Source organism: Oncorhynchus nerka, unplaced genomic scaffold, assembly GCF_034236695.1.
Source record: "Oncorhynchus nerka isolate Pitt River unplaced genomic scaffold, Oner_Uvic_2.0 unplaced_scaffold_1003, whole genome shotgun sequence".
Lineage (NCBI taxonomy): Eukaryota > Metazoa > Chordata > Actinopteri > Salmoniformes > Salmonidae > Oncorhynchus > Oncorhynchus nerka.
In genome coordinates this window covers 6508-77881 of record NW_027040291.1, presented here as the reverse complement: position 1 = coordinate 77881, position 71374 = coordinate 6508, and the positions used below count along the sequence as shown (strand labels likewise).

General features: G+C 41.2%; 2 protein-coding genes across 6 annotated transcripts; both read right to left on the bottom strand.

Annotated features, from left to right (window-relative positions):
* Positions 1 to 14877: 14877 nt before the first annotated feature.
* LOC135570256 (NLR family CARD domain-containing protein 3-like) lies at positions 14878 to 26897 on the bottom strand. 2 transcript variants are annotated; one of them, XM_065016369.1, is made up of 6 exons: positions 25936 to 26897; positions 25189 to 25362; positions 18696 to 18869; positions 17465 to 17638; positions 16357 to 16403; positions 14878 to 15803 (listed from the first exon to the last, which is right to left on the bottom strand). In XM_065016369.1, exons 1-6 carry the CDS (start codon positions 26892 to 26894, stop codon positions 15274 to 15276), a joined length of 2058 nt encoding a protein of 685 aa, XP_064872441.1. In that variant the 5' UTR covers positions 26895 to 26897; the 3' UTR covers positions 14878 to 15273. The 2 variants fall into 2 exon arrangements, with proteins under 2 accessions (XP_064872441.1, XP_064872442.1); XM_065016370.1 differs by lacking the exon at positions 17465 to 17638.
* A 278-nt stretch (positions 26898 to 27175) lies between these two features.
* On the bottom strand, positions 27176 to 69041 carry LOC135570257 (NACHT, LRR and PYD domains-containing protein 3-like). Of its 4 annotated transcripts, none has more exons than XM_065016371.1 (7): positions 68714 to 69040; positions 62538 to 62636; positions 58369 to 58485; positions 51168 to 51284; positions 28459 to 28543; positions 28101 to 28329; positions 27176 to 27730 (listed from the first exon to the last, which is right to left on the bottom strand). In XM_065016371.1, the coding sequence occupies exons 2-7, from the start codon at positions 62618 to 62620 to the stop codon at positions 27177 to 27179; spliced, it is 1185 nt and encodes a 394-aa protein (XP_064872443.1). In that variant the 5' UTR covers positions 62621 to 62636; positions 68714 to 69040; the 3' UTR covers position 27176. The 4 variants fall into 4 exon arrangements, with proteins under 4 accessions (XP_064872443.1, XP_064872445.1, XP_064872447.1 ...); XM_065016373.1 differs by lacking the exon at positions 51168 to 51284 and adding an exon at positions 47180 to 47296; XM_065016375.1 differs by lacking the exon at positions 62538 to 62636 and having other exon boundaries at positions 68714 to 69041.
* Between the last annotated feature and the right edge of the window lie 2333 nt (positions 69042 to 71374).

Here is a 71374-nt window from a genome sequence, read left to right as displayed (position 1 = left end):
ACCACAGCAGAGTATTTCAGACTCCTCTCTGGTGTATAACGGCACAGAAGACCACAGCAGAGTATTTCAGACTCCTCTCTGGTGTATAACGGCACAGAAGACCACAGCAGAGTATTTCAGACTCCTCTCTGGTGTATAACGGCACAGAAGACCACAGCAGAGTATTTCAGACTCCTCTCTGGTGTATAACGGCACAGAAGACCACAGCAGAGTATTTCAGACTCCTCTGGTGTATAACGGCACAGAAGACCACAGCAGAGTATTTCAGACTCCTCTCTGGTGTATAACGGCACAGAAGACCACAGCAGAGTATTTCAGACTCCTCTCTGGTGTATAACGGCACAGAAGACCACAGCAGAGTATTTCAGACTCCTCTCTGGTGTATAACGGCACAGAAGACCACAGCAGAGTATTTCAGACTCCTCTCTGGTGTATAACGGCACAGAAGACCACACACAGAGAGCAGAGTATTTCAGACTCCTCTCTGGTGTATAACGGCACAGAAGACCACACACAGAGAGCAGAGTATTTCAGACTCCTCTCTGGTGTATAACGGCACAGAAGACCACAGCAGAGTATTTCAGACTCCTCTCTGGTGTATAACGGCACAGAAGACCACAGCAGAGTATTTCAGACTCCTCTCTGGTGTATAACGGCACAGAAGACCACAGCAGAGTATTTCAGACTCCTCTCTGGTGTATAACGGCACAGAAGACCACAGCAGAGTATTTCAGACTCCTCTCTGGTGTATAACGGCACAGAAGACCACAGCAGAGTATTTCAGACTCCTCTCTGGTGTATAACGGCACAGAAGACCACAGCAGAGTATTTCAGACTCCTCTCTGGTGTATAACGGCACAGAAGACCACAGCAGAGTATTTCAGACTCCTCTCTGGTGTATAACGGCACAGAAGACCACAGCAGAGTATTTCAGACTCTCTCTGGTGTATAACGGCACAGAAGACCACAGCAGAGTATTTCAGACTCCTCTCTGGTGTATAACGGCACAGAAGACCACAGCAGAGTATTTCAGACTCCTCTCTGGTGTATAACGGCACAGAAGACCACAGCAGAGTATTTCAGACTCCTCTGGTGTATAACGGCACAGAAGACCACAGCAGAGTATTTCAGACTCCTCTCTGGTGTATAACGGCACAGAAGACCACAGCAGAGTATTTCAGACTCTCTCTGGTGTATAACGGCACAGAAGACCACAGCAGAGTATTTCAGACTCCTCTCTGGTGTATAACGGCACAGAAGACCACAGCAGAGTATTTCAGACTCCTCTCTGGTGTATAACGGCACAGAAGACCACAGCAGAGTATTTCAGACTCCTCTCTGGTGTATAACGGCACAGAAGACCACAGCAGAGTATTTCAGACTCCTCTCTGGTGTATAACGGCACAGAAGACCACAGCAGAGTATTTCAGACTCCTCTCTGGTGTATAACGGCACAGAAGACCACAGCAGAGTATTTCAGACTCTCTCTGGTGTATAACGGCACAGAAGACCACAGCAGAGTATTTCAGACTCCTCTCTGGTGTATAACGGCACAGAAGACCACAGCAGAGTATTTCAGACTCCTCTGGTGTATAACGGCACAGAAGACCACAGCAGAGTATTTCAGACTCCTCTCTGGTGTATAACGGCACAGAAGACCACAGCAGAGTATTTCAGACTCCTCTCTGGTGTATAACGGCACAGAAGACCACAGCAGAGTATTTCAGACTCCTCTCTGGTGTATAACGGCACAGAAGACCACAGCAGAGTATTTCAGACTCCTCTCTGGTGTATAACGGCACAGAAGACCACAGCAGAGTATTTCAGACTCCTCTCTGGTGTATAACGGCACAGAAGACCACAGCAGAGTATTTCAGACTCCTCTCTGGTGTATAACGGCACAGAAGACCACACACAGAGAGCAGAGTATTTCAGACTCCTCTCTGGTGTATAACGGCACAGAAGACCACACACAGAGAGCAGAGTATTTCAGACTCCTCTCTGGTGTATAACGGCACAGAAGACCACAGCAGAGTATTTCAGACTCCTCTCTGGTGTATAACGGCACAGAAGACCACAGCAGAGTATTTCAGACTCCTCTCTGGTGTATAACGGCACAGAAGACCACAACAGAGTATTTCAGACTCCTCTCTGGTGTATAACGGCACAGAAGACCACAGCAGAGTATTTCAGACTCCTCTCTGGTGTATAACGGCACAGAAGACCACACACAGAGAGCAGAGTATTTTCAGACTCCCTCTCTGGTGTATAACGGCACAGAAGACCACACACAGAGAGCAGAGTATTTCAGACTCCTCTCTGGTGTATAACGGCACAGAAGACCACACACAGAGAGCAGAGTATTTCAGACTCCTCTCTGGTGTATAACGGCACAGAAGACCACACACAGAGAGCAGAGTATTTCAGACTCCTCTCTGGTGTATAACGGCACAGAAGACCACAGCAGAGTATTTCAGACTCCTCTCTGGTGTATAACGGCACAGAAGACCACACACAGAGAGCAGAGTATTTCAGACTCCTCTCTGGTGTATAACGGCACAGAAGACCACACACAGAGAGCAGAGTATTTCAGACTCCTCTCTTGTGTATAACGGCACAGAAGACCACAGCAGAGTATTTCAGACTCCTCTCTGGTGTATAACGGCACAGAAGACCACAGCAGAGTATTTCAGCGCCCAGGACATCACCAATAAAACAACGAAGCCGGATGATTTCAAAGTTTTAAATGACATTTCCGAGGTAGACGATTTGATGTTATGTGAAGCGGCCAACCTTCTTGATTCTGCCAATTCTGTGGAGGCAACAGACGGTTCTGAAATAGAACAAGCCTTTTCAAAGGGTTTAAAATCCCGAAGTGTTTTGCTCCACAGACGGGTGTTTTTACTGGAGCGTCAAAACCGTCAGGATATATCATTCTGTCGTAGAGCGATTCCACGTAGGTTAAACAACAATCAGATTAAACAGCGCAAATACAGGCGTTAAAAGCATCTATGTAACACGGATCCTTCCAGAATAACACAACACATCCTTAATAATCCAAATGGCGGATCCAATAGACCTAGGAGACAGTTGAAGACCTCTTATCCCAGATACCGCCAGAACTCCAAGACCTAGGAGACAGTTGAAGACCTCTTATCCCAGATACCGCCAGAACTCCAAGACCTAGGAGACAGTTGAAGACCTCTTATCCCAGATACCGCCAGAACTCCAAGACCTAGGAGACAGTTGAAGACCTCTTATCCCAGATACCGCCAGAACTCCAAGACCTAGGAGACAGTTGAAAACCTCTTATCCCAGATACCGCCAGAACTCCAAGACCTAGGAGACAGTTGAAGACCTCTTATCCCAGATACCGCCAGAACTCCAAGACCATATGATGAACAGACATAATGCCGATAGATGAAAACATATTATCACAGATTCCCCGAACTCTTAGAAATGATTCATCGTATGAATGAGTCAGGGCCGTCCGATGAAAACCTGTTATCACAGATTCCAGAAGGCCTCTGTTTTTTTTTTTTTTTTTTACCTTTATTTAACCAGGCAAGTCAGTTAAGAACAAATTCTTATTTTCAATGACGGCCTAGGAACAGTGGGTTAACTGCCTGTTCAGGGGCAGAACGACAGATTTGTACCTTGTCAGCTCGGGGGTTTGAACTCGCAACCTTCCGGTTACTAGTCCAACGCTCTAACCACTAGGCTACCCTGCCGCCCCTGTCACGCCCTGGTCTTAGTATTTTGTGTTTTCTTTATTTATTTGGTCAGGCCAGGGTGTGACATGGGTTTATTTTGTGGTGTGTTTATGTATTGGGGTTTTTCGTAGGTTTTGGGATTGTGGCTTAGTGGGGTTGTCTAGCAAAGTCTATGGTTGCCTGAGGCGGTTCTCAATCAGAGGCAGGTGATTCTCGTTGTCTCTGATTGGGAACCATATTTCGGCAGCCATATTCTTTGAGTGTTTCGTGGGTGATTGTTCCTGTCTTTGTGTTAGTTGTCACCAGATAGGCTGCATAGGTTTTCACGCTCCGTTTGTTGTTTTTGTATTGTCGTCTTTATTCGCCATTAAACATGTATCGTATTAACCACGCTGCATTTTGGTCCGACTCTCTTTCGACGGAAGAAAACCGTAACACCCTCATATTACCCAGATGAACGAGAGCCAAAGGTCTAATGCTGCAACACCTCTAAGCCATGTCTGAAGAGTCTGAAATGCAATACGATGTTTTTGAGCAGTTGGAAAATTGTCTAACCAATCAGGAGGGGTACAGTCTTGATAGAAGTGTACGTGTTGTGTACCGAAATCAATTCAATAATACAGAGATTCAACAGTTTTTCAATTTCGCATGGGTGAATCAGAATCTTGACTCTGCTGTGTTTTACGTAATGATTTTGGACACTTTGAACGAACTGTTAGACAGGGCTAGAGATTATGGCGAACCACATGATGTCTTACAGTTGGAAATTTGTGGAGACATGCATAGCACGGTATCTCTTATTTTACCCAACGATGAAGCAGATCTGGAACAATTTATAGCCCTGCTAGAACGACTTGTTCAGTCAAATGTTTCCGTCAGAGCCGATAGGAACCTCGAGCTTGTAGTGCAAATAATATGTGGTGGTGGTCAGAGAAGGAAACTCCATAGCACTCACTCTAAGGCGTGAGAACAGGAAGAGGATGCCCATATAAGGGCATAACGCTAACATAGCACTCACTCTAAGGCGTGAGAACAGGAAGAGGATGCCCATATAAGGGCATAACGCTAACATAGCACTCACTCTAAGGCGTGAGAACAGGAAAAGGATGCCCATATAAGGGCATAACCACGTGATCCCTTCCCGCCAGGAAAGGGATGTTAGTTATTACTGCATAGTCGGAACTAGAACCACAAGCATTTCGCTACACTCGCATTAACATCTGCTAACCATGTGTATGTGACCAATAACATTTGATTTGTCCTGACCGTATGCCCAAATATGGGCACGCACACGTCATCATGACATAGGGCCATAAATCAAACGTTTGACGTGCCTCGTCTACTTTATTCTCTCTCACATAAAATAAACAGTTTTTGCTTTGTAATTATGGGGTATTGTGTGTAGATTGATGAGGGGGAAAAAAACAATTTAATCCATTTTAGAATAAGGCTGTAGCGTGACATGACAAAATGTGGAAAAAGTCAAGGGGTCTGAATACTTTCTGAATGCCCTGTATATCAGTATATTAGACTCTCTCTCTCTCTGTCTCGATCCAGTGATGTTGTTTTCATCACTTCTGGTTTAACACTGCCATCAAGTGGAGATTGTCCAAAATGCACCCTTGTTCAGATATAAAAAGAGAGAGAGATTGGGGGGAGAGAGATGGAAACAGCAGAGAGAGCAGGGAAAGCAGAGAGACCAGAGAGAGCAGATCAGAGAGACTAGAGCAGAGAAAGACAGCAGAGAGCAGGGAAAGTAGAGAGCAGAGTGAGCAGGGAAAGCAGAGAGACCAGAGAGAGACTAGAGCAGAGAAAGACAGCAGAGAGCAGAGAGAGTGAGCAGAGAGAGCAGAGAGAAGAGAGGGAGCAAGATAGCAGAGAAAGAGCAGAGCAAGAGCAGAGAGCAGAAAGAGAGAGAGAGCAGAGAGAGGGCAGAGAGAGAACAGAGAGCAGATAGATCAGAGAGAGCGAGCAGAGAGAGAGAGCAGAGCGAGAGACAGCAGAGAACAGAGACAGCAGAGAGAGAGCAGAGAGAGAAGAGAGAGAGCAGAGAGTGAGACAGCAGAGAGAACAGAGAGAGCAGAGAGAGCAAGCAGAGAGAGCAGAGAGAGAGACCAGAGCGAACAGAGAGAGCAGAGAGTGAACAGAGAGAGCAGAGAGAACAGAGAGAGCAGAGAGTGAACCGAGAGAACAGAGAGAGCAGAGAGACAGCAGAGAGACAGCAGAGAGAACAGAGAGCAGAGAGAAAACAGAGAGAACAGAGAGAGCAGAGAGAGAAGAAAGAGAGCAGAGAGTGAGACAGCAGAGAGAACAGAGAGCAGAAAGAGCAGAGGGCGCAAGCAGAGAGAGCAGAGAGAGAGACCAGAGCGAAGAGACAGCAGAGAGAGAGAGCAGAGAGTGAACAGAGAGAGAGCAGAGAGAACAGAGAGAGCAGAGAGACAGCAGACAGCAGAGACAGCAGAGAGCCAGCAGAGAGAGAGCAGAGAGAACATAGAGAGCAGAGAGAGAACAGAGAGTGCAGAGAGAGCAGAGAGAGCGAGCAGAGCGAGAGAGTGAGCAGAGAGAGAGAGTGAGCAGAGAGAAAACAGAGATCAGAGAGAGCGAGCAGAGAGAGTAGAGAGAGAGCAGAGAGAGAGCAGAGAGAGAGAGCAGAGAGAGAGAGCAGAGAGAGAGTAGAGAGAGAGTAGAGAGACAGATACCAGAGAGAGCAGAGAGAGTTACCAGAGAGAGCAGGGAAAGCAGAGAGAGAGCAGAGAGAGCAGAGATAGAGATGCCAGAGAGAGAGCAGAGAGCAGGGAAAGCAGATAGAGCGAGAAGAGCAGAGCAGAGAGAGCAGAGCGAGAGAGCAGAGGACAGAGAGAGAGCAAGGACAGCAGAGAGAGAGAGAGCAGAGGCAGAGAGCTGAGTGCAGAGAGAGTTAGAGATCAGAGAGAGTGAGCAGAAAGAGCAGAGAGAGAGTAGAGAGAGCAGAGAAAGAGCAGAGAGAGCAGAGAATGAGCAGAGAGAGAGCAGAGAGAGCTGAGAGTGCAGAGAGAGAGCAGAGACAGCAGAGATCAGAGAGAGAACAGAGAGAGAGCGGAGAGAGTCGAGAGAGAGAACAGAGAGAGAGCGGAGAGAGTCGAGAGAGAGAGCAGAGAGCGAGATACCAGAGAGAGCAGAGAGAACAGGGAAAGCAGAGAGTAAAGAGAGAGATACCAGATTGAGCAGGGAAAGCAGAGAGAGAGCAGAGAGAGCGGTACCAGAGAGACCAGATTGAGCACGGAAAGCAGAGAGCAGAGAGAGAAGAGCAGAGAGCAGAGAGATACCAGAGAGAGCAGAGAGAGCAGGGAAATCAGAAAGAGAGCAGAGAGAGAGAAGAGAGAGCAGAGAGAGAGCAGAGAGAGCAGATAGACAGATACCAGAGAGAGCAGAGAGCAGGGAAAGCAGAGAGAGCAGAGATAGAGTTGCCAGAGAGAGCAGGGAAAGCAGAGAGAGCGAGAAAAGCAGAGAGAGCAGAAAGATACCAGAGAGAGCAGAGAGCTGGCAAAGCAGAGAGAGTAGAGAGATGGAGCAGAGAGAGCTGAGAGATCAGAGAGCAGAGACAGCAGAGAGAGAATGCAGAGAGAGAGAGAGCAGAGACATCAGAGAGAGAGAGAGCAGAGAGATAGTAGAGCGAGATAGCAGAGAGAGCTGAGAGAGAGCAGAGACAGTAGAGAGCAGAGAGAGAACAGAGAGCAGGCAGAGATAGTAGAGAGAGAGAGCAGAAATCAGAGAGAGGGAGCAGAGAGAGAGAGCAGCGAGAAGAGAGATCAGAGTGAGAGTAGAGAGAGAGCAGAGAGAGAGCAGAGAGAGAGTAGAGAGAGAGAGCAGAGAGACAGATACCAGAGAGACCAGATAACAGAGAGAGCAGGGATAGCAGAGAGAGCGAGAAGAGCAGAGAGAGCAGAGAAAGCAGAGAGAGAGAAACCAGAGAGAGCAGAGAGAGCAGAGCAGAGAGAGAGAGCAGAGCAGAGAGATACCAGAGAGAGCAGAGAGAGGGCGCAGAGGGCAGAGAGAGAGAGCCGAGACAGCAGAGAGAGAAAGAGAGAGAGAGCAGATTCAGCAGAGTGAGAAGAAAGCAGATAGAATAGAGAGAGAGCAGAGAGAGGGAGCAGAGAGCAGAGAGAGAGATCAGAGAAAGAGAGCACCGAATAATGCATGCAGAGCAGAATTAGGCCGATACCCACTAATTATCAAAATCGAGAAAAGAGCCGTTAAATTCTATAACCAACTAAAAGGAAACGATTCCCAAACCTTCCATAACAAAGCCATCACCTACAGAGAGGTGAACCTGGAGAAGAGTCCCCTAAGCAAGCTGGTCCTGGGGCTCTGTTCACAAACACAAACACACCCTACAGAGCCCCAGGACAGCAGCACACTTAGACCCAACCAAATCATGAGAAAACAAAAGATAAATACTTGACACGTTGGAAAGAATTTACAAAAAAACAGAGCAAACTGGAATGCTATTTGGCCCTAAACAGAGAGTACACAGCGGCAGAATACCTGACCACTGTGACTGACCCAACATTAAGAAAGCTTTGACTATGTACAGACTCAGTGAGCATAGCCTTGCTATTGAGAAAGGCCGCCGTAGGCAGACATGGCTCTCAAGAGATGACAGGCTATGTGCTCACTGCCCACAAAATGAGGTGGAAACTGAGCTGCACTTCCTAACCTCCTGCCCAATGTATGACCATATTAGAGAGACATATTTCTCTCAGGTGACACAGATCCACAAAGAATTTTAAAACAAATCCAATTTTGATCAACTCCCATATCTACTGGGTGAAATTCCACAGTGTGACATCACAGCAGCAACATTTGTGACCTGTTGCCACGAGAAAAGGGCAACCAGTGAAGAACAAACACCATTGTAAATACAACCCATATTTATGCTTATTTTTTTTATCTTGTGTCCTTTAACCATCGGTACATTGTTAATACACTGTATATATATAATATGACATTTGTCTTTATTGTTTTGAAACTTCTGTATGTGTAATGTTTACTGTTAATTTTGATTGTTTATTTCACTTTATATATTCACTTTATATATTATCTACCTCACTTGCTTTGGCCATGTTAACACATGTTTCCCATGGCAATAAAGCCCTTGAATTGAATTGAGCCGAGAGAGCAGATTCAGCAGTGAGCAGAGAGCAGAGAGAGATCTGTGTGTCTAGAATCTCCCTCTCTGTTGATGACGTCACAGGGTTCCTCTGGTCTGGAGAGATTCCACTGTCTCTGCATTACACCACTCTGTTGCTATAGTGACTTGCATCACAACACTCTGTTGCTACAGTGACCCTGCATCACAACACTCTGTTGCTATAGTGACCCTGCATCACAACACTCTGTTGCTATAGTGACCCTTCATCTGTAACGATCTTCTTTGGGAGAAAGAGAGGAGGACCAAAGCGCAGCGTGGTAAGTGTTCATGATGAAACTTTAATAGAACAAACTGAACACTGAACACAGAACAATAAACTGAACACTGAAATACAGAACAATAAACTGAACACTGAACACAGAACAATAAACTGAACACTGAAATACAGAACAATAAACTGAACGAACGAAAACTGAAACAGTTCCATGTGGAACACACAGACACCTCCTCCTCCAACCACCCACAAAACCCAACAGAAAACAGGCTACCTAAATATGGTTCCAAATCAGAGACAATGACTAACACTGCCTCTGATTGACAACCATATCAGGCCAAATGAAAACCCAACATAGAAACACAAAACATAGATAACCCACCCAACTACCTGACCATACTTAAACAAAACATAGATAACCCACCCAACTCACGCCCTGACCATACTTAAACAAAACATAGATAACCCAGCCAACTCACGCCCTGACCATACTTAAACAAAACATAGATAACCCAGCCAACTCCCTGACCATACTTAAACAAAACATAGATAACCCAGCCAACTCCCTGACCATACTTAAACAAAACATAGATAACCCAGCCAACTCCCTGACCATACTTAAACAAAACATAGATAACCCAGCCAACTCACGCCCTGACCATACTTAAACAAAGAAAAATACAAAATAACTAAGGTCAGAACGTGACATCATCACAATGTCGCTATAGTGATCCTGCATTACAACACTCTGTTGCTATAGTGATCCTGCATCACAACACTCTGTTGCTATAGTAACCCTGCATCACAACACTCTGTTGTACTAATTGTACAATTTGTTTAATTCTATTCCACATATTTAATTGTTTTGTATTTCATCTCATATTTGTTTCATGTTTCAACCAGTCGCAGGTTAACATCAACCTGACAGAGGAAACGTAAAATCAATAAACAAACTGTTTTCACAATTAACAAGCTTTATCTTGTTTCAAGTATGTTTTATTATGAAAAGTACAATATATCCTTGTATACTTGTACAACTATGGAGCGTATGTCCAGATATAATTATATAATTTGTTATTCAACATAAAAGACAACACATGATTACATGGTATTTTAACAGTGTTGTTGTAAGAGGTCCTCACAACTATGTGTGTGTGTGTCCAGAATATGTGTGTGTGTGTGTGTGTGTCCAGAGTGTGAGTGTGTGTGTCTAGAGTGTGTGTGTGTGTGTGTGTGTCCAGTGTGTGTGTCCAGTGTGTGTGTGTGTCCAGAGTGTGTGTGTGTCCAGTGTGTGTGTGTGTCCAGTGTGTGTGTGTGTGTCCAGTGTGTGTGTGTGTGTCCAGAGTGTGTGTGTCCAGTGTGTGTGTGTGTCCAGTGTGTGTGTGTGTCCAGTGTGTGTGTGTGTCCAGTGTGTGTGTGTGTCCAGTGTGTCCAGTGTGTGTGTGTGTCCAGTGTGTGTCCAGAGTGTGTGTGTGTCCAGAGTGTGTGTGTCCAGTGTGCGTGTGTGTCCTGTGTGTGTCCAGTGTGCGTGTGTGTCCTGTGTGTGTGTTTGTGTGTGTGTGTGTATTTGTCCAGTGTGTGTTTGTGTGTGTGTGTCCAGAGTGTGTGTGTGTCCAGAGTGTGTGTGTGTCCAGAGTGTGTGTGTGTCCAGTGTGTGTGTGTGTGTGTCCAGAGTGTGTGTGTGTCCAGAGTGTGTGTGTCCAGTGTGCGTGTGTGTGTTTGTGTGTGTGTGTGTATTTGTCCAGTGTGTGTTTGTCCAGAGTGTGTGTGTGTCCAGAGTGTGTGTGTGTCCAGAATGTGTGTGTGTGTCCAGTGTGTGTGTGTGTCCAGAGTGTGTGTGTGTCCAGAATGTGTGTGTGTGTGTCCAGAGTGTGTGTCCAGAGTGTGTGTGTGTGTCCAGAGTGTGTGTGTGTCCAGAGTGTGTGTGTGTGTCCAGAGTGTGTGTGTGTCCAGAGTGTGTGTGTGTCCAGAGTGTGTGTGTCCTGAGTGTGTGTGTCCAGTGTGTCCAGTGTGTGTGTGTGTGTGTCCAGTGTGTGTGTGTGTGTGTGTGTCCAGTGTGTGTGTGTGTCCAGAGTGTGTGTGTGCCCAGAGTGTGTGTGTGTCCAGAGTGTGTGTGTGTGTGTGTGTGTGTATTTGTCCAGTGTGTGTATTTGTCCAGTGTGTGTTTGTCCAGTGTGTGTGTGTGTGTGTGTGTGTGTGTCCAGAGTGTGTGTGTGTGTCCAGATTGTGTGTGTGTGTCCAGTGTGTATGTCCAGAGTGTGTGTGTGTCCAGAATGTGTGTGTGTGTCCAGAGTGTGTGTGTGTCCAGAATGTGTGTGTGTCCAGAGTGTGTGTGTGTGTGTGTCCAGAGTGTGTGTGTCCAGAGTGTGTGTGTGTCCAGAGTGTGTGTGTGTCCAGAGTGTGTGTGTGTCCAGAATGTGTGTGTGTGTCCAGAGTGTGTGTGTGTCCAGAATGTGTGTGTGTCCAGTGTGTGTGTGTGTGTCCAGAGTGTGTGTGTGTGTGTCCAGAGTGTGTGTGTGTCCAGAGTGTGTGTGTGTGTCCAGTGTGTGTGTCCAGTGTGTGTGTGTGTCCAGAGTGTGTGTGTGTCCAGAATGTGTGTGTGTGTGTCCAGAGTGTGTGTGTGTCCAGAGTGTGTGTGTGTGTAGAATGTGTGTGTCCTGAGTGTGTGTGTCCAGTGTGTGTGTGTGTCCAGTGTGTGTGTGTGCCCAGAGTGTGTGTGTGCCCAGAGTGTGCGTATTTGTCCAGTGTGTGTTTGTCCAGTGTGTGTGTGTCCAGAGTGTGTGTGTCCAGTGTGTGTGTGTGTGTCCTGTGTGTGTGTGTGTGTGTGTGTGTATTTGTCCAGTGTGTGTTTGTCCAGTGTGTGTGTGTGTGTCCAGTGTGTGTGTGTGTGTGTCCAGTGTGTGTGTGTCCAGTGTGTGTGTGTGTGTCCAGTGTGTGTCCAGAGTGTTTGTGTGTCCAGAGTGTGTGTGTGTCCAGAGTGTGTGTGTGTGTAGAATGTGTGTGTCCTGAGTGTGTGTGTCCAGTGTGTGTGTGTGTCCAGTGTGTGTGTGTGTCCAGAGTGTGTGTGTCCAGTGTGCGTGTGTGTCCTGTGTGTGTGTTTGTGTGTGTGTATTTGTCCAGTGTGTGTTTGTCCAGTGTGTGTGTGTGTGTGTGTGTGTGTCCAGAGTGTGTGTGTGTCCAGAGTGTGTGTGTGTGTCCAGATTGTGTGTGTGTGTCCAGTGTGTGTGTGTGTGTGTGTGTGTCCAGAGTGTGTGTGTGTCCAGAGTGTGTGTGTGTCCAGAATGTGTGTGTGTGTCCAGTGTGTGTGTGTGTCCAGTGTGTGTGTGTGTCCAGTGTGTGTGTGTGTGTGTGTCCAGAGTGTGTGTGTGTCCAGAGTGTGTGTGTGTAGAATGTGTGTCCTGAGTGTGTGTGTCCAGTGTGTGTGTGTGTCCAGTGTGTGTGTGTGCCCAGAGTGTGTGTGTGCCCAGAGTGTGCGTGTTTGTCCTGTGTGTGTGTTTGTGTGTGTGTGTGTATTTGTCCAGTGTGTGTTTGTCCAGTGTGTGTGTGTCCAGAGTGTGTGTGTCCGTGTGTGTATTTGTCCAGTGTGTGTTTGTCCAGTGTGTGTGTGTGTGTCCAGTGTGTGTGTGTGTGTGTGTGTGTCCAGTGTGTGTGTGTGTCCAGAGTGTGTGTGTGTCCAGAGTGCGTGTGTGTGTATTTGTCCAGTGTGTGTGTGTCCAGTGTGTGTGTGTGTGTCCAGTGTGTGTGTGTGTGTGTGTCCAGAGTGTGTGTGTGTCCAGAGTGTGTGTGTGTGTGTAGAATGTGTGTGTCCTGAGTGTGTGTGTGTCCAGAGTGTGTGTGTATCCAGAGTGTGTGTGTCCAGTGTGCGTGTGTGTCCTGTGTGTGTGTTTGTGTCCAGTGTGTGTGTGTCCAGTGTGTGTGTGTCCAGAGTGTGTGTGTCCAGAGTGTGTGTGTGTCCAGAGTGTGTGTTTGTATTTGTCCAGTGTGCGTTTGTCCAGTGTGTGTGTGTGTGTATTTGTCCAGTGTGTGTGTGTCCAGTGTGTGTTTGTGTCCAGAGTGTGTGTGTGTCCAGAGTGTGTGTGTGTCCAGAGTATGTGTGTGTGTGTGTCCAGAGTATGTGTGTGTGTGTGTCCAGTGTGTGTGTCCAGAGTGTGTGTGTGTCCAGAGTGTGTGTGTGTGTCCAGTGTGTGTGTGTGTCCAGAGTGTGTGTGTGTGTATTTGTCCAGTGTGTGTTTGTCCAGTGTGTGTGTGTGTGTCCAGAGTGAGTGTGTGTGTATTTGTCCAGTGTGTGTTTGTCCAGTGTGTGTGTGTGTGTCCAGTGTGTGTGTGTGTGTGTATTTGTCCAGTGTGTGTGTGTGTCCAGTGTGTGTGTGTGTGTGTCCAGAGTATGTGTGTGTGTGTCCAGAGTGTGTGTGTGTGTGTGTGTGTCCAGTGTGTGTGTGTGTCCAGTGTGTGTGTGTGTCCAGAGTGTGTGTGTGCGTGTCCACTGTGTGTGTGTGCGTGTATTTGTCCAGTGTGTGTGTGTCCAGTGTGTGGGTGTGTGTGTGTGTCCACTGTGTGTGTGTGTCCAGTGTGTGTGTGTGTCCAGTGTGTGTGTGTGTCCAGAGTGTGTGTGTCCTGTGGTGTGTGTGTGTCCTGTGTGTGTGTGTGTGTGTGTCCTGTGTGTGTGTGTGTCCTGTGTGTGTGTGCGTGTGACCACTGTGTGTATGTGTGTGTGTGTGTGTATTTGTCCAGTGTGTGTTTGTCCAGTGTGTGTGTGTTCAGAGTGTGTGTGTGTCCAGAGTGTGTGTGTGTCCAGAGTGTGTGTGTGTGTCCAGAGTGTGTTTGTGTCCAGAGTGTGTGTGTGTCCAGAGTGTGTGTGTGTCCAGAGTGTGTGTGTGTCCAGAATGTGTGTGTGTGTCCAGTGTGTGTGTGTGTCCAGAATGTGTGTGTGTGTCCAGTGGGTGTGTGTGTGTCCAGAGGGTGTGTGTGTGTCCAGAGTGTGTGTGTGTCCAGTGTGTGTGTGTGTCCAGAGGGTGTGTGTGTGTCCAGAGTGTGTGTGTGTCCAGTGTGTGTGTGTGTCCAGAGTGTGTGTGTGTCTAGAGTGTGTGTGTGTCCAGAGTGTGTGTGTGTGTCCAGAGTGTGTTTGTGTCCAGAGTGTGTGTGTGTGTCCTGAGTGTGTGTGTCCAGTGTGTGTGTGTGTCCTGTGTGTGTGTGTCCTGTGTGTGTGTGTCCAGAGTGTGTGTGTGCCCAGAGTGTGTGTGTGCCCAGAGTGTGTGTGTGTCCAGTGTGTGTGTGTGTGTCCTGTGTGTGTGTTTGTGTGTGTGTGTGTGTGTGTGTGTGTCCAGAGTGTGTGTGTGTCCAGAGTGTGTGTGTCCAGAGTGTGTGTGTGTGTGTCCAGATTGTGTGTGTGTGTGTGTCCAGAATGTGTGTGTGTGTGTCCAGAGTGTGTGTGTGTGTGTCCAGAGTGTGTGTGTGTGTGTCCAGAATGTGTGTTTGTGTCCAGTGTGTGTGTGTGTGTCAAGAGTGTGTTTGTGTCCAGAGTGTGTTTGTGTCCAGAGTGTGTGTGTGTAGAATGTGTGTGTCCTGAGTGTGTGTATCCAGTGTGTGTGTGTGTCCAGTTTGTGTGTGTGTCCAGAGTGTGTGTGTGTCCAGAGTGTGTGTGTCCAGTGTGCGTGTGTGTCCTGTGTGTGTGTTTGTGTGTGTGTGTGTGTATTTGTCCAGTGTGTGTGTGTGTGTGTGTGTATTTGTCCAGTGTGTGTTTGTCCAGTGTGTGTGTGTGCGTGTCCAGAGTGTGTGTGTGTCCAGAGTGCGTGTGTGTTTGTCCAGTGTGTGTGTATGTGTGTGTGTGTGTATTTGTCCATTGTGTGTGTGTCTAGTGTATGTCCAGTGTGTGTGTGTCTAGTGTATGTCCAGTGTGTGTGTGTCTAGTGTGTGTCCAGTGTGTGTGTGTCTAGTGTGTGTCCAGTGTGTGTGTGTCTAGTGTGTGTCCATTGTGTGTGTGTCTAGTGTGTGTCCATTGTGTGTGTGTCCAGTGTGTGTGTGTCTAGTGTGTGTCCAGTGTGTGTGTGTCCAGTGTGTGTGTGTGTCCAGTGTGTGTGTGTGTCCTGTGTGTGTGTGTGTCCTGTGTGTGTGTGTGTGTGTGTCAGGTTATTATTGACACTGAGTCACCATCACCATTATTTCAGGGACACTGAGTCGCCTTCATCCCAAACCCAAATCCCTGGATAGAGGGGCTCAGTGAATGTGGAGGTGAATGTGTACAGGTGGGTCAGTGTGTCAGAGGAGGCTCTATAGAAGGACAGAGTGCCGGCTGGCCAGTCCAGATACACTCCTACTCTGTGGGAGCTGGAGGAGGGGACGACTATGATAGTCTGATTATTATTGTGCCTGGCAATGTAACGGTTGTCACAGCAGTCCAGACTCCAGGACTTGTCATTGTATCCAAGACAACAGTCCTCAACCTCTCCTCTCCTGTTGATTCCTTTATATGTCACTCCTATATCAGCCCCTCTCCCACTCCTCTCAACCTCCCAGTAACAGCGCCCAGTCAGACCCTCTCTACACAGCACCTGTCCCCAGTCCTCAAATCTCTCTGGGTGATCAGGATACGGCTGCTCCTCTCTCCTCCATGTCACCTTTCTGTTCTCCTCAGACAGAGAGAGGAGTCTGTTTACTGTGTTTGGGTTCAGTGTGAGATCACAGACATCTGATGGATGAAACCAGACACAATATTAGAAATCATCATCATTCACATTAGAATGTTAACTCACTTTTCACTAATTCATTTAATGTAGATGTTTCTAGGTATCAAAAGGAGAAGTTAAGGTAACTTGAGACTTGTTGAATGATCATATGTTATACTGTATGGTAATATAAAACACACTTGTTCCCATTAATTACACACACACACACACACACACATTTCTAATGTAACACTAAGATACCACACACACACACACTCACCTGTATGCATCATGAACACACACACACACTTCTAACGTAACACACACACACATCCACACACACACCTGTATACATGAACATAAACACACATTTAGTAATACGAACGCAAACACACACACACACACACACTGTCATATCAACTCTTTGTAAACGTTGGTGTCCCTGATTTTTTCTTCTGTAGAACTACAGCTGATATTTAATATGACCAAGTCAGTAATGATGGTGGTCTTTGACTTTGACTTAACTTGAATTAAGACTTATTCTTAGTCATATTCTTCACATCAGTCAACACTCACATTTTCTAAGTCCAGGTTTCATTCTGTTCTCTCCACCATGTTCCACACTGTAGTGGTAAGCAGAAGAACAGACAGTCATTGAGGGATACACCTGAACTCACACACACACAGGACACACACACAGTACACACGCACACACACACACTGTACACACACACACACACTGTACACACACACAGTACACACACACACACACACACACACACGTATATAGCATATATCAAGCGAATGTTTGTCTGTGTGTGTGTGTTTGTGACCAGTGTGTTTGTGTCCAGTGTGTGTCTGTGTGTCCAGTGTGTGTCCAGTGTGTGTGTGTGTCCAGTGCTTGTTTGTGTGTTTGTTTTTTTGTGTGTGTACTGTGTGTGTGTGTGTGTAAGTCCTGTGTGTGTGTCCAGTTTTTCTGTGTGTGTCCAGTGTGTGTGTGTGTGTGTCCAGTGTGTGTGTGTCCAGTCCTTGTTTGTGTGTGTGTGTGTGTGTGTGTGTACTGTGTGTGTGTACAGTGTGTGTGTGTGTACAGTGTGTGTGTGTGTACAGTGTGTGTGTGTGTGTGTTTGTGCGTGTGTACTGTGTGTGTGTCCTGTGTGTGTGTGTGTCCAGTGCTTGTTTGTGTGTGTGTACTGTGTGTGTGTGTGAGTCCAGTGTGTGTGTGTCCATTTTCTCTGTGTGTGTTCTGTGTGTGTCCAGTGCTTGTTTGTGTGTGTGTGTGTACGTGTCCAGTTTGTCAGTGTCCAGTATGTGTGTGTGTGTGTGTGTGTGTGTGTACTGTGTGTGTGTACACTGTGTGTGTGTGTGTGTACTGTGTGTGTGTGTGTGTGTGTCCAGTGCTTGTTTGTGTGTGTTTACTGTGTGTGTGTACTGTGTGTGTCCAGTATGTGTGTGAGTGTTTGTGTGTGTGTGTGTCCAGTGTGTGAGAGAACACTGAACACACACAACTTTGTCCACATACAGACAGGACACTCACCCCCCCCCACACACACACACACACACACACACACACACTCACACACAGCATATAACTTTGTCCAAGTGGTGGTCAGAATGTTTGTCTTAACTAGCCTGATAAGTCCAACATGTCTGATATGAACATTGACATAAACCCTCTACATACTTGAGTTTCTCCAGTCTGCAGTGTGGATCCTCCAGTCCAGCAGAGAGCAGTCTGACTCCTGAGTCTCCTGGGTGATTGTAGCTCAGGTCCAGCTCTCTCAGGTGTGAGGGGTTTGACCTCAGAGCTGAGACCAGAGAAGCACAGCCTTCCTCTGTGACTAGACAGCCTGACAGCCTGCAAAGAGTCAAATCATATTAAAATCACACTGATATTCTTTGGTGGTGAAAATAGTGGCAGTATATTTTTAAACTAGCTAAATAATCAAAGTATTGTTTCAGTATATATAACATGCTAACCCCTCACCATTACCAATAACAGAGGCTACAACAAAACATACTAACCTCTCACCATTACCAATAACAGAGGCTACAACAAAACATACTAACCTCTCACCATTACCAATAACAGAGGCTACAACAAAACATGCTAACCTCTCACCATTACCAATAACAGAGGCTACAACAAAACATACTAACCTCTCACCATTACCAATAACAGAGACTACAACAAAACATGCTAACCTCTCACCATTACCAATAACAGAGACTACAACAAAACATGCTAACCTCTCACCATTACCAATAACAGAGACTACAATAAAACATGCTAACCTCTCACCATTACCAATAACAGAGCCTACAACAAAACATGCTAACCTCTCACCATTACCAATAACAGAGACTACAACAAAACATACTAACCTCTCACCATTACCAATAACAGAGACTACAACAAAACATACTAACCTCTCACCATTACCAATAACAGAGACAACAACAAAACATACTAACCTCTCACCATTACCAATAACAGAGGCTACAACAAAATATACTAACCTCTCACCATTACCAATAACAGAGGCTACAACAAAATATACTAACCTCTCACCATTACCAATAACAGAGGCTACAACAAAACATACTAACCTCTCACCATTACCAATAACAGAGGCTACAACAAAATATACTAACCTCTCACCATTACCAATAACAGAGGCTACAACAAAATATACTAACCTCTCACCATTAACCCCAAATTAAAGGTGACATTCTGTACTGTCACCTAATATGAAACATTATATCTCAAATCCAAAATGCTGGAGAATAGCACCAAATTTAAAACTGTAAGCTTCACTGTCCAAACACATATGGTGTGGACTATGTGTGTCTGGTAAACACATGTGGATCTGGTGAACAGTTATCACTTGTTGACCAACTACAGGAATACTGACCTCAGAGTCTCCAGTTTACAGTGGGGATTCCCCAGTCCAGCAGAGAGCAGCTTCACTCCTGAATCCTTCAGGTCATTGTAGCTCAGGTCCAGCTCTCTCAGGTGTGAGGGGTTTGACCTCAGAGCTGAGACCAGAGAAGCACAGCCTTCCTCTGTGACTAGACAGCCTGACAGCCTGCAAAGAGTCAAATCATATTAAAACCACACTGATATTCTTTGGTGGTGAAGATAGCTGCAGTATATTTTTTTCAACATTTTCAGATATATCTGTGTCCTGAAACCTGCCATATCTATTCATAAATCAATGAATGTATCATTATTAGAAATGACAAATTATGAAATTATTGCTTGTAGATAGAAACATGTATTGAATAAATATTTGAGTAGACTGACCAGACCAGTTTAAAAAGCAGTATCAGTCAAAAGACAGTGAGGAATCAGATTTAGATTGTATTGAGTATACAGTCCACACCATATCTATTTAGACAGTGAGGTATCAGATTTAGATTGTATTGAGTATACAGTCCACACCATATCTATTTAGACAGTGAGGTATCAGATGTAGATTGTATTGAGTATACAGTCCACACCATATCTATTTAGACAGTGAGGTATCAGATTTAGATTGCATTGAGTAAACAGTCCACACCATATCTATTTAGACAGTGAGGTATCAGATGTAGATTGTATTGAGTATACAGTCCACACCATATCTATTTAGACAGTGAGGAATCAGATGTAGATTGTATTGAGTATACAGTGTTCACTCAAAATGACACAACGACTATGTTCCAGTAGAACAACGTTTACTAAACCGTATTTACCCAATACATGGTTACCATGGTTACCATGGCACTCAGCCCAGGTCCATCAACACTGAGACTCCCAGGCGCACTAATAACAGAGTGATATCACCGTAGTAACAGAAATATAGGGATACTTAAAACATGAACTTAACAATCTCCCACTTTTCTTTAAAGACAAATAAAACAACATAATGAAATGTCCCAAGTATTAGTTAAGTTCCTCATTACAAATGGGTTGTTTGACTTATATTTGTGTTTGTCAAGCTGCCACTTTCCATTACTGAGAGTCTTTAGGAGCACAATACCTGATGCTCCCTTTGTAGTCAGACAGTCAGCAAGCTGCCACTTTCCATTACTGAGAGTCTTTAGGAGCACAATACCTGATGCTCCCTTTGTAGTCAGACAGTCAAGCTGCTCCTTTGTGGTGGACCAGGAAAACAGCTGTGAGGTGTGGAATCACAGTTGAAGCGAATATCTGTGAGCCACCCCAGATGAAGTCATCAACATGACAGGCAAGTACTCCAGACAAGCCAATAGAAAACTGCAGCATCCACTTGTGACGTTTCTCCACCTGTACTCAGCACTGTTGCCTTGACTTTGCTGTACCAGTAGAGTAATGCACCTGCCAGGCGGAGCTTAGCTTCAGGCGGAGGTCAGATGTGAATGTCCCTGACGCTCTGTTCCCTGCAAAAATGCAGATTTGATGTCTATGGAAATAAGTTTCCATTATTTCTGCCTCAATCTCACTAAAATCATCAAGGAACCCACCAGGTACAACCCTAACTCTGTAAACAAGGGCACCCTCATAGACGTCATCCTGACCAACTGGCCCTCCAAATACACCTCCGCTGTCTTCAACCAGGATCTCAGCGATCACTGCCTCATTGCCTGTATCCGCCACGGAGCCGCAGTCAAACGACCACCCCTCATCACTGTCAAACGCTCCCTAAAACACTTCTGTGAGCAGGCCTTTCTAATCGACCTGGCCCGGGTATCCTGGAAGGACATTGACCTCATCCCGTCAGTTGAGGATGCCTGGTCATTCTTTAAAAGTAACTTCCTCACCATTTTAGATAAGCATGCTCCGTTCAAAAAATGCAGAACCAAGAACAGATACAGCCCTTGGTTCACTCCAGACCTGACTGCCCTCGACCAGCACAAAAACATCCTGTGGCGGACTGCAATAGCATCGAATAGCCCCCGTGATATGCAACTGTTCAGGGAAGTCAGGAACCAATACACGCAGTCAGTCAGGAAAGCTAAGGCCAGCTTCTTCAGGCAGAAGTTTGCATCCTGTAGCTCCAACTCCAAAAAGTTCTGAGACACTGTGAAGTCCATGGAGAACAAGAGCACCTCCTCCCAGCTGCCCACTGCACTGAGGCTAGGTAACACGGTCTCCACCGATAAATCCACGATTATCGAAAGCTTCAATAAGCACTTCTCAACGGCTGGCCATGCCTTCCGCCTGGCTACTCCAACCTCGGCCAACAGCTCCGCCCCCAGCTCCTCGCCCAAGCCTCTCCAGGTTCTCCTTTACCCAAATACAGATAGCAGATGTTCTGAAAGAGCTGCAAAACCTAGACCCGTACAAATCAGCTGGGCTTGACAATCTGGACCCTCTATTTCTGAAACTATCTGCCGTCATTGTCGCAACCCTATTACCAGCCTGTTCAACCTCTCTTTCATATCGTCTGAGATCCCCAAGGATTGGAAAGCTGCCGCAGTCATCCCCCTCTTCAAAGGGGGAGACACCCTGGACCCAAACTGCTATAGACCTATATCCATCCTGCCCTGCCTATCTAAGGTCTTCGAAAGCCAAGTCAACAAACAGGTCACTGACCATCTCGAATCCCACCGTACCTTCTCCGCTGTGCAATCTGGTTTCCGAGCCGGTCACGGGTGCACCTCAGCCACGCTCAAGGTACTAAACGATATCATAACCGCCATCGATAAAAGACAGTACTGTGCAGCCGTCTTCATCGACCTCGCCAAGGCTTTCGACTCTGTCAATCACCATATTCTTATCGGCAGACTCAATAGCCTCGGTTTTTCGGATGACTGCCTTGCCTGGTTCACCAATTACTTTGCAGACAGAGTTCAGTGTGTCAAATCGGAGGGCATGCTGTCCGGTCCTCTGGCAGTCTCTATGGGGTGCCACAGGGTTCAATTCTCGGGCCGACTCTTTTCTCTGTATATATCAATGATGTTGCTCTTGCAGCGGGCGATTCCCTGATCCACCTCTACGCAGACGACACCATTCTATATACTTTCGGCCCGTCATTGGACACTGTGCTATCTAACCTCCAAACGAGCTTCAATGCCATACAGCACTCCTTCCGTGGCCTCCAACTGCTCTTAAACGCGAGTAAAACCAAATGCATGCTTTTCAACCGATCGCTGCCTGCACCCGCATGCCCGACTAGCATCACCACCCTGGATGGTTCCGACCTTGAATATGTGGACATCTATAAGTACCTAGGTGTCTGGCTAGACTGCAAACTCTCCTTCCAGACTCACATCAAACATCTCCAATCGAAAATCAAATCAAGAGTCGGCTTTCTATTCCGCAACAAAGCCTCCTTCACTCACGCCGCCAAGCTTACCCTAGTAAAACTGACTATCCTACCGATCCTCGACTTCGGCGATGTCATCTACAAAATGGCTTCCAACACTCTACTCAGCAAACTGGATGCAGTCTATCACAGTGCCATCCGTTTTGTCACCAAAGCACCTTATCCCACCCACCACTGCGACTTGTATGCTCTAGTCGGCTGGCCCTCGCTACATATTCGTCGCCAGACCCACTGGCTCCAGGTCATCTACAAGTCCATGCTAGGTAAAGCTCCGCCTTATCTCAGTTCACTGGTCACGATGGCAACACCCATCCGTAGCACGCGCTCCAGCAGGTGTATCTCACTGATCATCCCTAAAGCCAACACCTCATTTGGCCGCCTTTCGTTCCAGTACTCTGCTGCCTGTGACTGGAACGAACTGCAAAAATCGCTGAAGTTTGAGACTTTTATCTCCCTCACCAACTTCAAACATCAGCTATCCGAGCAGCTAACCGATCGCTGCAGCTGTACATAGTCTATTGGTAAATAGCCCACCCATTTTCACCTACCTCATTCCCATACTGTTTTTATGCTGTTTTTTTTTTTTTTTAATATTTACTTTTCTGCTCTTTTGCACACCAATATCTCTACCTGTACATGACCATCTGATCATTTATCACTCCAGTGTTAATCTGCAAAATTGTATTATTCGCCTACCTCGTCATGCCTTTTGCACACATTGTATATAGACTGCCCATTTTTTTCCTACTGTGTTATTGACTTGTTAATTGTTTACTCCATGTGTAACTCTGCGTTGTCTGTTCACACTGCTATGCTTTATCTTGGCCAGGTCGCAGTTGTAAATGAGAACTTGTTCTCAACTAGCCTACCTGGTTAAATAAAGGTGAAATAAAAAATAAAATGTTTAAAAAAAAATCACTGTCAGCAGCAATCTGAGTAACTCTGAGGTGCATGTCGGTGAGTCGTTTAGCAGCCAGCTCCTCAAAACCTCTAGCCACTAGATGAGTTGTTTGGGAGTTGTTTAGCAGCCAGCTCCTCTAAACTTCGAACCACTAGATGAGTCGTTTGGGAGTTGTTTAGCAGCCAGTTCCCCTAAACCTCTAGCCACTAGATGAGTCGTTTGGGAGTTGTTTAGCAGCCAGCTCCTCTAAACCTCTAGCCACTAGATGAGTCGTTTGGGAGTTGTTTAGCAGCCAGCTCCTCTAAACCTCGAACCACTAGACGTGCTTTTGGCACCATTCCAGTTCTTTAAGGGACACACCCACCTTGTTGAGACACATTTTTGGCCAATGTCTTTGACTTCCTCAAACACTCAATTTTTCCTAAAATTACTGAGCTCATCTAGTTTAGAGTCAAATGACACTTCCTTTGTTTCAAGTACATCATCATTTTGAATGTCATTCTGTGTTCTGTGATTTTTCATTGGTTGAAATCTGGTCAGCTGACCCTGTTGTATCAGAAAGTGTAGCTGGTTCAGAGTACTGCAAGTTGGACCAGTTCTGGTGTTTTCCTTTAGCTTTTCCTGCTCGTCCAATGACGGTTGCTGTGTGTGGAATACCACTTTCTCTGTCCATGTATTTATCAGTTTGTCCAGTTTTCAGACTGGAACAACCATGTTGTCTTGACACATGTGTCTGTTGTTGAACATTTTCCTCATTTGAACCCTCAACAGTATTACCAGTGGCATGGCTGAAGGTCTCTGCTCCATTTCCTGTGTCCGTTTCAGTGTCCATATCATTGAATTAGACATCTGGTAGGTTTGTGTCTGTTAATGTGTCCTTTTTGGTCATTTTCAGTAGGAGGCTGATTCTCAGCAACAGCCCCTCCATCTTGTTGATCATTTACTTTCCACAATCTTGAGTGATGCACCTTAAAATGGTGCCTTCGTGCCTCACAAATATCACCACACCATCTTGGCCAATGATTACTGCCGGTCCTTTCCACTCTTGACAGTCAACTCGTTTGTAGTACACTTTGTTTCCAGTCATCGGTGGGTCGAAGCTGTTTCCGCAGAGCCCTGAGAATTATTTTCTCGCTGCATGTAGTGCTGAAGGGTGCTGTCCCACCCCCATGCCCTCACACTGGTCCCTTCTACTGCTGCTGGCTTGTCAACCAGTACAGAGGGAAGATTAGGGTTCTGCCCAACACTAGTTGCTATATCTGTAACTATGAACATTGTGCATTGAGTTTTTTGCCATCAAAACCCAATCTAGGGCTGTCATTGTTTATGTCTAGTTCCAGTCACATCCATTGTCTTGCTTCCCTTTAAGCATAATCTCTGAGTGTCTGATTATGTCTCTCCACAAGTCCATTGCGCCATGGACTGGATGCAGCAGTTGTCTTGCTTCCCTTTCAGCATAATCTCTGAGTGTCTGATTGTGTCTCTCCACAAGTCCATTGCTCATGGACTGGATGCAGCAGTTGTCTTTACTTCCATGTTGAATTTCTCTGCCATTTCTCTTATTTCATTATTATTGAATTCTCCTCCATTGTCACAATTTCTGTGTCGGGCCATGTACACTTATCCAGGAATGGATGAAGTGCTGGACCATTTCACTCACTTTATGTCCCACCGTTTGAGAAAGTTACAGAGGCTACAACAAAACATAGTAACCTCTCACCATTACCAATAACAGAGGCTACAACAAAACATGCTAACATCTCACCATTACCAATAACAGAGGACACAACAAAACATGCTAACATCTCACCATTACCAATAACAGAGGCTACAACAAAACATGCTAACCTCTCACCATAACCAATAACAGAGACCACAACAAAACATGCTAACCTCTCACCATTACCAATAACAGAGGCTACAACAAAACATGCTAACATCTCACCATTACCAATAACAGAGACTACAACAAAACATGCTAACCTCTCACCATTACCGATAACAGATTAACAATTAACCTCAAATAAAATGTGACATTCTGTACTGTCTCCCAATTTGAAACATTGTATCTCAAAACCAAAATGATGGAGCACCAAATTTAAAACTGTAAGCTTCACTGTCCAAACACATATGGTGTGGACTATGTGTGTCTGGTAAACACATGTGGATCTGGTGAACAGTTATCACTTGTTGACCAACTACAGGAATACTGACCTCAGAGTCTCCAGTTTACAGTGGGGATTCCCCAGTCCAGCAGAGAGCAGCTTCACTCCTGAATCCTTCAGGTCATTGTTACTCAGGTCCAGCTCTCTCAGGTGTGAGGGGTTTGACTTCAGAGCTGAGACCAGAGAAGCACAGCCTTCCTCTGTGACTCCACAGCCTGACAGCCTGACAAAGAGATCATCATGACTTCACAAACACACTGTTAATTTAACACCAGTAGTGTAGAAGGACAATGGTAAACAACATATAGATTCATCTTCCGTTTCCTAGAACTGTATGGTCATATTGTTATACTGTTTTTTAAATTTATTTATTTATTTACTTTTCTGCTCTTTTGCACACCAATATCTCTACCTGTACATGACCATCTGATCATTTATCACTCCAGTGTAAATCTGCAAAATTGTATTATTCGCCTACCTCCTCATGCCTTTTGCACACAATGTATATAGACTCCCCCTTTTTTTCTACTGTGTTATTGACTTGTTAATTGTTTACTCCATGTGTAACTCTGTGTTGTCTGTTCACACTGCTATGCTTTATCTTGACCAGGTCGCAGTTGCAAATGAGAACTTGTTCTCAACTAGCCTACCTGGTTAAATAAAGGTGAAATAAAATAAATAAAAAATACTAATGTGAACATCAATGCATTGATTCAATATATTTTTCATATATACGTATGATTAGTTCATAAATGTCATTGTATTGTATTCATTTTTTGTCATTTTATTTACTCACAGAACAGCTCTGGAGGCTTTGACCACTGGCAGCAGCCTCAGAAGACCTTCCTCTGATCTGGAGTATTTCTTCAGGTCAAACACATCCAGCTCCTTTTCTGAAGTCAGCAACACAAAGACCAGAGCTGACCACTGTGCAGGTGACAGTTTGTCTTCTGAGAAACTTCCTGATCTCAGGTAGCTTTGGATCTCCTCCACTAGAGAATGGTCATTCAGTTCATTCAGACAGTGGAACAGATTGATGCTCCTCTCTGGAGAGAGATTCTTCCTGATCTTCTCCTTGATGTACTCGACTGTTTCTTCATGGCTCTGTGAGCTGCTTCTTGTCTTTGTCAGTAGACCTCGTAAGTGCTTCTGATTGGACTCCAGTGAGAGGCCCAGAAGGAAGCGGAGGAAAAGGTCCAGGTTTCCCGTCTCACTTTGTAAGGCTTTATCCACAGCACTCTTGTAGAAAGTAACTTTACGCCTTTGTTTGATCCTCACAGAAAAGTTCCTGGACGTTGATTGCAGTTTGTCCATTAGATTCTCATTGTTGTTGATGAATGAGACGAACACATATACAGCAGCCAGAAACTCCTGAATGCTCAGATGAACAAAGCAGTACACCTTGTCCTGGTACAGCCCACATTCCTCTTTAAAGAGCTGTGTGCACAATCCTGAGTACACTGAGGCTTCATTAACATCAATGCCAGCATCTTTCAGGTCTTCTTCATAGAAAATCAGATTGCCCTTCACAAGCTGTTGAAAAGCCAGTTTTCCCAGTGACAGAATGATCTCTTTATTCCAGTGTGAACCTGTGTCTTCTTTCTCAAAATACTTTTCATTCTTCTGTTTGGTATGAAACACCACAAGGTGTGTGTACATCTCAGTCAGAGTCTTGGGCATTTCTTCTCTCTTATGTTTCAGCATGTGTTCAAGGACTGTTGCAGAAATCCAACAGAAGACTGGAATGTGGCACATGATGTGGAGGCTCCTGGATGTCTTTATGTGTGAGATGATTCTGCTGGCCAGGTCCTCATCCCTGAATCTCTTCCTGAAGTACTCCTCCTTCTGTGGGTCATTGAACCCTCGCCTCTGTCACCTGGTCAACACACCCTGAAGGGATCTTATTGGCTGCTGCAGGTCGGGTAGTTATCCAGATGAGAGCAGAGGGAAGCAGATTTCCCCTGATGAGATTTGTCAGCAGAACATCCACTGAGGTTGACTCTGTGACGTCCCAACAGATCTTGTTCTTCTGGATGTCTAGGGCAGTCGGCACTCATCCAGACCATCAAAGATGAACAGAACTTTGTACTTGTCATAGTTGGAGATTCCTGATTGTTTGGTTTCCTTTGAGAAGTGATTGAGAAGTTCAATCAAAGTGTGTTTGTCCCCTTTCATCAAATTCAGCTCCCGAAAAGGGAATGAAAATACAAATTGGACGTCCTGATTTGCTTTTCCTTCAGCCCAGTCCAGAATGAACTTCTGCACCGAGACTGTTTTTCCAATGCCAGCGACTCCCTTTGTCAGCACAGTTCTGATAGGTTTGTCTTGTCCAGTTAAGGGTTTAAAGATGTCATTACATTTGATTGCAGTCTCTGGTCTTGCTTGTTTCCTGGTTGTTGTCTCAATCTGTCTCAGCTCATGTTCATTATTGACCTCTCCTGTTCCACCCTCTGTGATGTAGAGCTCTGTGTAGATCTTATTGAGAAGTGTTGGGTTTCCTTGTTTAGCGATCCCCTCAAATACACATTGAAACTTCTTCTTTAGATTAGATTTGAGTTCACGTTGGCAAATCACAGCAAGCTCATCTGAATCTAGAAATAACACAGAGGATATTAATATTACGTCTGTTTTAATGTCTACAGTATTGAAGGACTGTTATAAAGTTGTAAATTATAATAATTTATTCTCTTAACTGACTGTATAAATGTGTAAATGTTTTCATAATGCATTACAGACTGGTGTGACTGATTATATTATTATTGGTATTAATGATGGTATTATTAATGTTCTCTCTCTAAATGAATCACCACAACACATCCCTGCTGCTACTTGATGAGGTCACTAGGTGTTGTGTTAAGGCTGCTACAATATCATTGAGTTACACAGCTACTTTAGCTGTACTTTAGCTACAGCTTTTAAATGTTATAAAACAGCATTCAACATGAGGCAGACAGATCTTACATTTCTCCAGTGTGTCAGCAAGCTCCTTCTGGTTCATTTTCCTCAGGATGTGCAGTGTGATCTTCAGAGCCCCCTCTCTGGCACTGCTCTCCTGCTTCTCATCTTCAGCATCCACCACTTCCTTATCCTGCTTCTGACTCTCAAAGCCTTCTGGGAGTTCTGGACTAAGAATCCTCTTGAACATCTTCAGCTCGTTCTTCACAAATGTCATAATTTTATCTTCAAGCATCTGGAATAAATTAAGTAAATAAGTTAAGCAAGAGAATAAATGCTTTCTCATTAACACATTAATGAATGATTGACAGATCAACTTTACTTGAGGTAAACAAAAACAAATGTACATAACAGGACCACATACACTGAATATGGAGTCCAGGTCTGTTTGATGACTCTGGGAAGACTGACCACTGAGAATCTCTGACTCTGATCTCTCCTGTTGGTTTCTGTGGACAAAACATTAGATTACATCTCCTCATCCAGGGAGTACACACACACACACACACAGTGAGGGAATGTTGTGTTTGTTTAATTGTTTTAGGACTATGAGAATGGACAAAAGGATTAGCATATGGATTATGAAAACAACAACAATAAATGGGAAAATGGGAGAGGAGAAATGACTAGAGACAGTGTTGTTTAACTCACTGACCAGGACCCATGAGTTCTTCTTACCTTTGTTCAGTAGAAAAGTCTCCCTCTCTAAACACTATAGGTTGAACCATAGACCAGTCACTCTTCATGGACACACAGCTGGGAACAGGGGAGGCTGGTCTCTCCTGCTTGATTGGGCTTCAACACAACAGAGACAAACATTACATCTCTCATCTACTCTGAGCTCAGATGGGGAAACATAAGAGTTTCATTCCAAAAAGCTATTTATCGCTTCATTCTGCGTCACAAATAGAACTGACTTACAGACGTTAACGCGCGCGAGCAGTGTGTCATTTAAAATGACGAAATTCATTTAGCGTCGCGAGCGTTGTAGTCAGTCTGTCAGCCCCGCTAAAAGGCTGGTGTCGTTACTCTGCCTTCTCCGGGGGATGTTGAGGTACATTTACTAACCGGGAGGGTTTGAATGATGTGATTTATTGGAGGGCTGGAAGACGCACTCTCGAGGTTGTTTACTCACAATATCAGATATTAAGATGATTTTTATAATGAATGTATACTGAGGTTGAAGTTCTGACTAGTGATTATTTACCCGGGGTTCAATACCTGCTATTGAGGCGCCCTGAAAATAATATTCAAAAGTTCGGTCCTTGGACACAGAGGTTTAAACACTAAAGTTACCGTCCATCTAGTGAAGAGAGGAGAACCGGACAGAGGTAGCCAGCATCCGTCAACGAGAGAGGGAGAAGCCTCACCGGGATTTAACAGGTGGAAGAAACAACCGGGGAGCCGGTGATGATGTAGTGGTAGCTATGGTAACTAGGATGCTGCTGGTAGAGTAGCAAACTAGCTTACCGAGCTGTACCGATTAGCTAGGATAACTAGGATGCTGCTGGTAGAGTAGCTAGCTAACTTACCGAGCTGTACCGACTAGCTAGGATAACTAGGATGCTGCTGGTTAGTTAGCAGGTCGTTCGTCTGTCCCTCGTCTCGATGATGAATCCGGTGAAACACAAATTGAAACAAGGATAGAGAGTGAAAAGGATCTGGCTACACTCATACTGTCCCCGACCGTAAAGAAAAAAGCAAATTGAACAGTAAACTTCGGTGTCTCAACACTGTAACAAACACCGTCGTTATTCCCCAAGATCACCTCAGTCCACTCTGCGCGTAACCGGACAATATCCTTGGCGCCACACCGAACGTGGACGCGGACAGTTCTGTACGGGGACGCGGACGGTTCTGTACGGGGACGCGGACGGTTCTGTACGGGGACGCGGACAGTTCCAGAACGCGGACATGAGCAGTGCAACACAATCAACTGAACCCAGTCTTTACAGTGGGTTACATTAGTAATATGAATTATTTATTATTATGTAAAACAAACATTCTATGTTTTTTTATAACAATATTTTGAGATCTGGGTCCATATCGCCAAAGTGTCTCAGAGGAGAAAATTGGTCGTATAAGTGCTGAGAATAAAGACATTTTACACTTATGGGTATAAATTAAAGCTATTTATGAAGTCTCTAGTCCCACCTAGTTGGCAGAAATTTATGACACCTCGTGAGCTGTCCTAAGTAGTTATGAGTTAACAGCAGGTGTCCTAAGTAGTTATGAGTTAACAGCAGGTGTCCTAAGTAGTTAAGAGTTAACAGCAGGTGTCCTAAGTAGTTATGAGTTAACAGCAGGTGTCCTAAGTAGTTAAGAGTTAACAGCAGGTGTCCTAAGTAGTTAAGAGTTAACAGCAGGTGTCTTGATAATACTATAGAATAATGCAGTGAGTCAGTGGTTTCTGCACAACATGTAATTGTTTTGGAGCAGATAAAAATAATGTTTTGATATTTGATATGATCAATCCATTAATAATATATGTCTTGTGCTTTTGGCAATGATTTATGTGTAATAATTATGAATAACAAGTGATACCATGTATCAGGCTTATTCCCCAAGATTAACTCAGGTTTTCACCCAGTGGCTAAGGAGTTGGACCTGTGGCCTAAAGGTGGCTGGTTTGAATCCATGTGTAAAATGTGCTATTTGCTAACTGCTGGGTTGCATGATGTCATTTATTGACGGGCTGGAAGTCCCACTCTGTCTTTTCTATTCCGAGGTTGTTTATAAACAATATCAGATATTAAGGTGATTTTTATAATGAATGTATACTAAGGTTGAGGTTTTGACTAGTGATTATTTACCTGGGATTCAATACCTGCTATAGTCACTTGTTTTTCTCTCCCAAAAGCAACACAGCCCTAATAGGAGATATACAGCTAACTAAAGTAATGAGACCATTTTAGAAAACCATTTTAGAAAACCACATAGTCTGTGGTTGCATGCTATTGTATGTCCATCATATTGCTGCTTGTAGACTATAACTGATGCTTCATGGTCCATCATATTGCTGCTTGTAGCCTATAACTGATGCTTAGTGGTCCATCATATTGCTGCTTGTAGCCTATAACTGATGCTTCATGGTCCATCATATTGCTGCTTGTAGACTATAACTGATGCTTCATGGTCCATCATATTGCTGCTCGTAGCCTATAACTGATGCTTCATGGTCTATTGCTGCTTGTAGCCTATAACTGATGCTTCATGGTCTATTGCTGCTTGTAGCCTATAACTGATGCTTCATGGTCCATCATATTGCTGCTTGTAGCCTATAACTGATGCTTTGTGTTCATATGCTTCCATCTATTGGACATTTTGCAATTAAAAGTTATTAATTCACATACAGACGTTGGTGGGGCAGCTGAGAAATAAAGTGTATTTTTTTGGTTAATTCCTTAGATCTCTAACCTGCCCCATCTTTCCCAAGCCAATTACTGGACTTTCACATAGAGGTTACTTGGTCACACAGTTCAAACCACATTTGAAAAATAAAACAGATGTGTCTTGTTGATCAAGTGTTCTGCTTTGAAATAATAAATATAATAAAATAACAAAACAAAAACAGCAAGATGCTGAGACAGGTTTTGATTAACAAAATAATCAGTGCTATTTGGTACTATAATGGTATTTACTAACATAATATTATTACTAAAACAGTTTCTAAAATAATTTGGGTTAATGTTAATGCTAAAATAGGTCATACTGATGTAGATGCTGATGTAAAAAGGGCTTTATAAAAAAAGAAACAGTATGGACTGTGGCCTTCTCTGGGTAACACGTATGGTTAGGGATTAAGGATAAAATTGATTATAGAGTTTCTGTAGAGCTCTTTGTGACATCTGCTGATGTAAAAAGGGCTTTATAAATACATTTGATTGATTGTTAGGTTCAGGGTTTTTAAGGTAAAAAACAGTATGGGTTTATAGGTCTCTTGCTCCTCCCTGTGGCCTTCTGTGGGTACTACATATCTCATTCACGACACCTGCTAGGCTCATAATCTGAGGTAGCAACTGCTTCAGATCTACAAATCAACTAGCTAGACCTGTCCATTTGTTTTCTAACTCAGTGAAACTGCGCAGCTTTCACTCAATCCGATGTCCACGAACGAACATTTCGATGCTTATCAAATTACCCAGCAGCCATTTAGAAACAAGTCATCAAAAAAGTGATGTTTCTTAATTTAAAAAATGTCTTCTGGCTGTTTAAATTGGCCTTATCTTGAAAAAGAGGACAGGGACATTCGTTTTAGTTAGGTGGTATACCTTTTTCTGAAAACAAATATGGTTAACCATGACCAGAAAAGATTTAAGGTTTAGCACTGTGGGTCACCACAACGTGTATCCAGGCGAACAGTGATCACGTTCACCAAGTAGCTGTAACCCTGTTAATAATAAGTAACCTGACGTCAGCGTTCAAGCTTAATGCCAGCAGGTGTCATTGATACAATAGTGAAGCCTCCATTGTGACGCAGAACAATGAGCTGGGAATAGAACGTTCAGAAGGTGAGTTGATTCCACGGAGCTCAATAGAACTAATAGGAGCTGGCAGGGAGAAGAATGACCTAAAATAAGGCCTGTTTTGTAGCGATTACTATATAACATAACATAATGTTATGAAACTGGGCTCCATGGCGGATGCAATGAACTAGTTATCAGAAAAAAAACGTTGTAAATGTCATGTTTCCAGCCTACTTGAGGTGCACCGAAAATAATATTCAAAAGTTTGGTCCTTGGACAGAGAGGGGTTAAACACTAAAGTTTACCGTCCATCTAGTGAAGAGAGGAGGGGTTAAACACTAAAGTTAATCTAGTGAAGAGAGGAGGGGTTAAACACTAAAGTTACCGTCCATCTAGTGAAGAGAGGAGGGGTTAAACACTAAAGTTACCGTCCATCTAGTGAAGAGAGGAGGGGTTAAACACTAAAGTTACTGTCCATCTAGTGAAGAGAGGAGGGGTTAAACACTAAAGTTACCGTCCATCTAGTGAAGAGAGGAGGGGTTAAACACTAAAGTTACTGTCCATCTAGTGAAGAGAGGAGGGGTTAAACACTAAAGTTACCGTCCATCTAGTGAAGAGAGGAGGGGTAAAACACTAAAGTTACTGTCCATCTAGTGAAGAGAGGAGGGGTTAAACACTAAAGTTACTGTCCATCTAGTGAAGAGAGGAGGGGTTAAACACTAAAGTTACTGTCCATCTAGTGAAGAGAGGAGGGGTTAAGAACGGAGCAGAAGAGACATGTTTGCTCAACGTTGAATTGTATGTATGTATTGTATTGTATTGTAATGTATGTATTGTAATGTATTGTATTGTATTGTATTGTAATGTATGTATTGTAATGTAATGTAATGTAATGTATGTATTGTATTGTATTGTATTGTATTGTAATGTATTGTATTGTATTGTATTGTATTGTATTGTAATGTATTGTATTGTAATGTATTGTATTGTATTGTAATGTAATGTATGTATTGTAATGTATGTATTGTATTGTATTGTATTGTAATGTATTGTATTGTATTGTATTGTATTGTAATGTATGTATTGTAATGTATGTATTGTAATGTATTGTATTGTAATGTATTGTATTGTAATGTAATGTATTGTATTGTAATGTATTGTATTGTATTGTAATGTATTGTAATGTATTGTAATGTATTGTATTGTAATGTATGTATTGTATTGTAATGTATTGTATTGTATTGTAATGTATTGTAATGTATTGTAATGTATGTATTGTATTGTATTGTAATGTATTGTAATATATTGTAATGTAATGTAATGTATTGTAATGTATTGTATTGTAATGTATGTATTGTATTGTATTGTATTGTAATGTATGTATTGTAATGTATGTATTGTAATGTATTGTAATGTATTGTATTGTAATGTAATGTATTGTATTGTAATGTATTGTATTGTAATGTATTGTAATGTATTGTAATGTATTGTATTGTAATGTATGTATTGTATTGTAATGTATTGTAATGTAATGTATTGTATTGTAATGTATTGTAATGTATTGTATTGTAATGTATTGTATTGTATTGTATTGTATTGTAATGTATGTATTGTAATGTATTGTATTGTAATGTATGTATTGTAATGTATGTATTGTATTGTATTGTAATGTATTGTATTGTATTGTATTGTAATGTATGTATTGTAATGTATGTATTGTAATGTATTGTATTGTAATGTATTGTAATGTAATGTATTGTATTGTAATGTATTGTATTGTATTGTAATGTATTGTAATGTATTGTAATGTATTGTAATGTAATGTAATGTATTGTAATGTATGTATTGTAATGTATGTATTGTAATGTATTGTAATGTATTGTAATGTATTGTATTGTAATGTATTGTATGTATTGTAATGTATGTAATGTATTGTATTGTAATGTATGTATTGTAATGTATGTATTGTATTGTAATGTATTGTATTGTAATGTAATGTATTGTATTGTATTGTAATGTATTGTATTGTATTGTAATGTATGTATTGTAATGTAATGTAATGTATGTATTGTATTGTATTGTATTGTATTGTATTGTAATGTATGTATTGTATTGTATTGTATTGTATTGTATTGTAATGTATTGTATTGTATTGTATTGTAATGTATGTATTGTAATGTATTGTATTGTATTGTAATGTATTGTATTGTAATGTATGTATTGTAATGTAATGTAATGTATGTATTGTATTGTATTGTATTGTATTGTATTGTAATGTATTGTATTGTATTGTATTGTAATGTATGTATTGTATTGTATTGTATTGTATTGTATTGTAATGTATGTATTGTAATGTATGTATTGTAATGTATTGTATTGTAATGTATTGTATTGTAATGTAATGTAATGTATTGTAATGTATGTATTGTAATGTATTGTATTGTAATGTATTGTATTGTAATGTAATGTATGTATTGTAATGTAATGTATGTATTGTATTGTATTGTAATGTATTGTAATGTATTGTATTGTATTGTAATGTATTGTATTGTATTGTAATGTATTGTAATGTATGTATTGTAATGTATTGTATTGTAATGTATTGTATTGTAATGTAATGTATGTATTGTAATGTATGTATTGTATTGTATTGTAATGTATTGTAATGTATTGTATTGTATTGTAATGTAATGTATGTATTGTAATGTATGTATTGTATTGTATTGTAATGTATGTATTGTAATGTATGTATTGTATTGTATTGTAATGTATTGTAATGTATTGCATTGTATTGTATTGTATTGTAATGTATTGTATTGTATTGTATTGTATTGTATTGTAATGTATGTATTGTAATGTATGTATTGTAATGTATTGTTTTGTATTGTATTGTAATGTAATGTATTGTATTGTAATGTATTGTAATGTATTGTAATGTATTGTATTGTAATGTATGTATTGTATTGTAATGTATTGTAAAGGTATGAGCCCTGCTTTGTTTTTTGCGCAGGCTGTACATAATCTATCAGTCTCTTATTCACAATTTGACAAGCACTTGATAATGCCTAAAATTTCACGGCGGCATCCCCTTTCTGTGGCTGTAATACACCCTAAAAAAAAAACATTTTGCGGCCAGTGGCGGTTGTGCCCTTCTCCCTGGGTGCTGCGCGCTCCGGAGCACCTCTCACTCACATGGCTCTCCATCACGTGATCGGGTCTTTCTCACAGGCTACAAGAAATGTTGTGCAACATGAGCTCATGGGCTCTTTTATTCGATTTTCTATCACATTTGCATTGATGTCGGAATGATTGGAGGGACAATAGAGTGCTGAGTACCAGGCCGTTAGCAAGTTTGGTAAGGTACCGTCAGCAGCATGGGAGCTTGGAGAAGCCTAATTGCAGTGACTTTACGGTCACGTGGAATTTGACTGCCTTCATGACTCGTGACTGCAGGTGTGGCGGTAATATGGGTTACATGTATTGTATTCACAACCATTGTCCAACATTGTGAATGTATTTTAATTCATTTTATCTTGATGTTTAAGTCTCCTATCTTGGATTATTTGTTATCCTTGATTATTTGTACTTGAAGCTCATACCCCATTCCTCATACTTCAGAACAATTCTTTATTGACCCTTTTAGTTCATAGGTAAATGCTAATTGCATAATCGTTATGTTTTTAAAACTTCTTGTCAAAAAATGTATGTCATTACCGAAATATTAATTATTTTAATGTATTATCATTACTGAAACACTTTAATTAATTGTCAATTCATTATTTAATTGTTTATCTAGTTTGCCATAGTACAGGCAAACACTAGGAGTTACATTGTATTGTAATTATTCAGCAAAATGTATTAAGATAATTTAATGTATTGTATTGTAATGTAATCCTTCTACCCCCTGTAAAAGATTTAGATGCACTATTGTAAAGTGGCTGTACTGGATGTCATAATGTGAACGCACCAATTTGTAAGTCGTAATTGTGGATAAGAGTATGTCTGCTAAATGACTTAAATGTAAATGTAATGTATGTATTGTATTGTAATGTATTGTAATATATTGTAATGTAATGTAATGTATTGTAATGTATGTATTGTATTGTATTGTAATGTATTGTAATGTATTGTAATGTATTGTATTGTAATGTATTGTAATATATTGTAATGTAATGTAATGTATTGTAATGTATGTATTGTAATGTATGTATTGTAATGTATTGTAATGTATTGTAATGTATTGTATTGTAATGTATTGTATTGTATTGTAATGTATGTAATGTATTGTATTGTAATGTATGTATTGTAATGTATGTATTGTATTGTAATGTATTGTATTGTAATGTAATGTATTGTATTGTATTGTAATGTATGTAATGTATTGTATTGTAATGTATGTATTGTAATGTATGTATTGTATTGTAATGTATTGTATTGTATTGTATTGTAATGTATTGTATTGTATTGTATTGTATTGTAATGTATTGTAATGTATTGTATTGTATTGTAATGTATGTATTGTATTGTAATGTATTGTAATGTATTGTATTGTAATGTATGTATTGTATTGTAATGTATGTATTGTAATGTATTGTATTGTAATGTATGTATTGTATTGTAATGTATTGTATTGTAATGTATTGTATTGTAATTTATTGTATTGTATTGTAATGTATGTATTGTATTGTAATGTATTGTAATGTATTGTATTGTAATGTATGTATTGTATTGTAATGTATGTATTGTAATGTATTGTATTGTAATGTATGTATTGTATTGTAATGTAATGTATTGTATTGTATTGTAATGTAATGTATTGTATTGTAATGTAATGTATTGTATTGTATTGTATTGTATTGTAATGTATTGTATTGTAATGTATTGTAATGTAATGTATTGTATTGTATTGTAATGTATGTATTGTATTGTAATGTATTGTATTGTAATGTAATGTATTGTATTGTATTGTAATGTATGTATTGTATTGTAATGTAATGTATTGTATTGTATTGTAATGTATTGTATTGTAATGTATTGTATTGTATTGTATTGTAATGTATTGTATTGTAATGTATTGTAATGTAATGTATTGTATTGTATTGTAATGTATGTATTGTATTGTAATGTATTGTATTGTAATGTAATGTATTGTATTGTAATGTATTGTAATGTATTGTATTGTAATGTATGTATTGTATTGTAATGTATGTATTGTATGTATTGTAATGTATTGTAATGTATGTATTGTATTGTAATGTATTGTAATGTATGTATTGTATTGTATTGTATTGTAATGTATTGTATTGTATTGTATTGCATTGTATTGTAATGTATGTATTGTATTGTAATGTATGTATTGTATTGTAATGTATTGTATTGTATTGTAATGTATGTATTGTATTGTATTGTATTGTAATGTATTGTATTGTATTGTATTGTATTGTATTGTAATGTATGTATTGTATTGTAATGTATGTATTGTATTGTAATGTATTGTATTGTAATGTATGTATTGTATTGTAATGTATTGTATTGTAATGTATTGTATTGTATTGTAATGTATTGTATTGTATTGTAATGTATTGTATTGTAATGTATGTATTGTATTGTAATGTATTGTATTGTAATGTAATGTATTGTATTGTAATGTATTGTATTGTAATGTATTGTATTGTATTGTATTGTAATGTATTGTAATGTAATGTATTGTATTGTAATGTAATGTATTGTATTGTATTGTAATGTATTGTATTGTAATGTATGTATTGTATTGTAATGTATTGTAATGTAATGTATTGTATTGTATTGTAATGTATTGTAATGTATTGTATTGTAATGTATGTATTGTATTGTAATGTATGTATTGTATGTATTGTAATGTATTGTAATGTAATGTATTGTATTGTATTGTATTGTATTGTAATGTATTGTAATGTATGTATTGTATTGTAATGTAATGTATTGTATTGTATTGTATTGTATTGTATTGTAATGTATTGTAATGTATGTATTGTATTGTATTGTATTGTAATGTAATGTATTGTATTGTATTGTATTGTAATGTATGTATTGTAATGTATGTATTGTAATGTATTGTATTGTATTGTATTGTATTGTATTGTATTGTAATGTATTGTATTGTATTGTATTGTATTGTATTGTAATGTAATGTATTGTATTGTATTGTATTGTAATGTAATGTATGTATTGTAATGTATGTATTGTATTGTATTGTATTGTATTGTATTGTAATGTATTGTATTGTATTGTATTGTAATGTATGTATTGTAATGTATTGTATTGTAATGTATTGTATTGTATTGTAATGTAATGTAATGTATGTATTATATTGTATTGTATTGTATTGTATTGTATTGTATTGTAATGTATGTATTGTATTGTATTGTATTGTAGTGTATTGTAATGTATTGTATTGTATTGTATTGTATTGTAATGTATGTATTGTAATGTATGTATTGTAATGTATTGTATTGTATTGTAATGTATGTATTGTAATGTATGTATTGTAATGTATTGTATTGTAATGTATTGTATTGTAATGTAATGTAATGTATTGTAATGTATGTATTGTATTGTATTGTAATGTATTGTATTGTATTGTAATGTATTGTATTGTAATGTATTGTAATGTATGTATTGTAATGTATTGTATTGTATTGTAATGTATTGTAATGTATGTATTGTAATGTATGTATTGTATTGTATTGTATTGTATTGTAATGTATGCATTGTAATGTATGTATTGTAATGTATTGTATTGTAATGTATTGTATTGTAATGTAATGTAATGTATTGTAATGTATGTATTGTAATGTATTGTATTGTAATGTATTGTATTGTAATGTAATGTATGTATTGTAATGTATGTATTGTATTGTATTGTAATGTATTGTAATGTATTGTATTGTATTGTATTGTATTGTAATGTATTGTAATGTATGTATTGTAATGTATTGTATTGTAATGTATTGTATTGTATTGTAATGTAATGTATGTATTGTAATGTATGTATTGTATTGTATTGTAATGTATTGTAATGTATTGTATTGTATGGTATTGTATTGTATTGTAATGTATTGTAATGTATGTATTGTAATGTATGTATTGTAATGTATTGTAATGTATTGTATTGTAATGTAATGTATTGTATTGTAATGTATTGTATTGTATTGTAATGTATTGTAATGTATTGTAATGTATTGTATTGTAATGTATTGTATTGTAATGTATTGTATTGTAATGTATTGTAATGTATTGTAATGTATGTATTGTATTGTAATGTATTGTATTGTAATGTAATGTATTGTATTGTAATGTATTGTAATGTATTGTATGTATTGTAATGTATGTATTGTAATGTATTGTAATGTATTGTATTGTAATGTATGTATTGTATTGTAATGTATTGTATTGTAATGTAATGTATTGTATTGTAATGTATTGTAATGTATTGTATTGTAATGTATGTAATGTATTGTAATGTATTGTATTGTAATGTATGTATTGTAATGTATGTATTGTAATGTATTGTATTGTATTGTAATGTATTGTAATGTATTGTATTGTATGTATTGTAATGTATGTATTGTAATGTATTGTAATGTATTGTATTGTAATGTATTGTATGTATTGTAATGTATGTATTGTAATGTATTGTATGTATTGTAATGTATGTATTGTATTGTATTGTATTGTAATGTATTGTATTGTAATGTATTGTATTGTAATGTATTGTAATGTATTGTATTGTATTGTAATGTATGTATTGTAATGTATTGTAATGTAATGTATTGTAATGTATTGTAATGTATTGTATTGTATTGTAATGTATTGTAATGTATTGTAATGTATTGTATTGTAATGTATGTATGTATTGTAATGTATTGTAATGTATGTATGTATTGTATTGTAATGTATTGTAATGTATGTATGTATTGTAATGTATTGTAATGTATTGTAATGTATTGTATTGTAATGTATGTATGTATTGTAATGTATGTATTGTAATGTATTGTAATGTATAGTAATGTATTGTATTGTAATGTATTGTATTGTATTGTAATGTATTGTAATGTATTGTATTGTATTGTAATGTATTGTAATGTAATGTATTGTATTGTATTGTAATGTATTGTAATGTATTGTATTGTATTGTAATGTATTGTAATGTATGTATTGTAATGTATTGTAAAGTATTGTATTGTATTGTATTGTATTGTAATGTATTGTAATGTATTGTAATGTATTGTATTGTAATGTATGTATTGTATTGTAATGTATTGTATTGTATTGTATTGTATTGTATTGTATTGTAATGTATGTATTGTAATGCCAGAGTTGACGTGGGCCATCGTTCAAACAAAGAGATGCCTCCCTGACCACCAGTGTGTTTGGATATAATGAAGATCAATTCAGGGAAGAAGAACCTCTAGAGTTCTGACCAATATATATTCTATATATACTGTATACTCAGACACTTCCTAACCTCCTATAAAGGGTTCTATATATATTCTATATATACTGTATACTCAGACACTTCCTAACCTCCTATAAAGGGTTCTATATATATTCTATATATACTGTATACTCAGACACTTCCTAACCTCCTATAAAGGGTTCTATATATATTATATATATACTGTATACTCAGACACTTCCTAACCTCCTATAGAGGGTTCTATATATATTATATATATACTGTATACTCAGACACTTCCTAACCTCCTATAAAGGGTTCTATATATATTCTATATATACTGTATACTCAGACACTTCCTAACCTCCTATAGAGGGTTCTATATATATTCTATATATACTGTATACTCAGACACTTCCTAACCTCCTATAAAGGGTTCTATATATATTCTATATATACTGTATACTCAGACACTTCCTAACCTCCTATAAAGGGTTCTATATATATTCTATATATACTGTATACTCAGACACTTCCTAACCTCCTATAAAGGGTTCTATATATATTCTATATATACTGTTTACTCAGACACTTCCTAACCTCCTATAAAGGGTTCTATATAGGACTCTAGTGGTTCTGTATATTGTAGGAAGATAGAACCCTTTCTGGTTTCAACAGGAGTGAAGAGTGTGTTGATATAACGGATATATTGTCAGAATTCAGCTTGTAACAACGATCAGAATAAACACTATAAAGTTTTGCTGCCAACATATTAGATCATAATTAAGAGGCTCAATGATTGTGTCATGCTAACATTTTATAGAGGTGTGTGTGTGTGTGTGTGTGTATGTGTGTGTGTGTGTGTGTGTATGTGTGTGTGTGTGTATGTGTGTGTGTGTGTGTGTGTGTGTATATGTGTATGTATGTGTGTGTGTGTGTGTGTGCTGGTGAGACAACCACATATCACAGTCTAATATACAGGATACAAACATTCCATTCCAGCTATATCGCGTTTTGAAAAACAAAAATTCATACACAAAAATCCATGAATTAAAATCTTAGAACAACAATATTTTACAGACAAGGTTCCCCTGAGCAATACTGTCTGATAAATAACATGTCATGTTCCCCAGAGAGTCTCGTTTTAGAGAACTGACCCCTAAACAGAGATCCAGCATGTTGGTTGTGGTTAACACAGTGACAACTAAACAGAGATCCAACATGTTGGTTGTGGTTAACACAGTAACAACTAAACAGAGATCCAGCATGTTGGTTGTGGTTAACACAGTGACAACTAAACAGAGATCCAACATGTTGGTTGTGGTTAACACAGTGACAACTAAACAGAGATCCAACATGTTGGTTGTGGTTAACACAGTGATAACTAAACAGAGATCCAACATGTTGGTTGTGGTTAACACAGTGACAACTAAACAGAGATCCAACATGTTGGTTGTGGTTAACACAGTGACAACTAAACAGAGATCCAACATGTTGGTTGTGGTTAACACAGTGACAACTAAACAGAGATCCAACATGTTGGTTGTGGTTATTAACACAGTGACAACTAAACAGAGATCCAACATGTTGGTTGTGGTTAACACAGTGACAACTAAACAGAGATCCATCATGTTGGTTGTGGTTATTAACACAGTGACAACTAACCAGAGATCCAACATGTTGGTTCTGGTTAACACAGTGACAACTAAACAGAGATCCAACATGTTGGTTGTGGTTAACACAGTGACAACTAAACAGAGATCCAGCATGTTGGTTGTGGTTATTAACACAGTGACAACTAAACAGAGATCCAGCATGTTGGTTGTGGTTATTAACACAGTGACAACTAAACAGAGATCCAACATGTTGGTTGTGGTTATTAACACAGTGACAACTAAACAGAGATCCAACATGTTGGTTGTGGTTATTAACACAGTGACAACTAAACAGAGATCCAACATGTTGGTTGTGGTTAACACAGTGACAACTAAACAGAGATCCAACATGTTGGTTGTGGTTAACACAGTCACAACTAAACAGAGATCCAACATGTTGGTTGTGGTTAACACAGTGACAACTAAACAGAGATCCAACATGTTGGTTGTGGTTAACACAGTGACAACTAAACAGAGATCCAACATGTTGGTTGTGGTTAACACAGTGACAACTAAACAGAGATCCAACATGTTGGTTGTGGTTAACACAGTGACAACTAAACAGAGATCCATCATGTTGGTTGTGGTTAACACAGTCACAACTAAACAGAGATCCAACATGTTGGTTGTGGTTAACACAGTCACAACTAAACAGAGATCCAACATGTTGGTTGTGGTTAACACAGTGACAACTAAACAGAGATCCAGCATGTTGGTTGTGGTTAACACAGTGACAACTAAACAGAGATCCAACATGTTGGTTGTGGTTAACACAGTGACAACTAAACAGAGATCCAACATGTTGGTTGTGGTTAACACAGTGACAACTAAACAGAGATCCAACATGTTGGTTGTGGTTAACACAGTGACAACTAAACAGAGATCCAACATGTTGGTTGTGGTTAACACAATGACAACTAAACAGAGATCCAACATGTTGGTTGTGGTTAACACAGTGACAACTAAACAGAGATCCAACATGTTGACAAATAATTATTGAATGTCAATTGTTCTCTTTTATTCATTATCTTTTATCTTTTAGAAATAAAACATTTACTGACAGTCACATCCAAACAGTCAGGTGATTTCATTCAATTACTTTTTCTAGCCCAATGACTACTCAAAACCCGCCCACAAGGCCTGAAAACTAACTAATAGCCCCTGATAGGCCTACATCTTATTTTGGGGCGGCAGGTAGCCTCGTGGTGTAGGAGCAAACCATTAAGGAGAGCAAAAGCATTACATATAAATAGGTCTAGTTGCCAGGCTGAAGTAGCAAGGACCTGCACAGAGAAGATGACACCCAGGCCATACGACACCCAGACTATACTCTATGTTTGAAAGAGTACATCAGACCATATGACACCCAGACTATACTCTATGTTTGAAAGAGTACATCAGACCCTATGACACCCAGACTATACTCTGTTTGAAAGAGTACATCAGACCATATGACACCCAGACTATACTCTATGTTTGAAAGAGTACATCAGACCATATGACACCCAGACTATACTATATGTTTGAAAGAGTACATCAGACCATACGACACCCAGACTATACTCTATGTTTGAAAGAGTACATCAGACCATACGACACCCAGACTATACTCTATGTTTGAAAGAGAACATCAGACCATATGACACCCAGACTATACTCTATGTTTGAAAGAGTACATCAGGCCATATGACACCCAGACTATACTCTATGTTTGAAAGAGTACATCAGACCATATGACACCCAGACTATACTCTTCCATGGAGGGGCTCAGCCCTGTTATGTTAGTGATAAGGTCCTTCCATGGAGGGGCTCAGCCCTGTTATGTTAGTGATAAGGTCCTTCCATGGAGGGGCTCAGCCCTGTTATGTTTGTGATAAGGTCCTTCCATGGAGGCCCTGTTATGTTAGTGATAAGGTCCTTCCATGGAGGGGCTCAGCCCTGTTATGTTAGTGATAGGGTCCTTCCATGGAGGGGCTCAGCCCTGTTATGTTAGTGATAGGGTCATTCCATGGAGGCCCTGTTATGTTTGTGATAAGGTCCTTCCATGGAGGGGCTCAGCCCTGTTATGTTTGTGATAAGGTCCTTCCATGGAGGGGCTCAGCCCTGTTATGTTAGTGATAAGGTCCTTCCATGGAGGGGCTCAGCCCTGTTATGTTAGTGATAAGGTCCTTCCATGGAGGGGCTCAGCCCTGTTATGTTAGTGATAGGGTCATTCCATGGAGGCCCTGTTATGTTTGTGATAAGGTCCTTCCATGGAGGGGCTCAGCCCTGTTATGTTTGTGATAAGGTCCTTCCATGGAGGGGCTCAGCCCTGTTATGTTAGTGATAAGGTCCTTCCATGGAGGGGCTCAGCCCTGTTATGTTAGTGATAAGGTCCTTCCATGGAGGGGCTCAGCCCTGTTATGTTTGTGATAAGGTCCTTCCATGGAGGGGCTCAGCCCTGTTATGTTAGTGATAAGGTCCTTCCATGGAGGGGCTCAGCCCTGTTATGTTAGTGATAGGGTCATTCCATGGAGGCCCTGTTATGTTTGTGATAAGGTCCTTCCATGGAGGGGCTCAGCCCTGTTATGTTAGTGATAAGGTCCTTCCATGGAGGGGCTCAGCCCTGTTATGTTTGTGATAAGGTCTTTCCATGGAGGGGCTCAGTTTTGCTACTTTGTATTAAATTGTATATTGAATTCACAAGTTATTTTAAGAGTGTTATATTTCTGATACAATTCTCCACGACAGTACACAGAAGATCTCAGATAAACATAGAATCACATGGTTTATCAGTCTCTCTGTGACCACAGATGAATTCAGAACAAAGTTGACAATGTCTTTGCAATTGACAGAAACAAGCAGCATAAAAGGATGCTTCACAACGGAAACTGCATTAAAATATAAACAGCTATAGTCCAATTTCAATCAAATTGAAAAACATTTTATGTTCAATATATTGACTTATATTTTGCTACTTGTAGACTACTGTCTATAATTTGTCTCAATATATTTCATGATGTGAAGCCTTCCATGAACACAATTATGTGCCAAATCTGGTGTGCATTTTTATTGGATAAACATTAGAATAGGCTGAGTAGATATTTGCAGCAATAGGTGATAGTGTTTCTCGAGGAGCTGATCCATCATCAGTATTGTGCAATAATGATAATGGTGAGGAAATATTTGAATTGAGAAACTGATCCGAGAGCAGTGTTCCCTTTCTTTCCATCATATCAGTATCGATACATGCTCAACCAGACGTGAAACCTTGTCGTGCTGCTGATCCCTTTCTACTGGTCTGCCTGAGGCAATGGAACCCTGACCTGTTCACCGGACATGCTATCTTGTCCCGAACATGCTGTTTTGTCTCTCTCTTTCTCTCTCTCTCTCTCACTCTCTCTTACACTCTCTCTCTCTCTCTCTCACTCACATTCACTCTCACTCTCTTACACTCTCTCTCTCTCTCACTCTCTCTTACACTCTCTCTCTCTCTCTCTCTTACACTCACATTCACTCTCATTCTCTCTCACACTCTTGCACTCTCTCACTCTCTCTCTCACGCCTCTCACTTTCTCTCTCTCACACTCTCTCACTCACACCTGCTGTCTCGACCTCTGAATTCTCGGCTATGAAAAGCAACCTGACATTTACTCCTGAGTTGCTGACCTGTTGACCCTCTATAACCACTGTGATTATAATTTGTCCCTGCTGGTCATCTATGAACATCTTGAAGAACGATCTGGCCTTAATGGCCATGTACTCTCATTATCTCCCCCCAGCACAGGCAGAAGAGGACTGGCCACCCCTCAGAGCCTGTTTCTTCTGGTCTACCCAGTACAGCCAGTAGAGGACTGGTCACCCCTCAGAGCCTGGTTCCACTCTACCCAGTACAGCCAGAAGAGGACTGGCCACGCCTCAGAGCCTGGTTCCTCTCTACTCTGTACAGCCAGAAGAGGACTGGCCACCCCTCGTAGCCTGGTTCCTCTCTACCCGGCACAGCCAGAAGAGGACTAGCCACCCTCAGAGCCTGGTTCCTCTCTACTCAGTACAGCCAGAAGAGGACTGGCCACCCTCAGAGCCTGGTTCCTCTCTACTCAGTACAGCCAGAAGAGGACTGGCCACCCCTCAGAGCCTGGTTCCTCTCTACCCAGTACAGCTAGAAGAGGACTGGCCACCCCTCATAGCCTGGTTCCTCTCTACCCAGTACAGCCAGAAGAGGACTGGCCACCCCTCATAGCCTGGTTCCTCTCTACCCAGTACAGCCAGAAGAGGACTGGCCACCCCTAGGAGCCTGGTTCCTTTCAAGGTTTCTTCCTAGGTTCCTGCCTTTCTAGGGAGTTTTTCCTAGCCGTGCTTCAACATCTGAACACACAGTGAGGGAGGGAATGTTGTGTTTGTTTCATATTGTTTTAGGACTATGAAAATAGACAAAATTATTAGCCTATGGATTATGAAAACAACAACAATAAATGGGAAAATGGGAGGAGAAATAACTAGAGACAGTGTTGTTTAACTCACTGACCAGGACCCATGAGTTCTTCTTACCTTTGTTCAGTAGAAAAGTCTCCCTCTCTAAAGTATATAGGACGATCCATAGACCAGTCACTCTTCATGGACACACAGCTGGGAACAGGGGAGGCTGGTCTCTCCTGCTTGATTGGTCTTCAACACAACAGAGACAAACATTACATCTCTCATCTACTCTGAGCTCAGATGGGGAAACAGAAGAAGAGTTTCATTCCAAAAACTATATATCACTTTTTAGAAACGTTTGTAAATTAGCTTTTATTTCTGAAAGACAATTTGAAAGAGATTGGTGTGTTTTTTCACTATCTAATCATAGCATGGGGTTGTTCAATGACAGACAAGTATTTGATTAAAATATATCACTTCATGGTTTCATTTCAGAGAAACAATCACGTTTTTTTGCAAAATGCCATATATCTGCTTCACTCTCAGAGGAATCAGTAGTACTGCTGGTTTTATACAGTAATAATATATATCTGCCTCACTCTCAGAGGAATCAGTAGTACTGCTGGTTTTATACAGTAATAATATATATCTGCCTCACTCTCAGAGGAATCAGTAGTACTGCTAGGTTTTACACAGTAATAATATATATCTGCCTCACTCTCAGAGAAATCAGTAGTACTGCTGGTTTTATACAGTAATAATATATATCTGCCTCACTCTCAGAGGAATCAGTAGTACTGCTAGGTTTTACACAGTAATAATATATATCTGCCTCACTCTCAGAGAAATCAGTAGTACTGCTAGGTTTTACACAGTAATAATATATATCTAGGTTTTATACAGTAATAATATATATCTAGGTTTTACACAGTAATAATATATATCTGCCCCACTCTCAGAGAAATCAGTAGTACTGCTAGGTTTTATACAGTAATAATATATATCTGCCCCACTCTCAGTGAAATCAGTAGTACTGCTAGGTTTTATACAGTAATAATATATATCTGCCTCATACTCAGAGAAATCAGTAGTACTGCTAGGTTTTACACAGTAATAATATATATCTGCCTCACTCTCAGAGAAATCAGTAGTACTGCTGGTTTTATACAGTAATAATATATATCTGCCTCACTCTCAGAGGAATCAGTAGTACTGCTAGGTTTTACACAGTAATAATATATATCTGCCTCACTCTCAGAGAAATCAGTAGTACTGCTAGGTTTTATACAGTAATAATATATATCTAGGTTTTATACAGTAATAATATATATCTAGGTTTTACACAGTAATAATATATATCTGCCCCACTCTCAGAGAAATCAGTAGTACTGCTAGGTTTTATACAGTAATAATATATATCTGCCTCATACTCAGAGAAATCAGTAGTACTGCTAGGTTTTACACAGTAATAATATATATCTGCCTCACTCTCAGAGAAATCAGTAGTACTGCTAGGTTTTATACAGTAATAATATATATCTGCCTCACTTTCAGAGAAATCAGTAGTACTGCTAGGTTTTACACAGTAATAATATATATCTGCCTCACTCTCAGTGAAATCAGTAGTACTGCTAGGTTTTACACGGTCAAATGTAAAAAATAATTGTTATTAACGTTGAAAACGCTAATCTAACACCTGTCACAGACCACTAGAACAGCTAGGTAATCTAACACCTGTCTCAGACCTCTAGAACAGCTGAGTAATCTAACACCTGTCTCAGACCACTAGAACAGCTGAGTAATCTAACACCTGCCTCAGACCACTAGAACAGCTGAGTGATCTAACACCTGCCTCAGACCACTAGAACAGCTGAGTAATCTAACACCTGCCTCAGACCACTAGAACAGCTGAGTAATCTAATACCTGCCTCAGACCACTAGAACAGCTGAGTAATCTAACACCTGTCTCAGACCACTAGAACAGCTGAGTAATCTACCACCTGCCTCAGACCACTAGAACAGCTGAGTAATCTACCACCTGCCTCAGACCACTAGAACAGCTGAGTAATCTAACACCTGCCTCAGACCACTAGAACAGCTGAGTAAACTAACACCTGCCTCAGACCACTAGAACAGCTGAGTAATATAACACCTGCCTCAGACCACTAGAACAGCTGAGTAAACTAACACCACTCGTAGATCAGCTGAGTGAGTCGTTAGATTATTTTTTGCCCTTCCGCATGACTTTATACACAGAAGATCTCTGCTAAACATAGAATCACATGGTTTATCAGTCTCTGTGACACCAGATAATTCAGAACAAAGTTGCTACAACGTCTTTGCAATTGATTCAAAACAAGGGACTTCTTTTATAAATTTGCTTCAAATGAAAACCGAGATGACTGCATTAAAAAGTATGAACTGTTGGCTTTAGGCCTATTTCAATCATATTGTTCAATATATTGAGTTCTATTTGCTACTTGTAGGCTACTGTCTGTAATTTGTCTGAATATATTTAATGATGTGTAACAGAACACAATGTCAAATCTGGGATTTACTGCATTTTAATTGAGGTAAGAGGCATTAGGATAAGTCTCCTCAATCTTTGTGGTCAGTATTGTTGACATAATTATAATGTTAAGGCTATTTGAATGGAGAAAGCTGATCTGATGAGCAGTGCTCCCAGGTCTTTGATACTATCAGTATTGATACATGATCTGGAGTGATACCTTGTTGTGCTGCTGATCCAGTTTCTACTGGTTTGCCTGAGATATAAGGACTCTGAGTCTGTTCACCAGAGTGCTATGTGCCCTTAAACCTTGGAAATAGTAACACAAAATAAAAATAATGAGACTATAAGGAGAACCAGTACTGAGTCAATGTGCAGGGTACCAGGTAGTTGAGGTAATAATGAGACTATAAGGAGTACCAGTACTGAGTCAATGTGCAGGGTACCAGGTAGTTGAGGTAATAATGAGGCTATAAGGAGTACCAGTACTGAGTCAATGTGCAGGGTACCAGGTAGTTGAGGTAATAATGAGGCTATAAGGAGAACCAGTACTGAGTCAATGTTGTACCAGTTTGTTGAGGTAATAATGTTTTAGGACTATGAAAATGGACAAAATGATTAGCCTATTGATAATAATGAAAATAAGGAGACCAGTACTGAAATGGGAAAAGGGTTGAGGAGAAATGAGACTATAAGAGACAGTACTGTTTCAACTGTGACAGGACCAGGAGTTGAGGTAATAATGAGACTATAAGTTACCAGTAGAAAAGTCTACCAGGTAGTTGAAGTAATAAGGACGACCATAGACCAGTCACTCTTCATGGAGTACCAGTACTGAGTCAATGTGCAGGGTACCAGGTAGTTGAGGTAATAATGAGACTATAAGGAGTACCAGTACTGAGTCAATGTGCAGGGTACCAGGTAGTTGAGGTAATAATGAGACTATAAGGAGTACCAGTACTGAGTCAATGTGCAGGGTACCAGGTAGTTGAGGTAATAATGAGACGTCTAAGGAGTACCAGTACTGAGTCAATGTCCAGGGGTACCAGGTAGTTGAGGTAATAATGAGACTATAAGGAGAACCAGTACTGAGTCAATGTGCAGGGTACCAGGTAGTTGAGGTAATAATGAGACTATAAGGAGAACCAGTACTGAGTCAATATGCAGGGTACCAGGTAGTTGAGGTAATAATGAGACTATAAGGAGTACCAGTACTGAGTCAATGTGCAGGGTACCAGGTAGTTGAGGTAATAATGAGTCTATAAGGAGTACCAGTACTGAGTCAATGTGAAGGGTACCAGGTAGTTGAGGTAATATGTACATGTAGGTAGAGGTAAAAGTGACTAGACAATCAGGATAGAGATTACTTCTCCTCATCCAGGGAGTGCACACACACACACACACACACACACACACACACACACACACACACACACACACACAGAGGGAATGTTGAGTTTGTTTAATATTGTTTTAGGACTATGAAAATGGACAAAAGGATTAGCCTATGGATTATGAAAACAACAACAATAAATGGGAAAATGGGAGAGGAGAAATGACTAGAGACAGTGTTGTTTAACTCACTGACCAGGACCCATGAGTTCTTCTTACCTTTGTTCAGTAGAAATATCTTCCTCTCTAAAGAATATAGGTACACCCATAGACTTGTCACTCTTCATGGACACACAGCTGGGAACAGGGGAGGCTGGTCTCTCCTTCTTGATTGGGCTTCAACACAACAGAGACAAACATTACATCTCTCATCTACTCTGAGCTCAGACGGGGAAACATAAGAAGAGTTTCATTCCAAAACGCGATATCTCACTTTTCGTAAATTTTCGTAAATGAGCTTTTATTGTTTAAAGAAATTAGGAAAGAGATTGGTGTGTTTTTTTTTCTAATCATGGGGTTGTTCACTATCTAATCATGGGATTGTTCACTAGCTAATCATGGGGTTGTTCACTATCTAATCATGGGGTTGTTCACTAGCTAATCATGGGGTTGTTCACTATCTAATCATGGGATTGTTCACTAGCTAATCATGGGGTTGTTCACTATCTAATCATGGGGTTGTTCACTAGCTAATCATGGGGTTGTTCACTATCTAATCATGGGGTTGTTCACTATCTAATCATGGGATTGTTCACTATCTAATCATGGGGTTGTCCCCTATCTAATCATGGGGTTGTTCACTATCTAATCATGGGGTTGTTCACTAGCTAATCATGGGGTTGTTCACTATCTAATCATGGGGTTGTTCACTAGCTAATCATGGGGTTGTTCTCTATCTAATCATGGGGTTGTTCTCTATCTAATCATGGGGTTGTTCACTATCTAATCATGGGGTTGTTCACTATCTAATCATGGGGTTGTTCACTATCTAATCATGGGGTTGTTCACTATCTAATCATGGGGTTGTTCACTATCTAATCATGGGATTGTTCACTATCTAATCATGGGATTGTTCACTATCTAATCATGGGGTTGTTCACTATCTAATCATGGGGTTGTTCACTATCTAATCATGGGGTTGTTCACTATCTAATCATGGGGTTGTTCACTATCTAATCATGGGGTTGTTCAATGACAGATATGTATTTGTTTAAAATCACTTGATGTCTTCATTTCAGAGAGACAAATAATCATGTTTTCTTTCCGCAAAATGCTATATATTTGCCTCACTCTCAAATGTTACCGACCGGAATAATGAGGCTATAAGGATTACCAGTACTGAGTCAATGTGCAGTGTACCAGGTAGTTGAGGTAATAATGAGACTATAAGGAGTACCAGTACTGAGTCAATGTGCAGGGTACCAGGTAGTTGAGGTAATAATTTTTATTTTTTTTTTATTTTTATTTCACCTTTATTTAACCAGGTAGGCTAGTTGAGAACAAGTTCTCATTTGCAACTGCGACCTGGCCAAGATAAAGCATAGCAGTGTGAACAGACAACACAGAGTTACACATGGAGTAAGCAATTAACAAGTCAATAACACAGTAGAAAAAAAAATGGGCAGTCTATATACAATGTGTGCAAAAGGCATGAGGTAGGCGAATAATACAATTTTGCAGATTAACACTGGGGTGATAAATGATCAGATGGTCATGTACAGGTAGAGATATTGGTGTGCAAAAGAGCAGAAAGGTAAATAAATAAATAAAATAAAAACAGTATAAAAACAGTATGGGGATGAGGTAGGTGAAATGGGTGGGCTATTTACCAATAGACTATGTACAGCTGCAGCGATCGGTTAGCTGCTCGGATAGCTGATGTTTGAAGTTGGTGAGGGAGATAAAAGTCTCCAACTTCAGCGATTTTTGCAGTTCATTCCAGTCACAGGCAGCAGAGTACTGGAACGAGAGGCGGCCAAATGAGGTGTTGGCTTTAGGATGATCAGTGAGATACACCTGCTGGAGCGTGTGCTACGGATGGGTGTTGCCATCGTGACCAGTGAACTGAGATAAGGCGGAGCTTTACCTAGCATGGACTTGTAGATGACCTGGAGCCAGTGGGTCTGGCGACGAATATGTAGCGAGGGCCAGCCGACTAGAGCATACAAGTCGCAGTGGTGGGTGGTATAAGGTGCTTTGGTGACAAAACGGATGGCACTATGATAGACTGCATCCAGTTTGCTGAGTAGAGTGTTGGAAGCCATTTTGTAGATGACATCGCCGAAATCGAGGATCGGTAGGATAGTCAGTTTTACTAGGGTAAGCTTGGCGGCGTGAGTGAAGGAGGCTTTGTTGCGGAATAGAAAGCCGACTCTTGATTTGATTTTCGATTGGAGATGTTTGATGTGAGTCTGGAAGGAGAGTTTGCAGTCTAGCCAGACACCTAGGTACTTATAGATGTCCACATATTCAAGGTCGGAACCATCCAGGGTGGTGATGCTAGTCGGGCATGCGGGTGCAGGCAGCGATCGGTTGAAAAGCATGCATTTGGTTTTACTCGCGTTTAAGAGCAGTTGGAGGCCACGGAAGGAGTGCTGTATGGCATTGAAGCTCGCTTGGAGGTTAGATAGCACAGTGTCCAATGACGGGCCGAAAGTATATAGAATGGTGTCGTCTGCGTAGAGAGTGGATCAGGAATCGCCCGCAGCAAGAGCAACATCATTGATATATACAGAGAAAAGAGTCGGCCCGAGAATTGAACCCTGTGGCACCCCCATAGAGACTGCCAGAGGACCGGACAGCATGCCCTCCGATTTGACACACTGAACTCTGTCTGCAAAGTAATTGGTGAACCAGGCAAGGCAGTCATCCGAGAAACCGAGGCTATTGAGTCTGCCGATAAGAATATGGTGATTGACAGAGTCGAAGCCTTGGCGAGGTCGATGAAGACGGCTGCACAGTACTGTCTTTTATCGATGGCGGTTATGATATCGTTTAGTACCTTGAGCGTGGCTGAGGTGCACCCGTGACCGGCTCGAAACCAGATTGCACAGCGGAGAAGGTACGGTGGGATTCGAGATGGTCAGTGACCTGTTTGTTGACTTGGCTTTCAAGACCTTAGATAGGCAGGGCAGGATGGATATAGGTCTATAGCAGTTTGGGTCCAGGGTGTCTCCCCTTGAAGAGGGGATGACTGCGGCAGCTTTCCAATCCTTGGGGATCTCAGACGATATGAAAGAGAGGTTGAACAGGCTGGTAATAGGGGTTGCGACAATGGCGGCAGATAGTTTCAGAAATAGAGGGTCCAGATTGTCAAGCCCAGCTGATTTGTACGGGTCTAGGTTTTGCAGCTCTTTCAGAACATCTGCTATCTGGATTTGGGTAAAGGAGAACCTGGAGAGGCTTGGGCGAGGAGCTGCGGGGGGCGGAGCTGTTGGCCGAGGTTGAGTAGCCAGGCGGAAGGCATGGCCAGCCGTGAGAAGTGCTTATTGAAGCTTTCGATAATCGTGGATTTATCGGTGGAGACCGTGTTACCTAGCCTCAGTGCAGTGGGCAGCTGGGAGGAGGTACTCTTGTTCTCCATGGACTTCACAGTGTCCCAGAACTTTTTGGAGTTGGAGCTACAGGATGCAAACTTCTGCCTGAAGAAGCTGGCCTTAGCTTTCCTGACTGACTGCGTGTATTGGTTCCTGACTTCCCTGAACAGTTGCATATCACGGGGCTATTCGATGCTATTGCAGTCCGCCACAGGATGTTTTTGTGCTGGTCGAGGGCAGTCAGGTCTGGAGTGAACCAAGGGCTGTATCTGTTCTTGGTTCTGCATTTTTGAACGGAGCATGCTTATCTAAAATGGTGAGGAAGTTACTTTTAAAGAATGACCAGGCATCCTCAACTGACGGGATGAGGTCAATGTCCTTCCAGGATACCCGGCCAGGTCGATTAGAAAGGCCTGCTCACAGAAGTGTTTTAGGGAGCGTTTGACAGTGATGAGGGGTGGTCGTTTGACTGCGGCTCCGTGGCGGATACAGGCAATGAGGCAATGATCGCTGAGATCCTGGTTGAAGACAGCGGAGGTGTATTTGGAGGGCCAGTTGGTCAGGATGACGTCTATGAGGGTGCCCTTGTTTACAGAGTTAGGGTTGTACCTGGTGGGTTCCTTGATGATTTGAGTGAGATTGAGGGCATCTAGCTTACATTGTAGGACTGCCGGGGTGTTAAGCATATCCCAGTTTAGGTCACCTAACAGAACAAACTCTGAAGCTAGATGGGGGCGATCAATTCACAAATGGTGTCCAGGGCACAGCTGGGAGCTGAGGGTGGCCGGTAGCAGGCGGCAACAGTGAGAGACTTATTTCTGGAGAGGGTAATTTTCAAAATTAGTAGTTCGAACTGTTTGGGTATGGACCTGGAAAGTATGACATTACTTTGCAGGCTATCTCTGCAGTAGACTGCAACTCCGCCCCTTTGGTAGTTCTATCTTGACGGAAGATGTTATAGTTGGGTATGGAAATCTCTGAATTTTTGGTGGCCTTCCTGAGCCAGGATTCAGACACGGCAAGGACATCAGGGTTAGCAGAGTGTGCTAAAGCAGTGAGTAAAACAAACTTAGGGAGGAGGCTTCTGATGTTGACATGCATAAAACCAAGGCTTTTTCGATCACAGAAGTCAACAAATGAGGGTACCTGGGGACATGCAGGGCCTGGGTTTACCTCCACATCACCCAAGGAACAGAGAAGGAGTAGTATGAGGGTGCGGCTAAAGGCTATCAAAACTGGTCGCCTAGAGCGTTGGGGGCAGAGGATAAGAGGAGCAGGTTTCTGGGCATGGTAGAATATATTCAGGGCATAATGCACAGACAGGGGTATGGTGGGTGCGGGTACAGCGGAGGTAAGCCCAGGCACTGGGTGATGATGAGACAGGTTGTATCTCTGGACATGCTGGTTGTAATGGGTGAGGTCACCGCATGTGTGGGAGGTGGGACAAAGGAGGTAACAGGGGTATGCAGAGTGGGTCTAGGGGCTCCATTGTGAACTAAAACAATTATAACTAACCTGAACAACAGTATACAAGGCATATTGACATCTGAGAGAGACATACAGCGAGGCATACAGTAATCACAGGTGTTGAATTTGGAAAGCTAGCTAAAAACAGTAGGCGAGGCTAATCCGCTAGCACAACAAACAGCAGGTAAAATGGCGTTGACTAGGCAACGGGGCCGACAGGTAAGACAAACAAGCAGAAAGGAGTACCGTGATTAATGGACAGTCCAGCGTGCGTCAGCTATGTAGCCAAGAGATCAGTGTCCAGGGGGCAGCGGTGGATGGGCAGGGGGGCTGGCGAGTGATTCAGGTTTTTTTTTTTTTTTTTTTTTTTTTTTTTTTTTAACAATGACTAACTAGCTTGTAGCTAGTTAGCTGGTTAGCGTCTGGAGGTTCTTGAGTGTCATAAAAATAAAAATAAGAGTAAAAGTAATAGCGATTCCGTATCACATTGGGTGAGGCAGGTTTCCGGAAGGTATAAACAAATTAAAAATCAAAAAGAGATAGAAAGTAAATGGGGTCAGAGAGTGATTGGGACGCGGTGGTACAGACGGTTAGCAGGCCTGTGCTAACAAGCTAACAGTTCGTAGGCCCGAGCTAGACAAGGTAGCAGTTAGCGGACCGGAGCTTGACAAGCTAGCCGTTAGCAGGCCGAATTAGCAAGCAGGGAGATAGCGAGGGCTAGAGAGTTAACCTTTGGGGGACGTCGCGATGGGGTGAGTCTGTTTATTTATTCCTCTTCATGCGGTGAGCTGAGATACAGCGATTCAGAAAGCTCGCGGGCCTTGGCCAGCAGATGGATCTTTGGCGATGTCGCAGCGGAGAAGCCTGTTGAAACCCCCTCGACGATTATGTCGGGCGGACCAGTCGTGATGGATCGGCGGGCCCGTGTCGGCAGTAGAGGGTCAGTCGAGGGTCCAGGCCAATTGGCAAATTAGGTATTTTTGGACCTCTTCGGGTAGTCGGGAGATGGGTTTAGCTTCGAGGCTAGCTCCAGGCTAACTGGTGCTTGCTCTGGGACAGAGACGTTAGCCAGGAGTAGCCACCGGATTGCAGCTAGCTATTTACGATGATCCGGTATAAAGCTTCAGAGCTTGCGGTAGGAATCCGGAGATGTGGTAGAGAAAAAGCAGTCTGATATGCTTTGGGTAGATGTCGCGCTGGTGTCCTAGTTAGCGTTGAAGACCGCTAGCAGTGGCTAGCTAGTAGCTAGTTAGCGGCTAGCTTCTGATGAGGGTTCCGATTCTAAAGCATAGAAAAAGCAGATCCGTACCACATTGGGTGATGCGGGTTGCAGGAGAGTATATTCAGCCTGTGGTTGGGAAGTGAGATTAAAATATGTACGAAATATATACGGAAAAAAAGAGGAAAAAAACTATATTTACACTATACAGGACGGGACAAGACAAAACACACGTCCGACTGCTACGCCATCTTGGATCTTTTTTGAGACTATAAGGAGTACCAGTACTGAGTCAATGTGCAGGGTACCAGGTAGTTGAGGTAATAATGAGACTATAAGGAATACCAGTACTGAGTCAATGTGCAGGGTACCAGGTAGTTGAGGTAATAATGAGACTATAAGGAGTACCAGTACTGAGTCAATGTGCAGGGTACCAGGTAGTTGAGGTAATAATGAGACTATAAGGAGAACCAGTACTGAGTCAATGTGCAGGGTACCAGGTAGTTGAGGTAATAATGAGACTATAAGGAGTACCAGTACTGAGTCAATGTGCAGGGTACCAGGTAGTTGAGGTAATAATGAGACTATAAGGAGTACCAGTAATGAGTCAATGTGCAGGGTACCAGGTAGTTGAGGTAATAATGAGACTATAAGGAGAACCAGTACTGAGTCAATGTGCAGGGTACCAGGTAGTTGAGGTAATAATGAGACTATAAGGAGTACCAGTACTGAGTCAATGTGCAGGGTACCAGGTAGTTGAGGTAATAATGAGACTATAAGGAGTACCAGTACTGAGTCAATGTGCAGGGTACCAGGTAGTTGAGGTAATAATGAGACTATAAGGAGTACCAGTACTGAGTCAATGTGTAGGGTACCAGGTAGTTGAGGTAATAATGAGACTATAAGGAGTACCAGTACTGAGTCAATGTGCAGGGTACCAGGTAGTTGAGGTAATAATGAGACTATAAGGAGAACCAGTACTGAGTCAATGTGCAGGGTACCAGGTACCAACACACACACACACACACACACACACACACACACACACACACACACACACAGTGAGGGAATGTTGTGTTTGTTTAATATTGTTTTAGGACTATGAAAATGGACAAAAGGATTTGGAAAATGGGAGAGGAGAAATGACTAGAGACAGTGTTGTTTAACTCACTGACCAGGACCCATGAGTTCTTCTTACCTTTGTTCAGTAGAAAAGTCTCCCTCTCTAAAGGTTAGAGGAGGTTCCATAGACCAGTCACTCTTCATGGACACACAGCTGGGAACAGGGGAGGCTGGTCTCTCCTGCTTGATTGGTCTTCAACACAACAGAGACAAACATTACATCTCTCATCTACTCTGAGCTCAGATGGGGAAACATAAGAAGAGTTTCACAAATAGAACTGACTTCTAGACGGTCGTTGGCGCGCGCGAGCAGTGTGTCATTTTTAATGACGAGATTAATTTAGCGACGCGAGCGTTGTAGTCAGTCTGTCAGCCCCGCTAAAAGGCTGGTGTCGTTACTCTGCTTCTCCGGGGGCATGTTGAGGTACATTTACTAACCGGGAGGGTTGAATGATGTAATTTATTGGAGGGCTGGAAGACGCACTCTCGAGGTTGTTTACTCACAATATCAGATATTAAATATATTTTTTATAATGAATGTATACTGAGGTTGAAGTTCTGACTAGTGATTATTTACCCGGTGTTCAATACCTGCTATTGAGGCGTCCTGAAAATAATATTCAAAAGTTCGGTCCTTGGACACAGAGGGTTTAAACACTAAAGAAACAACCCGGGAGCCGGTGACGATGTAGTGGTAGCTATGGTAACTAGGATGCTGCTGGTAGAGTAGCTAGCTAGCTTACCGAGCTGTACCGACTAGCTAGGATAACTAGGATGCTGCTGGTAGAGTAGCTAGCTAGATTACCGAGCTGTACCGACTAGCTAGGATAACTAGGATGCTGCTGGTAGAGTAGCAAACTAGCTTACCGAGCTGTACCGACTAGCTAGGATAACTAGGATGCTGCTGGTAGAGTAGCTAGCTAGCTTACCAAGCTGTACCGACTAGCTAGGATAACTAGGATGCTGCTGGTAGAGTAGCTAGCTAGCTTACCGAGCTGTACCGACTGGCTAGGATAACTAGGATGCTGCTGGTAGAGTAGCTAGCTATCTTACCGAGCTGTACCGACTAGCTAGGATAACTAGGATGCTGCTGGTAGAGTAGCTAGCTAGCTTACCGAGCTGTACCGACTAGCTAGGATAACTAGGATGCTGCTGGTAGAGTAGCTAGCTAGCTTACCGAGCTGTACCGACTAGCTAGGATAACTAGGATGCTGCTGGTAGAGTAGCTAGCTAGCTTACCGAGCTGTACCGACTAGCTTGGTTAGTTAGCAGGTCGTTCGTCTGTCCCTCGTCTCGATGGTGAACCACAAAATGAAACGAGGATAGAGAGTGAAAAGGATCTGGCTACACTCATAATGTCCCTCACCGTAAAGAAAAAAGCAAATTGAACAATAAACTTCGGTGTCTCAACACTAAAACAAACTCTGTCGTTATTCCCCAAGATCACCTCAGTCCACTCTGCGCGTAACCGAACAATATCCACACCGAACGTGGACGCGGACAGTTCCAGAACGCGGACATGAGCAGTGCAACACAATAACCTAAACCCAGTCTTTACAGTGGGTTACATTAGTAATATTCATTTTTTATTATTATGTTTAACAAACATTTTTACAAAATTATAACAACATTTTGAGATCAAACATTCAGTTTTTTTATGACAATATGTTGAGATCTGGGTCCATATGGCCAAAGTGTCTGAGTAGAAAATTGGTCGTATAAGTGCTGAGAATAAAGACATTTTACACTTATGGGTATAAATGACCTAGTTACCTACCCATTGCCTAAATTACCTACCCACCTAGTCAGTAGATATTTAGGACACCTCGTGAGCTGTCCTAAGTAGTTAAGAGTTAACAGCAGGTGTCTTGATAATACTATAGAATCATGCAGTGAGTCAGTGGTTCCTGAGCCACATGTAATTGCATTGCAGTAGTTAAAAATAATGTTTTTATATTTCTATGTGATCAACCCATAAATAATATAGACCTACATGCAACAGTATGTCTTGTGCTTTTGGCGATGAGTTATGTATGATAATTATGCATAACAAGTGATACCATGTATGCATAGCATTTTGTCTTCATTTTGGCAGATTAACTCATGCTTATTTCTGAAGATTAACTCAGGTTGGAGTTGGAGCTGTGACCGAAGGGTGGCTGGTTCGAATCCCGGGCCGGGCGCTGGAAAACAGGTGGAATTGATCTGACCACTGGATGGCTGCTGGGTTCACATCCTCAAAACATGAACCTTTTTGTTGATCAGAACTCTAGAGGTTCTTCTTCACTGAACCCCAAAATATATATAACTTTTATTGATTTCATATTTTAAGGAAGTGATAGAAGCCTTTTTATAAGGAACCTTGTTTTCTAAACACGTTTTTCTTTTGATGATTTAATTATCTACATCATGTTATTTCAAGTTCTCCCTTTGGAGCGCAACATCATATTGTTAAAAAATACTCCTAAATTGGGGATGGATATAAATTGGGCAGTTGAAGGCGTCTAGGGTGTAATATGTGTTCGATGAAAATGAACATTGTATGAAACGTTGTAGGCAACATTATTGGAAGGGACTTGATGCCTACTATGCCAAAGATATTTAGAGTTGTTAAACGGGTGTGAAGAGAGTGTTGATGTAACAATTATATTGTCAATATTCTGCTGGTAACAACCATCACAATTGGTTAAAATATGCATTCCATTATATTAGTCAATAATTAAGAGAAGGCAAAGTGGTTGTGTCATGTAAAAATCCTATCAAATGTCTGACATTGCAACGAGTACAGTCAGGGTGCCGTGGAACCCCTGCAGTACCTCCACAGACCCCGGATTGAGAACCCCTGCAGTACCTCCACAGACCCCGGTTTGAGAACCCCTGCAGTACCTCCCCAGACCCCGGATTGAGAACCCCTGCAGTACCTCCACAGACCCCGGATTGAGAACCCCTGCAGTACCTCCACAGACCCCGGATTGAGAACCCCTGCAGTACCTCCACAGACCCCGGATTGAGAACCCCTGCAGTACCTCCCAGACCCCGGATTGAGAACCCCTGCAGTACCTCCACAGACCCCGGATTGAGAACCCCTGCAGTACCTCCACAGACCCCGGATTGAGAACCCCTGCAGTACCTCCACAGACCCCGGATTGAGAACCCCTGCAGTACCTCCACAGACCCCGGATTGAGAACCCCTGCAGTACCTCCACAGACCCCAGATTGAGAACCCCTGCAGTACCTCCACAGACCCCGGATTGAGAACCCCTGCAGTACCTCAACAGACCCCGGATTGAGAACCCCTGCAGTACCTCCACAGACCCCGGATTGAGAACCCCTGCAGTACCTCAACAGACCCCGGATTGAGAACCCCTGCAGTACCTCCACAGACCCCGGATTGAGAACCCCTGCAGTACCTCAACAGACCCCAGGATTGAGAACCCCTGCAGTACCTCCACAGACCCCGGATTGAGAACCCCTGCAGTACCTCAACAGACCCCGGATTGAGAACCCCTGCAGTACCTCCACAGACCCCGGATTGAGAACCCCTGCAGTACCTCCACAGACCCCGGATTGAGAACCCCTGCAGTACCTCCACAGACCCCGGATTGAGAACCCCTGCAGTACCTCCACAGACCCCGGATTGAGAACCCCTGCAGTACCTCCACAGACCCCGGATTGAGAACCCCTGCAGTACCTCCACAGACCCCGGATTGAGAACCCCTGCAGTACCTCCACAGACCCCGGATTGAGAACCCCTGCAGTTCCACAGACCCCGGATTGAGAACCCTGCAGTACCTCCCCAGACCCCGGATTGAGAACCCCTGCAGTACCTCCACAGACCCCGGATTGAGAACCCCTGCAGTACCTCCACAGACCCCGGATTGAGAACCCCTGCAGTACCTCCACAGACCCCGGATTGAGAACCCCTGCAGTACCTCCACAGACCCCGGATTGAGAACCCCTGCAGTACCTCCACAGACCCCGGATTGAGAACCCCTGCAGTACCTCCACAGACCCCGGATTGAGAACCCCTGCAGTACCTCCACAGACCCCGGATTGAGAACCCCTGCAGTACCTCAACAGACCCCGGATTGAGAACCCCTCAGTACCTCCACAGACCCCGGATTGAGAACCCTGATTTAGCAGATGCTCTTATCCAGAGTGATTTACAGTAAGTGCATTCATCTTAAGATAGCTATTTATTTTGGAAATAAACTTTATAAATTATTCATTAAATTGTCATCTTACCTCTTAGCTTTGGTGTCATGTCCCTCAGAGAGATGAATTTTAGAGGCAGGGCCCCCCTCCTCTCTCTCCCCAGAGAGACTCATTTTAGAGCACTGACCCCTAAACAGAGATCCAACATGTTGGTTGTGATTAACACAGTGACAACTAATTATTGTTCTCATGTATTCATTATCTCTTTGAGAAATAAAACATTTACTAACATACATAGAAACAGTCAGGTGATTTAATGCATCACATGACCATGTAGTTGTGATATTTCATCTCCATGGTAACTGTCAATAATAATAATAAGTCACTGTTTGTTAAGGTAGTTATAGACAGTACAGCAACAATAATAATAATAATAATAATAATAATAATAAGTCACTGTTTGTTAAGGTAGTTATAGACAGTACAGCAACAATAATAATAATAATAATAATAATAATAAGTCACTGTTTGTTAAGGTAGTTATAGACAGTCAACACTGTTTGTTAAGGTAGTTATAGACAGTACAGCAACACAAGGCCATGTCTCACACTTATTTATATTAATCAAAAGTGGCTTTTTATTGTCTTTCAATCTGTTATTTTCTAAACGTATCTGAGAATGTAGACAGAAGGGCTAAAACGGACATTATTGATCTGAGGGGGGAAATGATTGATTTCAGTTTCAACTGTTCTGCCTTGTTATTATTCAACCATACTGGTCATTTATGAACATTTGAACATCTTGGCCATGTTCTGTTATAATCTCCACCCGGCACAGCCAGAAGAGGACTGGCCACCCCACATATGCTCTCTCTAATTCTCTCTTTCTTTCTCTCTCTCGGAGGACCTGAGCCCTAGGACCATGCCCCAGGACTACCTGACATGATGACTCCTTGCTGACCCCAGTCCACCTGACTGTGCTGCTGCTCCAGTTTCAACTGTTCTGCCTTATTATTATTCGACCATGCTGGTCATTTATGAACATTTGAACATCTTGGCCATGTTCTGTTATAATCTCCACCCGGCACAGCCAGAAGAGGACTGGCCACCCCACATAGCCTGGTTCCTCTCTAGGTTTCTTCCTAGGTTTTGGCCTTTCTAGGGAGTTTTTCCTAGCCACCGTGCTTCTACACCTGCATTGCTTGCTGTTTGAGGTTTTAGGCTGGGTTTCTGTACAGCACTTTGAGATATCAGCTGATGTACGAAGGGCTATATAAATACATTTGATTTGATTTGATTGATCCATTCAGAAAGGTTTTTTGCAACAAGTGAGAGATTTTATATTATGTAAAGTAGACTAGGTTATAATGTATAGTAGTGGGGTTGTTAGTGATATGTAGATGTTATATTATGTAAAGTAGACTAGGTTATAATGTATAGTAGTGGGGTTGTTAGTGATATGTAGATGTTATATTATGTAAAGTAGACTAGGTTATAATGTATAGTAGTGGGGTTGTTAGTGATATGTAGATGTTATATTATGTAAAGTAGACTAGGTTATAATGTATAGTAGTGGGTTGTTAGTGATATGTAGATGTTATATTATGTAAAGTAGACTAGATTATAATGTATAGTAGTGGGTTGTTAGTGATATGTAGATGTTATATTATGTAAAGTAGACTAGATTATAATGTATAGTAGTGGGTTGTTAGTGATATGTAGATGTTATATTATGTAAAGTAGACTAGATTATAATGTATAGTAGTGGGTTGTTAGTGATATGTAGATGTTATATTATGTAAAGTAGACTAGGTTATAATGTATAGTAGTGGGTTGTTAGTGATATGTAGATGTTATATTATGTAAAGTAGACTAGATTATAATGTATAGTAGTGGGTTGTTAGTGATATGTAGATGTTATATTATGTAAAGTAGACTAGATTATAATGTATAGTAGTGGGTTGTTAGTGATATGTAGATGTTATATTATGTAAAGTAGACTAGGTTATAATGTATAGTAGTGGGGTTGTTAGTGATATGTAGATTTTATATTATGTAAAGTAGACTAGGTTATAATGTATAGTAGTGGGGTTGTTAGTGATATGTAGATGTTATATTATGTAAAGTAGACTAGGTTATAATGTATAGTAGTGGGGTTGTTAGTGATATGTAGATGTTATATTATGTAAAGTAGACTAGGTTATAATGTATAGTAGTGGGGTTGTTAGTGATATGTAGATGTTATATTATGTAAAGTAGACTAGGTTATAATGTATAGTAGTGGGGTTGTTAGTGATATGTAGATGTTATATTATGTAAAGTAGACTAGGTTATAATGTATAGTAGTGGGTTGTTAGTGATATGTAGATGTTATATTATGTAAAGTAGACTAGGTTATAATGTATAGTAGTGGGTTGTTAGTGATATGTAGATGTTATATTATGTAAAGTAGACTAGGTTATAATGTATAGTAGTGGGTTGTTAGTGATGTGTAGATGTTATATTATGTAAAGTAGACTAGGTTATAATGTATAGTAGTGGGTTGTTAGTGATATGTAGATGTTATATTATGTAAAGTAGACTAGGTTATAATGTATAGTAGTGGGTTGTTAGTGATATGTAGATGTTATATTATGTAAAGTAGACTAGGTTATAATGTATAGTAGTGGGTTGTTAGTGATATGTAGATGTTATATTATGTAAAGTAGACTAGGTTATAATGTATAGTAGTGGGGTTGTTAGTGATATGTAGATTTTATATTATGTAAAGTAGGCTAGGTTATAATGTATAGTAGTGGGTTGTTAGTGATATGTTATATTATGTAAAGTAGACTAGGTTATAATGTATAGTAGTGGGTTGTTAGTGATATGTTACATTATGTAAAGTAGACTAGGTTATAATGTATAGTAGTGGGGTTGTTAGTGATATGTAGATTTTATATTATGTAAAGTAGACTAGGTTATAATGTATACTAGCAGTTTGTTAGTGATATGCAGATGAAAGTCTATACCTCAGATATAGCATACATGTCATCGATGACCAGCCTAAACCTGTTCAGATCAGTTCACATAATGTTATAGTCCTACCAGTAGCAGGACAGAGAATCTACACTGTATATGCAAACATATGTGGACACCCCTTCAAATTAGTGGATTCTATTTCAGCCACACCAGTTGCTGACAGGTGTATAAAGTCGGACAGCCAGCCATGCAATTTCCATAAACAAACATTGGCAGTAGAATGACCTAACTGAAGATCTCAGTGCCTTTCAACGTGGCACCGTCATAGGATGCCACCTTTCCAACATGTCAGTTTGTCAAATATCTGCCCTGCTAGAGCTGCCCCGGTCAACTGTAAGTGCTATTATTGTGAAGTGGAAACGTCTCGAGCAACAACGGCTCAACAGTGAAGTGGTAGGCCACTCAAGCTCAGAGGACTGGCTCGCCAAGTGTGGAAGCACATAAAAATGATCTGTCCTCGGTTGCAACACTCACTACCGAGTTCCAAACTGCAATGTCAGCAAAATAACTGTTCATCGGGAGCTTCATGAAATGGATTTCCATGGCCAAGCAGCCGCACACAAGATCACCTTGCGCAATGCCAAGCATCGGCTTGAGTGGTGTAGAGCTCGCTGCCATTGGACTCTGGAGCAGTGGAATCTGGGTTTGGTGGATGCCAGGAAAACGCTTCCTGTCCGAATGCATTGTGCCAACTGTAAAGTTTGGTGGCGGAGGAAAAATAGTCTTGGGCAGTTTGGGGAAGGCCCTTTCCAGTTTCAGCATGACAATATCCCCGTGCACAAAGCGAGGTCCATACAGTAATGGCTTGTCGAGATCGGTGTGGAAGAACTTGACTGGCCTGCACAGAGCCCTGACCTCAACTCCATTGAACACCTTTGGGATGAATTGGAATGCCGACTGCGAGCCAGGCCCAATCACCCAACATCAGTGCCCGACCTCCCTAATGCTCTTGTGGCTGAACGGAAGCAAGTCCCCGCAGCAATGTTCCAACATCTAGTGGAAAGTCTTCCCAGAAGAGTGGAGGCTGTTATAGCAGCAAAGGGGGACCAACTCCATAGGAATGCCTATGATTTTGGAATGAGATGTTCGACTAGCAAGTGTCCACATACTTTTGGTCATGTAGTGTATATCACCTAATCTAAATCAAATCAAATGTTATTGGTCACAATGTCAGAGCGGCATAGACTAAAATACAGTAGAATAGTATAGAATACAGTATATACATATGATATGAGTAATACATAGACTAAGATACAGTAGAATAGAATAGAGTATATACATATGAGATGAGTAATACATAGACTAAGATACAGTAGAATAGTATACAGTATATACATATGAGATGAGTAATGCATAGACTAAGATACAGTAGAATAGAATAGAGTATATACATATGAGATGAGTAATGCATAGACTAAGATACAGTAGAATAGTATAGAATACAGTATATACATATGAGATTAGTAATGAATAGACTAAGATACAGTAGAATAGATTACAGTATATACATATGAGATGAGTAATGCATAGACTAAGATACAGTAGAATAGATTACAGTATATACATATGAGATGAGTAATGCATAGACTAAGATACAGTAGAATAGAATTTCCTTCAAATCAACACATTTATCTGTCTTCTAATGCAGTGGTGTAAAGTACTTCAGTAAAATACTTTAAAGTACTACTTCAGTAGTTTTTGTGGGTATCTGTCCTTTACTTTACTATTTATATTTTTGAACAACTTTTACTTTCACTTCACTACATTCATAAATAGAATGATGTACTTTTTACTCCGTATATTTTCCCTGACAGCCAAAGGTACTCATTACATTTTGAATGCTTAGCAGGACAGAAAATTGTCCAATTTGCACAATTATCAACAGAACATCGCTGGTCATCCCTAATGCCTCTGATCTGGAGGACTCACTAAACACAAATGCTTTGTTTTTAAATGGTGTCTGAGTGTTGGAGTGTGACCCTGGCTATCCATAAATTAAAATAACAAGAACATTGTGCAGTCTGGTTTTCTTAATATAAGGAGTTTTCAATTATTACAACTTTACTTTTACTTTTGATATTTAATTATATTTAAAACCAAATACTTCTAGACTTTTCCTGAAGTAGTATTTTACTGGGTGACTTTCACTTTTACTTGAGTCATTTTCTATTAAGGAATCTTTACTTTTACTCCAGTTTGAGAACTGAGTTCTGTTTCCACCACTGTTCTAACGTTCCATATGAGACACAGTTTCAACAGACATTCTGGAACTGAGTTCTGTTTCCACCACTGTTCTAACGTTCCATGTGAGACACAGTTTCAACAGACATTCTGGAACTGAGTTCTGTTTCCACCACTGTTCTAACGTTCCATATGAGACACAGTTTCAACAGACATTCTGGAACTGAGTTCTGTTTCCACCACTGTTCTAACGTTCCATATGAGACACAGTTTCAACAGACATTCTGGAACTGAGTTCTGTTTCCACCACTGTTCTAACGTTCCATATGAGACACAGTTTCAACAGACATTCTGGAACTGCGTCAGCTACAAAATTACTTTCCATTTCATATCAGGAAATAAAGTAACGGTCACTGGGGGAATTAGTTGTGCATTGCCCGGCTCCCCGGGGGAGCAGAGTTTAAGCATTTTAGACCATTCCATTGGTCCATAAATTATATGTCCACTCAGCTGTAGCACCGGGCCATGCAAAACGATACTCCCACTGTCGCGCAGGGCACTGAGACACTGAGTTCTAAACCCAGACGCGTTTCTTCAAGACATCTCTCTTACATTATTTTTGATAAACATTAATTTACTCGAAACCAAGTTTAGCTGTGTTTTTTTCTCCAAGATGTGAGTTACTGTAGGACTTTAATAATTGTAAGCAGTCCTACAAACCCAAAGGGTTTTCATTTGAGAATGTTCATTTGTTTGCCTCGAATATTAAATTATTTTAAAATATGTGATGATTAGTTGAATCAGGAGTGTAAGTGCTGGTAAGAACAAAAGGATTCAGAAACCCTGAGATAAACATAAAATCATATAATTGAAAAGCTCTTCCACCATCTTTACCAGACGTTTTACTGATAACATGTCGGCCTACTGATTAGTTTACACTTTGAAATCTGCTGTCTGTCAGCAACTCAGCTCAAGTAGCAGTTCTACTAAATAGTAATATCTCATTCCAGGTATTAATTATCTTATTCTGTCCATTAGAATAGATTATTGTTCAGAAATACTTACTTTATTTTTCAATAATCTCCATATAGTCTTTTCTGCTCTGTCGTCTCAAAATGGATCCTGAACAAAAGAACAACTTTACTTTCAGTTTCAGCTCAGCCGCCTCCCCACCCTGATAATAAAGTGTTGTATTGGTATCTTCCACTAGATGGCAGTAAACACCTGCTGTAACTAGACTTTACAACTATGTGTTCTGTTTCATAAAGGCAGTGTCCCAGAAGAGGAGCGTTGCTCTAGGATCAGCTCCTCCTGTCCATCTAATCTGATTCATTATGATCTAGGATCAGGTCCACCTCTCCATCTAATCTGATTCATTACTATCTAGGATCAGCTCCCCTCTCCATCTAATCTGATTCATTATGATCTAGGATCAGGTCTCCCCCTCTCCATGTAATCTGATTCATTGTGATCTAGGATCAGGTCCCCCTCTCCATGTAATCTGATTCATTATGATGTAGGATCAGGTCCCCCCTCTCCATGTAATCTGATTAATTATGATCTAGGATCAGGTCCCCCCTCTCCATGTAATCTGATTCATTATGATCTAGGATCAGGTCTCCTCTCCATGTAATCTGATTCATTATGATCTAGGATCAGGTCCCCCCTCTCCATGTAATCTGATTCATTATGATCTAGGATCAGCTCCTCCTGTCCATCTAATCTGATTCATTATGATCTAGGATCAGGTCCACCTCTCCATCTAATCTGATTCATTATGATCTAGGATCAGGTCCCCCTCTCCATGTAATCTGATTAATTATGATCTAGGATCAGGTCCCCCCTCTCCATTTAATCTGATTAATTATGATCTAGGATCAGGTCCCCCCTCTCCATGTAATCTGATTCATTATGATCTAGGATCAGGTCTCCCTCTCCATGTAATCTGATTCATTATGATCTAGGATCAGGTCCCCCCTCTCCATGTAATCTGATTCATTATGATCTAGGATCAGGTCCCCTCTCCATGTAATCTGATTCATTATGATCTAGGATCAGGTCCTCCTCTCCATGTAATCTGATTCATTATGATCTAGGATCAGGTCCCCTCTCCATGTAATCTGATTCATTATGATCTAGGATCAGGTCCCCCCTCTCCATGTAATCTGATTCATTATGATCTAGGATCAGGTCCCCCTCTCCATCTAGTCTGATTCATTATGATCTAGGATCAGGTCCCCCCTCTCCATGTAATCTGATTCATTATGATCTAGGATCAGGTCCCCCTCTCCATGTAATCTGATTCATTATGATCTAGGATCAGGTCCCCCTCTCCATGTAATCTGATTCATTATGATCTAGGATCAGGTCCCCCCTCTCCATGTAATCTTATTCATTATGATCTAGGATCAGGTCCCCCACTACTGGATCAGAGAGTCTACTAAATGACTCACTACTGGATCAGAGCGTCTGCTAAATGACTCATTACTGGATCAGAGCGTCTGCTAAATGACTCATTACTGGATCAGAGAGTGTGCTAAATGACTCACTACTGGATCAGAGGGCCTGCTAAATGACTCACTACTGGATCAGAGCGTCTGCTAAAATACTCACTACTGGATCAGAGCGTCTGCTAAATGACTCATTACTGGATCAGAGCGTCTGCTAAATGACTCATTACTGGATCAGAGCGTCTGCTAAATGACTCACTACTGGATCAGAGCGCCTGCTAAATTACTCACTACTGGATCAGACCGTCTGCTAAATGACTCACTACTGGATCAGAGCGTCTGCTAAATGATTCACTGCTGGATCAGAGCGCCTGCTAAATGACTCATTACTGGATCAGAGAGTCTGCTAAATGACTCACTACTGGATCAGAGCGTCTGCTAAATGATTCACTGCTGGATCAGAGCGCCTGCTAAATGACTCACTACTGGATCAGAGTTGTTGATCCATCCTCAGTGTTCTCCTATCACAGCCATTAAACTCTGTCAGTGAGGTTAGTATTGAGGAGTAACTATAATGTAGTTGATCCATCCTCAGTGTTCTCCTATCACAGCTATTAAACTCTGTAACTGTTTTTAAGTCACAATTGGCCTCATGCTGAAATCAATGAGAGGTTTCCTTCCTCTCCGGCAACTAAGTTAGGAAGACGCCTGTATCTTTGTAGTGACTGGGTGTATTGATTCACCATCCAAAGTGTAATTAATAATAACTTCACCAGGCTCAAAATCATATTCAATGTCTGCTTTTGTTTTTCCCATCTACCAATAAGTGCCCTTCTTTGTGAGGCATGGAGATGGAGATAGGAATTTGGACTTGTGGTTTTACTTAATTCTCCGTACTGGCTAATGATTATAAATCTGATTCTGAACTAATCATTAATTCATACATTGCGCCCCTGACCTGAGAGGATGGAAGTTCAATATGTAGCTAGATGTAGACGGCTAATGTTTAATAGTTAACTAGCGAAAGTTGCGAACCAAGCTTTTTAGCCAAGTAGCCGAGGACATAAAATAAAGGTATGTACAGTATTTATTGACTTGTTAATTGTTTACTCCATGTGTAACTCTGTGTTGTCTGATCACTCTGCTATGCTTTAACTTGGCCAGGTCGCAGTTGCAAATGAGAACTTGTTCTCAACTAGCCTACCTGGTTAAATAAAGGTGTTCTCAACTAGCCTACCTGGTTAAATAAAGGTGTTCTCAACTAGCCTACCTGGTT

What these genes read in the sequence shown, in the direction of transcription:
- LOC135570257 (XM_065016371.1), bottom strand. Translation starts at nt 62,620, where the DNA reads ATGAGTCTCTCTGGGGAGAGAGAGGAGGGGGGCCCTGCCTCTAAAATT. An exon ending in ACCTGGACTCCATATTCAGT is followed by an intron (nt 28,330 to 28,458) that starts GTATGTGGTCCT and finishes AATTTATTCCAG; the next exon opens with ATGCTTGAAGATAAAATTAT. An exon ending in TGCTGACACACTGGAGAAAT is followed by an intron (nt 27,731 to 28,100) that starts GTAAGATCTGTC and finishes TGTTATTTCTAG; the next exon opens with ATTCAGATGAGCTTGCTGTG.
- LOC135570256 (XM_065016369.1), bottom strand. Translation starts at nt 26,894, where the DNA reads ATGTGCCACATTCCAGTCTTCTGTTGGATTTCTGCAACAGTCCTTGAA. An exon ending in TGTAAACTGGAGACTCTGAG is followed by an intron (nt 18,870 to 25,188) that starts GTCAGTATTCCT and finishes GACTCTTTGCAG; the next exon opens with GCTGTCAGGCTGTCTAGTCA. An exon ending in TGTAAACTGGAGACTCTGAG is followed by an intron (nt 17,639 to 18,695) that starts GTCAGTATTCCT and finishes GACTCTTTGCAG; the next exon opens with GCTGTCAGGCTGTCTAGTCA.